Source organism: Schistocerca americana, chromosome 1 (assembly GCF_021461395.2).
Source record: "Schistocerca americana isolate TAMUIC-IGC-003095 chromosome 1, iqSchAmer2.1, whole genome shotgun sequence".
In the NCBI taxonomy this organism is placed as follows: domain Eukaryota; kingdom Metazoa; phylum Arthropoda; class Insecta; order Orthoptera; family Acrididae; genus Schistocerca; species Schistocerca americana.
Genome location: NC_060119.1, coordinates 1,012,877,900 through 1,012,949,988, shown reverse-complemented (window position 1 = coordinate 1,012,949,988; position 72,089 = coordinate 1,012,877,900). Strand labels below are relative to the sequence as shown.

The following is a 72,089-nucleotide window of genomic DNA, read 5'->3' as shown; positions in this document are numbered from 1 at the left end:
TCAACAGCAGTCAGTATGGGTGCCTGAAACAGGCACCTGCCGCAGAGGCCCATACGCAGCAATGTGCGCTCAGCAGTCGTCGATGAGCCATTGTTGGTGGCCTCGGTTCATCTGGGCGGTAACGAAAACTTGTGGGTGTATTCGCCTGTACACATTCACACAGTCCTCTTCACCTCTGTCATTTGCGGCCCGTGGTGCGCAAGAATTGAATCGGTGGCGATTTTTGATAGCTCTGTTTTGCCACGCGGCACGCGAACGGTTTAAAAACACAACCGTTTTGTAAATGCTTCCATTCTTGGCCCGAAAGCCAGTGATCATTCAGTTTTGGATGTCAGATAAATCACTCCATTTCCGCATTACGACGACTGCGGTGTTTTCTGCTTCCCCCCGACAAATTTTATATGCCCTCCACTGCTGGTGCTCGCAACTGCCGTCTTTGAATGATTATTGCACATTAACGTCGAACCCCTCGGACTTAAAATCCCTAAGAAGGCATTGACTTCAACTCCAAAGGAGGCAGGTGCTGATAGGCGTGAATACTACCAGACTGTCATTTTAATACGTCATCGTTGAAACTGCTCCTACAACATATCTTAGAAAGCAGGTTGAAGAAAGGGAAATCTACGTTTACGACATTTGACACTGTTGTCTGGAATATAATCTCTGAAATTCTGAAGTTAGTTGGGTAAGGTACAGGATGCGACAGATTATCCACAACGTGTACAGGAACTGCAGTTGCAAGGGTCGAAGGGCTTGAAAGGGACGCAGCACTTGAGAATGGTATGAGACAGTGCACAGAGAAACCAATAAAAGAAACCGAGGAGGAATTTGGAAACAGAATTAGAAGTTCGGGAAGAAGAAATAAAAACATAAAGTTTGCCTATGAAGTTGGAATTCTGTCAGAGAGAGCAAAATGGTTTGGAAGACCAGCTGAATGGAATGTACAGTGTCCGCAAAGGAGGTCATAAGATGATTATCAACAAAACTGTAACAAGAGTAATGGAGATTAGTTAAATTAAATCAGGCGATATTGAGGGAACTTCATTATAAACTGAGACACTTAAAGTATTACATGAGTTTTTGGGCTTGGACACCAAAGTAACTAACGATGGCAGAGGAAGAGAGGATACAAAATGCAGACTAGTAATAGCAAAATATAGAGTTTGTAAAAAAGACAAAACTTTTAACAACTAATAAAATTTAACTATTAGGAAGCCTTCTCTGTGTGTATATTAGACTACGGAAGAACTCGTGACACTACCAAAGTAACTGTAAAGGTCACGTTCCAGTTTATTGGAGGAAACACCGAAAGAACGTAAATTACAAAACTCCCATGAATACGTTGGAAAATAAGGGTCCAAAAAATTGTAATATCGCTCAGCGGTATCTACAAACATAAGCAAGCACTCTCACTGCTTGGAGAATGCTGGAATATGAGTTCGGAGCTCAAACAAGCGCCTGTCATCGGGCAACTCCTGTCATCTGGCAAATTCAAAACTCCCACTATGTTTATCCCTTGCATCATTGCAAAACACAGTTTTACTCTAATTGGTCGGAGCCCGGAAACTAACAGCGCATGCCACCATTATAGAAATTGGCCAAATACAAAATTTACACGTAAAATTACTTAAAATTGTCATTGCACAAGCACATCCAGCAAAATATACATAGATATATGCAATACCTAACAAAATAAAAACAGAGAGAAAGAGAGCTAGCAAACAGTAATAGTAGAAAAATAATACGAAATTGTTAAAACAGGAGTCAACAGGCAATTTGTCAGAAAATAATAATTTGGCGAACAATGACATCACAAAATTTTTACTCCGATCACTATAAAACTACGTTTATTCAAAGAAAAAAGCGTTCCGTGCACGAAATTACATTAAAATGGTTACAACTGCTCTTCGAGTCTACCGAGAGACGGACAGTTCATCTATCGTGGGTGGGCAGTGATATGCAATGTTGTCAGCAACTGGGTGGGGGCGGCGAAATCGTAGAAGAAAAAAATGGCTCTGAGCACTATGGGACTCAACTGCTGAGGTCATTAGTCCCCTAGAACTTAGAACTAGTTAAACCTAACTAACCCAAGGACATCACAAACATCCATGCCCGAGGCAGGATTCGAACCTGCGACCGTAGCGGTCTTGCGGTTCCAGACTGCAGCGCCTTTAACCGCACGGCCACTTCGGCCGGCTAAATCGTAGAAGATCACACGGTGGTAAATCCTGTTGCCTAGTGCGTGATCCACTTGGTCGTGATAGTGTTCCTCTGTCATTCTCCTTCAGGTATTGGCTGGTCGGAAGCAACTGATGCTAAATATAGAAATTCGAATGTGAACGACGATAACATTCAACTACACGATGCAGTTATTAATATCAAAGATCAGAAAATTCACATCAGTTCGAGGTTGGTGAGGTTACAGTTCATTCGATTTGCTCACCCCTCACAATCGCGAATTTATCGTCTGGCGAATAACTTTCAAATGTTGAGAATTGAATAATTGTTTTTATAACCACTGTTACACGTGAAGCGTCTTTAAATTGCAAATTAAAGATTTTAGGATCCATCTAGCTTTTGTCACTCACGCCACAGCAAGCAATTTAGGTCGGCAGACAACAAAGTTCTTGGGGGGTCCAGACTGGTGAGAAGTTAGAAAAAACACGTTCTGGAACTCCTAAAAGAACTTAGTTCAGCCACATTTGCGCTTCCAAATCTTGGGGAGAGACAAATCAGTAAGTTGACATATTTTCGTTCAATAATGTCACATGGAATGATGTTCTGGGGTAACTCATCTTTAACAAAGAAAGTCTTCATTGCGCAAAAACGTGCTGTGCGAACAATATGTGAAGGAGTGTGACATTTTGGCTACTGCTTCACACTATATTTATTCCCTTATGAAGTTTGCTGTAAATAATCCACAACAGTTCAAGAGGAACAATGAGGTACATAATTACATCACTAGAACGAAAAATGACACTCATTACTTCACATCATGGTTGTCTTTAGCACAAAAAGGGGTGCACAATGCTGCAAGAAAAGTTTTTGATCATTTATAAAGTGATATAAAATGTCTGACAGAGAACAAAGTAAAATTTGACAACAAACTGAGAAAGTTTCTCCTTGACAGCTCTTTCTATTCCGTACAGCAATTTCCATTATTGTTGTAAAGTGTAAAAGGTAGTGGGTAAGAATTACTAATCCACAACCGTATGCCTTTTTTTCTTTTTCTAAAAATAATAACAACATTGAAAATATTTAGAATGTGACCATACGTACAAATTAATTTGCGATGTGAACGTATAATGACTCGTTCCACATTATTACAATATATCGTTCAAAATGCAAAATGATCCATCGAACATGTTACTAAATGACAATCACTGTTCACTCGGGCGTGCACTGTTATTTCAGTTTGCAGAACTCTACGAGACTCGCACCACTCACAGCTTAACACTTTCTTCTCGTAATGTACACGTCATTATTAATTACATGCCGCATTCTCAATGTAGGTGTTCCACACTATTTGGCGTACGTTTTATTCTGACGCGGCATCGACCCGCTGTTCACCGCATTCACGCTATCCACCTCACTGTTCCACTCTCATTATCAATATGAGTATCTCTCATATACTGTTCATACGGTAGTTCTTCCTACACATTACATTTATCACAGTTATTACAAAGATTATCAAAAAATTAATAATACTGCATACCCAAAAATTGAAAATAAACGTGTTAATAGGAAAGTCGTGTCACAATACAATAAAGGTAATCAGTATTTGAATTTTCTATTATAGAGCAAGATACATGAAACACATGGACAAAGTGAAAAGAGGAGAAAGAAAGGTATCATTCACGATTAACAACGTCTTCATAACTCGTTTGTAAATCGTAATTGCTATGTGCTAGCACAAATATGACGAAGTACAGTCACAGCGCAAGGCGTTCCACGCTAAGACCGAACTACTAATACAATGAGCTGTTTTTACATTGGGTAGTATCTCGTTTCTGAGACGGAGGATACAAATCACAGCACCAAGATAGCCAGATGTTGACCTTGTATAGCAATCAGGTTGTTGATTACATTTACTATTACGCACACTCTGTCAGTTGTTCCACGAAGCTATTTGCTCTCCCTGGAGATCGTTAACGATTACATGCTCATACAAGCATATCTATGTCCGCACGCCTAAGCAGCACTTCTCAGAACAGTGGGGTAATTCATGCGTGAGTAATCACTTAACAGAATCATTCACTGTGTTCCTACCATATTAAGAATGCTTCTCATTCAGTTTAAGGACCAAGCATTGAACTAAGGAAAACATACTATCAGCGGCAATAGGAAATCGCCACATGCGCATTACCCAACAAACAAACAGCGCGTCAGATTCACAACAAGGAGAAGTATTTAGTGCGTGCTGCGAAACTTACTGCGACACATGAGGAATCATTCAATCTCGTTAGGTTTTAGCTTCTTAAATGATTGTGTCATCTAAAGTATGTTTTTTTTGTACATTTAACTCACAGGGCAAAAATGTCTGACTCCCTTTTAAGCGAGCACATTGGTCGCTTTGGAGCAGGAGCAGGGATGCACAAACCGCGGCCCGCGGGCCAGATGAGGCCCACCGTTGATCTTATAGCGGCACGCCTCTCACCGTTCCTTCGTTTTTTTCTCATCTTTCATTTCCTTGTAAAACTTAATTCTTTTGTGGCCCATGTAGCTGGTATTGGGGCAGTGGGATCTCAATTCTGAATAATTTGTCTCACGCAGCTTTATTTTTGAACTTGTGACTCTAATGTAACCCTTCATCACAGCGAGGGGTTTGCGACCCTTGGTACCAGCGATTATGTGCACCCCTGGTGTAGAACTTCTGTCAGGTAGCCATGTTACCCTCCACCGGTAAAGTAAGCCGCGGCAGTGAAGTGATACGGACGCGCTACTCAACGCAGTAAGATGTAACAAAATGACAGAAAGGATCTATTTTCTTTCAACGTGCCCATGACCACATCGTGAATAAAGTTGCCCCATCTGTTAGCTTAACAAGCAGAATTCTCCAACGTGTCTACAAGGAGTAGAGTAGCACTCGCATCCAAGTAACAGTTGCTAAATTTCAGGCAAAATCTTTTATTAGCCGTAACTCCGTAACTACACATTTCCGGACCTATGTTTATATGAACTTTTTTCTTAAGTTTTACTTGTAGAATACCATTTATAATATTTGAATATCTTCGTGAATCACCCTGTATATATACAGGGTGATTCACTAACTATTGCCACCTAGAATAACTCCAAAAGTATGATAGTAGCTGAAAAGTTTGTGGGACAAATGTTGCATGGGACAACGGAAAAGGTGGTATGAACGTCCATTTACAGATGGTGTTCGAAGTGATGATCATTGGCATCAATGCAGTGCTGCAATCTTCTTATCGTGGATTGAGTGGTATTCCTTATCACTTCGGCACTTATGCTCTGACAATTCTCTCTCGTATATCGTCCAAATAGTAAATATTCGCCGAATATGGCGTATTCATCTAACGTACCACTGGCATGTAAACACCATTCGACGGTTTCGCAATAGAACACTAATAGGAACGGTAAGACTAGTATCGTCGAATCAAGCGAATGAAAATGATTTATTCCTTCGATGAACAACTAGATAAGCTTCTCATTTACGGAGAATGCCAACGAAATTCAGTGAGAGCTGGAGACTTATCGCTGTAAGCTATCCTCAACGTACTCACCTTATATGTCGTACATTTAAATATGTGTATGATAAATTGAGCCGGCCGGAGTGGCCTTGCGGTTCTGGGCGCTACAGTCTGGAACCGAGCGACCGCTACGGTCGCAGGTTCGAATCCTGCCTCGGGCATGGATGTGTGTGATGTCCTTAGGTTAGTTAGGTTTAATTAGTTCTAAGTTCTAGGCGACTGATGACCTCAGAAGTTAAGTCGCACAGTGCTCAGAGCCATTTGAAACATTTTTTTGATAAATTGAGAACAACTGGATCTTTAAAGCATCGGAAGCATATCCGGCAAAGGATAGTTACTAACAAGGTTCAAAATGGTTCAAATGGCTCCGAGCACTACAGGACTTAACATCTGAGGTCATCGGTCCCCTAGAACTTAGAACTACTCAAACCTAACTAACCTAAGGACATCACACACATCCATAATCGAGCCAGGATTCGAACCTGCGACCGTAGAGGTCGCGCGGTTCCAGACTGAAGCGCCTAGAACCGCTCGGCCACTTCGGCCGGCTACTAACGAGGAAACGGAAATTGGTACTCTTGCCACTGTGGATCGAGATCCTTGTGTTAGTTCGCGTCAAATCGCAAGGGAATGTGGCATGAGCCAGAGTAGTGTTGTTCGTGTCCTGCATCGTCATAAATATCATCCTTATCATATCAGTCTCCATCAAGAATTAACTGGTCGCACTAAATTCTGCCGATGGGCTCAACTTCAGATTCAGAGGGATGACACATTTGTTAATTTGATTTTATTTACTGACGAGGCTCAATTCACGAACCATGGAAATGTTAATTTGTATAACATGCATTACTGGGCAACTGAAAATCCATTTTGGTTGCAGCAAGTTGCACCCAAAAACCGTGGTCGGTGAATGTATGGTGTGGGATTCTGGAGGACGGAATTATAGGTCCCTATTTCATCGAAGGAAATCTTAATGGTAGGAAGTACACCATATTCCTGCAAGAAAAATTAGGTCTGTTATGGGAAGAAATACCTTTGGAAAAAAGGAATAGAATGTGGTATCAACACGATGGGCGTCCGGCACACTTTTTGCTGATGACTAGAAATGAGTTGCAGAGACAATTTCCAAATCGTTGGATTGGACGCTGAGCCCGCATCTCGTGGTCGTGCGGTAGCGTTCTCGCTTCCCACGCCCGGGTTCCCGGGTTCGATTCCCGGCGGGGTCAGGGATTTTCTCTGCCTCGTGATGGCTGGGTGTTGTGTGCTGTCCTTAGGTTAGTTAGGTTTAAGTAGTTCTAAGTTCTAGGGGACTTATGACCACAGCAGTTGAGTCCCATAGTGCTCAGAGCCATTTGAACCATTTGGATTGGACGCTGAAATGTGTCGTGGCCGGCTCTTTCGCCAGACTTGACGCCTCTGGATTTTTTCTTGTGAGGATTCGTAAAAGACATTGTTTATAAAGACGTTCCAACTAAACCTGAAGGTATGCGAGAGAGAATTGTCAGAGCAGTGCTTCGATAAGTGCCGATGTCTTTCCATGATAAGAAGATTGCAGCACTGCACTGACACCAATGCTCATCACTTCAAACACCGTCTGTAAGTGGACGTTCATGCCACCTTTGTGACCTTCGTTGACCTTCAAAGACCTTACTGTTACACATCATTAGATTCGTCTCGATAGCCGCTATCAGAAAATAAGTACCAAACTCTAGTATCCATATTTAAAAAAAAAAAGTTTATCTTCATATCTCTAAAGCGACCCCATCTAGCAACAAAAAAACCAACGTCATATTATGACCCCCGTTGTCCCATTCAACATTTGTCCCACAAACTTTTCAGCTTCTATCATACTTTCGGAGTTATTCTTGGTGGCAACAGTTAGTGACTCACCCTGTATATACATTTCACCGGGGTGATTATTTCCACCGGGTACTAACTCTAGGGACTGATCGATGAGAGGATACGGAACAAAAAAGGTCTAATTAACTTATGTCCGGAAATGCACGGTTTCCACGCCAGTGACCATTTATTCAATCACACGTTGTTACAGAGACTGCGGTCTAATACGCGCTGTACCATGCAGCCACAGTAGCAGTATGTGCTGGAAATGGTTTCCAAGTGGCTCAGAGCATGCATGTATGCGCCGTAGCATGTTCTGTCTCACATGTTCCTTGGCCAGGCTGCATCCCAACAGTGCCAAAGCATGAATACGCTGCTCCACTGTCTTGAATCTGGAATGGGCTCTGCATACACGATACTTTTGAGACGGCCCCCATAACCGATAGTTCCGACGTGGACTGGTCGCACAATGCGATCGCCAGCTATCCCGGCCCATACATTCCGACTGCACCCATGCTGATGATTCGCTGTCACCATGGCATGGGGGTTCTGCATACTATGCCACATATGATTGTTAAAGAAAGTTGGAGACACCATTCCACATAAAGGTGGCCTCAATTGTAAATAAGATGGATGACACAAATCCCGCAATCGTGGTCGCCTGGTGAAGAAACCAGTGACAAACCTGCTTCCCGATGTGGAACGTCTGTCGCTAGTGAGCCCTGCACACGGTGTAAGTGATCAGGGTAGTAACAATTGTCATGGGGAATGTTCCACATGGTCGTTTGTCTTACCCTGTATTGGCGAGACAACTGCTAACATTTTCTTCCAAGTCTGGCGTCCGAACATTTCGAGTACATCCTTCATGATTCCCTGCTCCCTGAAACGACCGTCTCAGACAAACGGCGAAACGCTGTTACAAACATTGAGTGCTGTGGGTGTTGTCGGCGGAGATAGGCACCATGTCAGCAAGCTATCGATTCGAATACAGAACCATTGTGTACAACGCTGTATCACATCCACTACAAGGCGAGTCAGCAACAGAAGTGAATCGGACACAAAATTACCAATGACTATGACAGGAGAGGGAGCTAGGGCATGACGTATGAGGAACAGTAACCACCCTCTAAGAGGAAAACATGCATCCTTTACCTGTGGCTGCATGGTACAGGGCGTATCAGGCCGCAGTCTCTGGAACAAAGTATGATTGAATAAATGATCTCTAGCATGTAAACCATGCATTTCCTGACATAAGTTCATTAGACCTTTTTTGTTTCGCACCTTTTCATCGATCAATCCCTACAGTTTGTACACAGTGGAAATATCTGTTACTAACTTCTAGGGCTTGTAGAGAAGTGAGTAAATAACATTTTGAACTGGAATCCATGTCCGAAAACGTAACCGTTTTCGTGCTACAGCCGTTTGAAACCATGTTTGCTATGTAGGTAAGCAACAGGGTAGGCATGTTGGGGGATGGTTACTTCGGATCGGCAGATGTCATTTGACGTCTACCCTGCCTCTCCGACCTGGTTCCAGCCTGTCTGTGAGTGTCTGTGTCTGTGAGTGTTAGAGCAATATGACTGAGTACATGTTTGCAGAATACATCGATATGATCCTTCTGTATAGCGAGCTCACAGTAATGAAAGCGTTGCTTGTCGCATTGTCAAGATCGTCCTACACAACGTCCGACTCTGTCGCATACTCTTTTCGTCACAATTATTCAACAGCTTCGAGAAATGGTACCTTCACCGTCAGCAGGCGTGAGTGGGGTGCTCCAAGGAGACGCCGCACACCCGAATTCAAAGAGGCCGTACTGCATCACGTTGAAGAGAACCTGTACACGAACATTTTCTTTGGCTATTAATGACAGGAATTGTAAAACAATTAATGTACTGGATCACGCCTGATCACTTACTTATAAAAATGGTCGCGTTGCCAACATGTTTTCAAATGGTCGTAGCATGGAAACGGTACGTCTCTGGACATGGGTTCCCATTCGCAATATCAGTGAAGACAATCCTACGCCAGCTAAATGGATTTTAGGCCGAAGACGTGTCTGGAGATGACCAAGATCGTGCCGGGATAGCAACCTGACTGTCGCCAGCCATACGGCGCCACAGGAATCAGTGATGGTCTTGTGTACCATTTTTTTTTTCATAACAGGACACCTTACTAGACGGTAAATTACAGCATCATCTGCGAACAACCTAAGAGAACTGCTCAGATTGTCACCCAGGTCATTTATATAGATCAGGAACAGCAGAGGTCCTAGGACGCTTCCCTGGGGAACACCTGATATCACTTACAGCACAGCGGAACGCCGATGGTTTTCAACGTCCCGTTTCGTTGTCCTTCATGTTAAGCTATCCTGCGCCCCGCCTAATGTTAAGTCATCCTGCGCCCCGCCTACACATGGAGAGTGTTTCTACTGTTGGTCTTCATGCTTGCCAATTCTTACCTTGGCCTCAAAGGGTGCGGGACAAAGTCAGGACATGCGGGGACCAAGCAGCAATCGGTATTGTAATTGTAAACTGTCGAAGCTGCATTGGTAAAGTACCGGAACTTCAAGCGCTGATAGAAAGCACCGAAGCTGAAATCGTTATAGGTACAGAAAGCTGGCTGAAGCCAGAGATAAATTCTGCCGAAATTTTTACAAAGGCACAGACGGTGTTTAGAAAGGATAGATTGCGTGCAACCGGTGGTGGCGCGTTTGTCACTGTTAGTAGTAGTTTATCCTGTAGTGAAGTAGAAGTGGATAGTTCCTGTGAATTATTATGGGTGGAGGTTACACTTAACAACCGAGCTAGGTTAATAATTGGCTCCTTTTACCGACCTCCCGACTCAGCAGCATTAGTGGCAGAACAACTGAGAGAAAATTTGGAATACATTTCACATAAATTTTCTCAGCATGTCATAGTCTTAGGTGGAGATTTCAATTTACCAGATATAAACTGGGACACTCAGATGTTTAGGACGGGTGGTAGGGACAGAGCATCGAGTGACATTATACTGAGTGCACTATCCGAAAATTACCTCGAGCAATTAAACAGAGAACCGACTCGTGGAGATAACATCTTGGACCTACTGATAACAAACAGACCCGAACTTTTCGACTCTGTAAGTGCAGAACAGGGAATCAGTGATCATAAGGCCGTTGCAGCATCCCTGAATATGGAAGTTAATAGGAATATAAAAAAGGGAGGAAGGTTTATCTGTTTAGCAAGAGTAATAGAAGGCAGATTTCAGACTACCTAACAGATCAAAAATAAAATTTCTGTTCCGACACCGACAATGTTGAGTGTCTATGGAAAAAGTTTAAGACAATCGTAAAATGCGTTCTAGACAGGTACGTGCCGAGTAAAACTGTGAGGGACGGGAAAAACCCACCGTGGTTCAACAACAAAGTTAGGAAACTACTGCGAAAGCAAAGAGAGCTTCACTCCAAGTTTAAACGCAGCCAAAACCTCTCAGACAAACAGAAGCTAAACGATGTCAAAGTTAGCGTAAGGAGGGCTATGCGTGAAGCGTTCAGTGAATTCGAAAGGAAAATTCTATGTACCGACTTGACAGAAAATCCTAGGAAAATCAGTAAGTGGCTCGAAACAGCATATCCAGACACTCCGGAATGATGATGGCATTGAAACAGAGGATGACACGCGTAAAGCTGAAATACTAAACACCTTTTTCCAAAGCTGTTTCACAGAGGAAGACCGCACTGCAGCTCCTTCTCTAAATCCTCGCACAAACGAAAAAATGGCTGACATCGAAATAAGTGTCCAAGGAATAGAAAAGCAACATCAGAGGAAAGTCCACTGGACCTGACGGGATACCAATTCGATTCTGCACAGAGTACGCGAAAGAACTTGCCCCCCTTCTAACAGCCGTGTACCGCAAGTCTCTAGAGGAACGGAAGGCTCCAAATGATTGGAAAAAAGCAAAGGTAATCCCAGTCTTCAAGAAGGGTCGTCGAGCAGATGCGCAAAACTATAGACCTATATCTCTGACGTCGATCTGTTGTAGAATTTTAGAACATGTTTTTTGGTCGCGTATCATGTCGTTTTTGGAAACCCAGAATCTACTCTGTAGGAATCAACATGGATTCCGGAAACAGCGATCGTGTGAGACCCAACTCGCTTTATTTGTTCATGAGATCCAGAAAATATTAGATACAGGCTCCTAGGTAGATGCCATTTTCTTTGACTTCCGGAAGGCGTTCGATACAGTTCCGTACTGTCGCCTGATAAACAAAGTAAGAGCCTACGAAATATCAGACCAGCTGTGTGGCTGGATTGAAGAGTTTTTAGCAAAAAGAACACAGCGTGTTGTTATCAATGGAGAGACGTCTACAGACGTTAAAGTAACCTCTGGCGTGCCACAGGGGAGCGTTATGGGACCATTGCTTTTCACAATATATATAAATGACCTAGTAGATAATGTCGGAAGTTCCATGCGCCTTCTCGCGGATGATGCTGTAGTATACAGAGAAGTTGCAGCATTAGAAAATTGTAGCGAAATGCAGGAAGATCTGCAGCGGATAGGCACTTGGTGCAGGGAGTGGCAACTGGCCCTTAACACAGACAGATGTAATGTATTGCGAATAAATAGAAAGAAGGATCCTTTATTGTATGATTATATGATAGCGGAACAAACACTGGTAGCAGTTGCTTCTGTAAAATATCTGGGAGTATGCGTGCGGAACGATTTGAAGTGGAATGATCATATAAAATTAATTGTTGGTAAGGCGGGTGCCAGGTTGAGATTCATTGGGAGAGTCCTTAGAAAATGTAGTCCCTCAACAAAGGAGGTGGCTTACAAAACACTCGTTCGACCTATATTTGAGTATTGCTCGTCAGTGTGGGATCCGTACCAGATCGGGTTGACGGAGGAGATAGAGAAGATCCAAAGAAGAGCGACGCGTTTTGTCACAGGGTTATTTGGTAACCGTGATAGCGTTACGGAGATGTTTAGCAAACTCAAGTGGCAGAGTCTGCAAGAGAGGCGCTCTGCATCGCGGTGTAGCCTGCTCGCCAGGTTTCGTGAGGGTGCGTTTCTGAATAAGGTATCGAATATATTGCTTCCCCGTACTTATACCTCCCGAGAAGATCACGAATGTAAAATTAGAGAGATTCGAGCGCGCACGGAGGCTTTCAGACAGTCGTTCTTCCCGCGAACCATACGCGACTGGAACAGAAAAGGGAGGTAATGACAGTGGCACGTAAAGTGCCCTCTGCCACACACCGTTGGCTGGCTTGCGGAGTATAAATGTAGATGTAGATGTAGTTAGCCGGATCTCTCTCCAATCGAGAATTTCTGGAGCATTATGGGTGGGGCCCCCGAATTATCTTCGGATTTTGACGATCTAACGTACAGAATTTGGCACGATACACCTCAGAAGGATATCCAATAACTCTACCAATAAATACCAAGTAGAATAACTGATTGTTTATGGGCCCGAGGTGGACCAACGCGTTATTGACTTGCTCAATTTGTGAAGCTCTTTCTCTTGAATAAATAACCTATTGTTTATACATGTGCATCACATCTACAAAGTTCCGTCCCATTCGGATAATTCTTCCGTGGTGCATCGCTTCATTTGTCTTAGACTGTATTTTAATGTTGTACACCGAAATCAAAATATTATTTCTTTACACAATACATGTAACAAAAAATCAAAGTATTCACTGAAGATCAGATACGTTTATCAACTACACAACCATTAGTTTTACAAAAACGATGGACTTCTTAGATGATTAATTATTTAAAAATATTTTTGCTGTGATTGAAAGTTGCTATTAATTTTCTTAAATAAAATTAAATTTGTTTTTATGCATTTATGAATATCACAGAACTTGATTGTACAACTATAGTAAAAGTCTTAGCATCTCTTCTCTTCCCATGACTTGTTCTGCTGTTAAAGGAAGAGGAGAGTGGACCGACATTACAGCTAATCCGAGCAACCTTTCACTTGCGAAATGCAATGGGCAGTAAGTCTTCACTCGTTCATTGTGGGAAATGATCTCTCAGATTAGCTTGTTGATACTGGTAGGGATGCAGCTACACGCAAAAGATATCGTATGTCTGGATAGAAGTTCTTGTCACAAGCATCAAACACCATCATAAGTTTAATAGGGAGGACAGACATTTCTCACACCATAATGTATACTCTGCTTCAAGATCGGTTTGCGATAACCTATTCTCAAGGTACACTTTCAGTTCGGATAGCTTATCGGATTCTCCTGATGGCAGTTAATGGATAACATTATTTCGACTCAAGATAAGAAATCCTTGGTCTAATGAAATTTCTTCTGCAGATTTTAAATGAATCCTTCTCCTCTCTTTCAGCTTGTTTCTTTTCCTGTGTAGGTACCTCGATAACAGATTCAAACAGTTATTTAGCTAAGATTGATGATTTTTCAAATACCTTGTGAAATCTTTTTCGTCCTGAATTTTTCGTCATCGAGTCAACTGTTGATTTTCTCGTTTACTTACATGATTTGCAGAAACAGATAGACAAATGAAAATAAATTCAAAATATAACGTATTTACAGTGTAATCTACAATCAAACTCACTTTGGTTATAGTTAATATATTAAAGCCAGGATTTCCACGCACAAGCATGTTTCTGTGCAAGTTGGTTACACTTCTCAAACTCTGGTATTATTCATTCCATAGCCTAATAATACTATACAATAGCAGTTTTTCGACGCATGTTTGCACATTTTGACCTTGTAAGAAGTAAATCCACGTATATTGCAGATTTAGATTTTTTATACTTAAAATGATATATATTTTACACATTGATCTTCCACCTTAATCATCTTTTCCTGCCTTTAGTGCATAATATTGCGCTGTAATGCATAATAGTGCATTTCTGAGTTTTGCTCCATAAAATATGGAATTTCCCCAAAGGAGGATAAACCATTTTATTCGAAGATGGTCTCGGAGTTTTCATCAATCTCGTTACTTAGGAGTGCTTTATTTTGGCAAATCACTACGAAGCAGTCATGCTCCAATCTCACCTTCACCCTCAAAGGTCATTTTACATTCTTCTTTCAGTCTGGATTTGATGTGATCAAGTATCGATGGGCGCGAATTTTTTGGGACGCTGTCTTTATTACCGACAGGGCTGTTGGAGTAAAGACGTGTTACGTCGTTCTGTCCGATAGATAAGGCAAAACAAATTCTGGTGGCGAAAATGCAAAGAACCTGGAATTATTCAGCCTTATACTTTCCCAAATTTTCTCATATAAATATACATCTGTCACTTCTTACAAGGTAGAAAGATCATTTCCTGCATTAAAGAATGTTCCGGCAGATAAAAGCATGAGCTTGTGGCTTTTAATGCCAGGAATTTCCAAAAAGAGGTTCGGCTCACCTTTGATGCAGCGCATTTCATTTAAGCAGAGAGGTTGCATCTTTAAGGGAGTTGGATTCTTTCAGGGAAAAAAGGAATTCATAAGTAACTGGCCTTGGCCCATAGTAAAGAACCAATCCCACCATTTTCCTAAATTGAGAATGGCAAAGAAACCACAGAAAACTTTTTTCAAGGTTATCGGCGCATGGATTCCAGCCACTTTTCCTCTCGAACCCATGGACTGGCGTAAACTCAATGCCTCAACGCGCAGGGTTACCCAGGTCGGTAGTGAATTTAGAAAAAATCTGTTGTTTATTGTTGTTGTTGTCTTCAGTCCTGAGGCTGGTTTGATGCAGCTCTCCATGCTACTCTATCCTGTGCATGCTTCTTCATCTACCAGTACTTACAGCAACCTACATCCTTCTGAATCTGCTTCGTGTATTCATCTCTTGGTCTCCCTCTACGATTTTTACCCTCCACGCTGCCCTCCAATGCTAAATTTGTGATCCCTTGATGCCACAGAACATGTCCTACCAACCGATCCCTTCTTCTTGTCAAGTTGTGCCACAAACTCCTCTTCTCCCCAATTCTATTCAATACCTCCTCATTAGTTATGTGATCTACCCATCTAATCTTCAGCATTCTTCTGTAGCACCACATTTCGAAAGCTTCTATATTCTTCTTGTCCAAACTATTTATCGTCCATGTTTCACTTCCATACATGGCTACACTCCATACAAATACTTTCAGAAACGACTTCCTGTCACTTAAATCTATACTCGATGTTAACAAATTTGTCTTATCCAGAAACGCTTTCCTTGCCATTGCCAGTCTACATTTTATATCCTCTCTACTTCGACCATCATCAGTTATTTTGCTCCCCAAATAGCAAAACTCCTTTACTACTTTAAGCGTCTCATTTTCTAATCTAATTCCCTCAGCATCACCAGACTTAATTCGACTACATTCCATTATCCTCGTTTTGCTTTTGTTGATGTTCATCTTATATCCTCCTTTCAAGACACTGTCCATTCCGTTCAACTGCTCTTCCAAGTCCTTTCCTGTCTCTGACAGAATTACAATGTCACCGGCGAACCTCAACGTTTTTATTTCTCCTCCATGGACTTTAATACCTACTCCGAATTTTTCTTTTGTTTCCTTTACTGCTTGCTCAAAATACAGATTGAATAACATCGGGGACAGGCTACAACCATGTCTCACTGCCTTGCCAACCGCTGCTTCCCTTTCATGCCCCTCGACTCTTATAACCGCCATCTGGTTTCTGTACAAATCGTAAATAGCCTTTCGCTCCCTGTATTTTACCCCTGCCACCTTTAGAATTTGAAAGAGAGTATTCCAGTCAACATTGTCAAAAGCTTTCTCTAAGTCTACAAAAAATCTAGTTAATGTAAATTGTTATAAAATAATAAATAAAACGGAACAGCATTTAGTGAGAACAACGTTGTCTTCCTCCCAAGCAAACCCGATTTAAGTTCCCGGAAAATCTCCGGCAAATTTCGGTACGACCTACTGCGACCTGTTATTAGTCAAGCAGCACTTTCGCGAATTCGTTGCAAGCTTAAGACCATCCTTAGTTGGTAAGCACCCTAGAACGCTATACTCGATTGCACTAGCATTTTGCTGGACATTTACTTTATAAATCACTGTGGCAAGGCTGAGAGTGAAAAACGTCTTTAACAATGCACCTGTGGTTAAAACTGCACTTTTAAATTGTACGTCATCTTCGTATTTACAGTTGTGTCTGTTGACAGGTAGGAGAAATTACGTAAGGCAGGATCACGTCAAGCATAACGCTGTGGTGATTATATCGACTTTCTGGCTTCTACTCCATACAATGGTACGCTGCCAGAACTATACGACTATGTCGTCAGCATTAAATATCGCTGCTGTCGACAACTATACAGAATATCACATGGAAGAAGGGTATACAGATGGAAACGAGTGCATAGTGCACGCTGAGAAGGCAACTGACGTTTCATTGTTTCCAGGCTAGTTGCCTTGGCGATTTCTGCTATGTGGTGCGGGGAAAAAGATAGGTAGTATGACACTTACGAAATGCGGAAAGGTACCTGCAAAATGAATAATTGTGTTGTCAAAAAAAAAAAAAAAAATAAATTCAAATGTGTGTGAAATCTTATGAAACTTAACTGCTAAGGTCATCAGTCCCTAAGCTTACACACTACTAAACCCAAATTATCCTAAGGACAAACACACACAGCCATGCCCAAGGGAGGACTCTAACCTCCGCCGGGATCAGCCGCACAGCCCATGACTGCAGCGCCCCAGACCGCTCGGCTAATCCCGCGTGGCAATTGTGTTGCCAGTTCCTGTCTATGTTATTTTGATTTGCGTGAACAATATACCTAATGTACTCGTCAAGCTACTCTAATTTCAGTACGAAGCAAGTGTAGTTTCCGGTCGCGATAAATAAGAACCATGTTTCGTGCTAGTGATGCCAACGGACACGGGGGACGCAAGGTCCAGTAATGGTCCACCAAGTTTAGCAGATTAGCTGTTGGCACAACAAACCACTTACCACTGTGGTAAGAGGGAATTCCGACTGAAGGCCAATAATCATAGTCTGGTATACCTGTTTGGTGCATCTGTACAGGTGAACCGGACTAGTCTGGAACCGCCCGACTGCTACAGTCGCAGGTTCGAATCCTGCCTCGGGCATGGATGAGTGTGATATCCTTAGGTTAGTTAGGTTTAAGTAGTTCTAAGTTCTAGGGGACGATGACCTCAGAAGTTAAGTCCCATAGTGCTCAGAGCCATTTTTGAACCGGACTACTATACTGGCAAAACTGTGCAGAAAACAAGACTTACACTCCACGGCAGAAGAAATGAAATTCGGTTGTTTTTACGTCTACAGGGGTCCACTTCGGAATGTGTGGTAGCTCTCAGTTCTACTGCCATCAACCTACCCTTTATCTTCGCGATAGCGCGTGAAAAGTTGAGAGGGAGTTCTGTTGTTTGCGTTCTGTTAATTTGTAATCCTCGTTAGTGTATCCTTTTTTTTCTTTTTTAGACACTGTGTTAGTCCATCGACACCATTCCTTTCTTACTAATCTTCCATCAAAGACGTGTGTTGCTTCAAAGATTCGCATTTGCTCAAAAAGGAACAATACTAATAATAATAATAATAATAATAACAATCATTGCAGTACATTAGAGGCAAATCATAACAAGGAACCGTGACGAAATGTACATTTATTTATGCGCGTATCACAGTCAATTCTGATCACTAAGGTTAGTTTTGTGGCACCGGATTCCCAAATGAAAACGCCATCGCCCTTTTATTTCGAAGAGCGTTGTCCGTGATAGATACGGGCAACGTCCGGAGGAGAATTCGCGTGCGAAGAGCTGGCGGCTGAGGCGGAGAACGGGAAGACAGCAGCGACCTCTAGCAGCCGAGGCATCATCACAGGGCGCCGTCGGAAAGAGCTGTCGTCTAGGAGGCAGCAAGAAAACGCTGCAGCAGAGGCCCACGAGAAAGACAAGTGTGGCGGACAAGATGACTAACTGTGACGTCACAAGTTCGATGGGGGCCTCGTGGGCTCCGCTTTAGCGCTGTCACGCAGTTGCCCGGCAATTTCTAGGTATACATACTGGTCACAGCCGGCACAGGTAGCAATAAAAGGCTCCCTTTCGCACATAGGCAGCAGGAAGCTTGCATATACAAAAGAAAAGCCCGGTAAATATGTCAGTCTTATGGCTGTTGGATGTCTCTGCAATAAAGGGTGTTTCAAAAAGAATGTACGTATTACAAAGTATTATTTTTTCCAAACTATCGACTGCTTCGCCTCGGCTTGGCTATTGGAGAAACGAATACATACTCTAGTTTATATTAATAACCGCCAGAAGTCAGTTGTCTTCTGTTTTGCTTGGTAACGGTCATATGTTTAAAATGGCTACTCCGCATCAGAAATCATTTTGTGTTCTCGAGTTTGCTAAGTGCAATTCCGTGATTACAGTGCAAAGACGTTCCAGGTTGGGGTACCAAATTGATCCTCCGAATAGGTGGAACATTCGCAGATGGTATCGACAGTTTCTAGATACAGGATCTGTATGTAAAGGAAAGAGTCCTGGCCGCCCTCGTGTTCCTAAAGAAAATGTTGCACGAATTCAAACTGCTTTCCAACGGAGTCCTTCAAAAGCAACTCGTCGCGCCACTCGGGAGTTACAACAACAATTTGGCCTGTTTTGAGACGTCGTTTGGTTATTTAGCCGTACAAGTTACAACTGTTACAAGCTCTGCGTCTTGATGACAAACGCAAACGTGCGACATTTTGTAACGAGATTCTTGATGCTACTGACAATGATAACACTTTCGCACAACGCATCGCGTGGAGTGATGAAGCGCAGCCAATGAACGTGTACAAAATTCGCTCAAAGTCAATGTGTTTAGTGCGACATCCCGATTATGTGTTTCCGGCCCATTCTTCTTTAATGGAAACACGGTTAACGGCCAGCAGTATCTCGCTATGTTACAAAACTGGTTGTTTCCGAGGCTGCACGAAGACAACTTAATTTTTCAACAAGACGGTACACCCCCTCACTGGAGTCGGCAAGTGCGTGAATATCTTAATGAAACTCTACCGAACCGTTGGATTGGTCGTCAAGGAGCTGGCGACTTAGCATGTCTCAGCTAGGCTCCACGGTCAGCGGAAGTGACACCCTCTGACTTCTTCCTGTGGGGTTTCGTTAAAGACAACGTTTATGTACCAACAGAACCTGGAAGAGTTGAAGAACCGGATCCGTGCTGCCATAACATCAGTGACGAAGAACCATGCTTGCCAGAGTATTGGAGCAATTTGAGTATCGATGTGATACTGTTCGTGTCGCTGATGGAGGACATATCTAACACCTGTAATCTGAACATGAGAAGTTCGTAAATATGTGTGTAAAGTTTCATATACGTATGTCTTAAAGTTTATACGTATATTCCTTTTGAAACACCCTGTACTTTTGAATTGCACGATTTTGACGACCAATGTACCTCAGGTTATTACTATAACGTACTACAACAGGTAGCTGAGAAGAATGTCTCAGGAGTGAGGTGAGAAGTGGGAAACAGTCCCCCCGTCCCCGAGGCTACCCCTAATCTGTGTTACAGGCCGCTCGTAAAATAAAAAAATTAACTGTCGCCCTTGAGTGTCTCCTTGTGGGCCATTTATGGTCTCCCATTTCACGTTTTATGTACAGACGCAGTGCCACAGAGAAAAATTCTAGTGAAATGTGCATGTAGAGACCATATTCTCATTGTAAGCATGAAACAGTGGAGTAATCCATACACTCAGCAGTTTCTTAACACAGTACAGCGAAGCATTTAAGTAGTTAAAGAAACTAATTAATGGCCTACGGATATGGCAGTCACCAGTAACATGTACACACAAATAAAGGACACACATCTACATCTACGCAGTGCCGATGGTACTGTTACCGACGACTGTGCCGCTGAACCGGAGTTATTGAACGCAGTTTTCCGAAATTCCTTCACCATGGTACACGAATGGAATATTCCAGAATTTGAAACACGAACAGCTTCTAGCATGAGTTTCTTAGAAGTAGATACCTTAGGGGTTGCGAAGCAACTCAAATCGCTTGATACGGGCAAGTCTTCAGGTCCAGATTGTATACCGATTAGGTTCCTTTCAGATTACGCTGATACAATAACTCCCTACTTGGCAATCATATACAACCGCTCGCTCACCGATAGATCTATACCTACAGATTGGAAAATTGCGCAGGTCGCACCAGTGTTTAAGAAGGGTAGTAGGAGTAATCCATCGAACTACAGACCTATATCATTGACGTCGGTTTGCAGTAGGGTTTTGGAGCTTATACTGTATTCAAACATTATGAATCACCTCGAAGGGAACGATCTATTGATACGTAATCAGCATGGTTTCAGAAAACATCGTTCTTATGCAACGCAGCTAGCTCTTTATTCGCACGAAGTAATGGCCGCTATCGACAGAGTATCTCAAGTTGATTCCGTATTTCTAGATTTCCGGAAAGCGTTTCACACCATTCCTCACAAGCGACTTCTAATCAAGCTGCGGGCCTATGGGGTATCGTCTCAGTTGTGCGACTGGATTCGTGATTTCCTGTCAGGAAGGTCGCAGTTCGTAGTAATAGACGGCAAATCATCGAGTAAAACTGAAGTGATATCAGGTGTTCCCCAGGGAAGCGTCCTAGGACCTCTGCTGCTCCCGATCTATATAAATGACCTGGGTGACAATCTGAGCAGTTCTCTTAGGTTGTTCGCAGATGATGCTGTAATTTACCGTCTAGTAAGGTCATCCGAAGACCAGTATCAGTTGCAAAGCGATTTAGAAAAGATTGCTGTATGGTGTGGCAGGGGACAGTTGACGCTAAATAACGATAAGTGTGAGGTGATCCGCATGAATTCCAAAAGAAATCCGTTGGAATTCGATTACTGGATAAATAGTACAATTCTAAAGGCTGTCAATTCAACTAAGTACCTGGGTGTTAAAATTACGAACAACTTCAGTTGGAAAGACCACATAGATAATATTGTGGGGAAGGCGAGCCAACGGTAGCGTTTCATTGGCAGGACCCTTAGAAGATACAACAAGTCCACTAAAGAGATAGCTTACACTACACTCATTCGTCCTCTGTTAGAATATTGCTGCGCGGTGTGGGATCCTTACCAGGTGGGATTGACGGAGGACATCGAAAGGGTGCAAAAAAGGGCAGCTCGTTTTGTATTATCACGTAATAGGGGAGAGAGTGTGGGAGTTATGAGACGCGAGTTGGGATGAAAGTCATTAAAGCAAAGACGTTTTTCGTCGCGGCGAGATCTATTTACGAAATTTTTAGTCACCTCTTCGGAATGCGAAAATATTTTGTTGAGCCCAACCTACGTAGGTAGGAATGATCATTAAAATAAAATAAGAGAAATTAGAGCTCGAACAGGAAGGTTTAGGTGTTCGTTTTTCCCGCGCGCTGTTCTTCGGGAGTGGAATGGTAGGGAGATAGTATGATTGTGGTTCGATGAACCCTCTGCCAAGCACTTACATGTGAATTGCAGAGTAATCATGTAGATGTAGATGTACGTATGTGGTCGGTATTATTCCGGAAGTATCAGTGCATCGAAGAGAAGGTTTAGTATGTTTACGTCGCTCGAACCTCATCAAATAAGTTGCAGTTACAAGCTGACGTAATTGCACTCACGAAACGGTCTTTGGAATGACACGTAGCACTCTACCGTACGCCAAAATGCTCATCCGACTAGCTGCCGCACATCCTCACAGTGGCGTAGCGAACGTAACTGGCGCCCGACGCACGTTTCATTGGTGCTGCCCTCCAGAAGCACATATAGTAATATAATATATAGAATTTACTATAATGATAATATATTTTCCGGAAAATCTTGTTTGTCTTGGAGACAACTTGGCGCGCCTCTGCAAGTGACGCCCGGGCCATGCTAGATCCCTCCCCCCCCCCCCCCCCCCCCTTTCGGCTGGTTTGAATCCCACGTTAGCCACGATCGTGCTGCCGGTAGTACCGACAAGACCCAAGTTGTACGCCAGAAAAATTCCTAACAGCAAGTAGGAATCGATCATTAACCGACAATATCAAACGAGACACAAGTTTCTTCAGTTATGTAAATGTGTGTAGCACAAAAACAAAGATCGATGTGAAATGATGCCGAACACTGTACAATGAGCTTCACATGAAGTGTGCAAGAAAGTTACGTTTGGAACATAAACCTTTTTTCGAAACTCCGTGACTGCGTATGCTGGCAAACCACGAACTTGAGCCATTTCAAGTGATGTATTGTGCCGTAGTGAAACAGATGTTGCTGCCAGTTTCACTCTGCTTCTCTGCCAACAGCGGCGTTTCAGCAGATACCTAATCCGCTCGAAGTCAATCACGTACGTAATAGAAAGCATGTAACGACGAGTATGCGATGTGAGCGAGATAAATGTAGCGCTGTCTGTAACGACATAATATTCCCAAGCGAAGAACGCTTACAAAACATAATTACAAAGAATAATTTCTTCCTGGAAATGTTTCATTTAAAGACACGTCATTCGTACAAATGCCTTACTTCCTGCGGATAGTTTTTCTCCGATTTTCCTTTTTTATGTTTCGTTACGTCGACTGCAAAGTCACAGAGATAAAGGAGAGGCAGGAAGCTTAGTCGTAACACGAGCCACCGGTCTCCCCGTAGCAGCTACAGACGCTGTCACTTCTAATAAACTATACGGTCAGCGTGGACACAGGAGTAATGTTGTGTGTGCTGGTAGGCCTGCACTTCCTCTCATGACATGGTCCCCACGTTTAATGGAACAGTGTTACTTTTAGCAGTGAGGTGTGAAGTGATTCAGATCAAATCCACCGAATCTGCCTGTATATCAGTTTCAGGTTTCGCGAAGGCTGGAATGTTTTCCTGGAACTTCGGAGTCACTTTATTTTCTTCGAAACAAATGTGAATATTCGATGTTACAAATTACAAGATAATGATAGGACTTCGAACCTCCTATGCTGGCGAATATTAGATGGCGAGTAACGGAAAAAAGAAAAAAAATAAAGATCCTGGAATAGTACGAAACTTTTTTCCATCGGGTTGCGAAAAATACGTCACCCAGAGTGAATTTTCAGGAAAAAAAAACAGGTTTACGACATTCCGTTAAGAAAATGGCTACTGTTCTAGTGCACTTGATGTAAATATGCAAGCAAGGCTCTGCAGTGCTGCGAAATTCATCACTGAAATTTCTTAGTTATTTTACCATAAAGAGTCTTGCAACGTTCTGCCCCATTAGTCCAAAATGTTGACTAACGAGAAAAATTAAGATTGTGGATGTAAGGCTCCAGAAGTTCTACACAGTCTCAACGAAAAAGTGTTCATACAAGCACGCGCAACTGTCAGAAAAGTCTTTATATGGGGTGCTCAACTCACGTGTCATATTGGCTTGGATGTATGAGGGTCACTCCAAAAGAAATGCACACTATTTTGTTTTTAAATCCATCTTTTATTCTATATGTTTGAAAGTTTTACAGTGTGTAGATACATCCTTTAGGAACAATATTTTCATTTCTCCACATAATTTCCATCCCTCTCAACTGCCTTACGCCATCTTGGAACCAGCGCCAGTATACCCGCACAGTAAAATTCTGGACCAACCTGTTGGAGCCACTGTTTGGCAGAGAGCACAAGGGAGTCATCATATTCAAACCTTGTTCCACGAAGAGAGTCTTTCAGTTTCCCAAAGAGATGATAGTCACATGGAGCCAGGTCAGGACTGTAAGGCGGGTGTTTCAGTGTTGTCCATCCGAGTTTTCTGATCGCTTTCATGGTTTTTTGACTGACATGTAGCCGGGCATTGTCGTGCAACAGCAAAACATCCTGCATTTGCCAACGTGGTCGAACGCGACTCAGTCGAACTTGAAGTTTCTTCAGTGTCGTCACATATGCATCAGAATTTATAGTGGTTCCACTTGGGATCATGTCCACAAGCAAGAGTCCTTCGGAATCGAAAAACACGTAGCCATAATTTTTCCAGCAGAAGGCGTGGTTTTGAATTTTTTTTTTTTCTTGGGTGAATTTGCATGATCCCACTCCATTGATTGCCTCTTCGTCTCTGCTGAAAAATGATGGGGCCATGTTTCATCACCTGTCACAATTCTTCCAAGAAATTCATCTCCACCATTCTCGTACTGTTCCAAAAGTTCGTTGCATACCGTTTTTCTTGTTTCTTTGTGAGCCACTGTCAACATCCTGGGAACCCACCTGGCACATACCTTTTTAACGCCAACACTTTCAGTATTCCGCAAACATTTCCTTCCCCTATCCCAACGTAGCGTGACAATTCGTTAACTGTGATGCGTCTGTCAGCAGTCACCAATTCGTTAACTCTCTGCACATTGGGGGTTGTTTGGGGGAAGAGACCAAACAGCGAGGTCATCGGTCTCATCGGATTAGGGAAGGATGGGGAAGGAAGTCGGCCGTGCCCTTTCAAAGGAACCATCCCAGCATTTGCCTCGAGCGATTTAGGGAAATCACGGAAAACCTAAATCAGGATGGGCGGACGCGGGATTGAACCGTCGTCCTCCCGAATGCGAGTCCAGTGTGCTACCACTGCGCCACCTCGCTCGGTCTCTCTGCACATTGTCTGAAGTGTGTGCAGTACGAGGCCTGCCGCTGCGAGGAAAATCCTCAATATTGTCGTGCCCGCTTTCATCACGTAACCTGCTTGCCCACCAACTAACTGTACTGCGATCGACAGCATCTCCATACACCTTTTTCAACCTCTTGTGGATGTTTCCCACTGTCTCGTTTTCACAGCACAGGAATTCTATAAGAGCATGTTGCTTCTGACGAACGTCAAGTGTAGCAGCCATCTTTAAGACATGCTGTGACGGCGCCACTCACGGGAACAGGTTGAAATAAGAATGAGAGACGAGGTACTGGCAGAAGTACAGCTGTGAGGACGGGGCGTGAGTCGTGCTTGGGTAGCTCAGATGGTAGAGCACTTGCCCGCGAAAGGCAAAGGTCCCAAGTTCGAGTCTCGGTCCGGCACACAGTTTTAATCTGCCAAGAAGTTTCAGGTTGAACGAAGTTTGAAAACAGGCGGAAAGGATGTATCTGCACACTGTAAAACTTTGACACATGCAGAATGAAAACTGTATTTTTACCTTCGTAGGTTATATCGTCACAGCCCTGACGCTTCATGTGAATTTCTGCACTGTGTCGTTTTGTGGTAGGTTCGCATTGAAAACTAGTATCATCATCCGCGACTTTTTTTCCCCAGAGAAGCATTGTCCGCGTTTTGCAATTCAGTCACGGCAGGCGTCCACGCGTCGTTTTTGTTCGAGAGTTAAAATATTGGGGAGAATCTTGGCGCACACTTTTCTCTTCCTCAAAACATTCTGGAGAATTTCTTGAACGCTAATTTAGAAATGTTGCTCCATTGCGATTTGTGACTCCATGTTGACGCACTAGGGTCGTATGTTCACTACGTATCACTGCGTCCTCACAACTGAACTGCCTCGTCGCACGTACGTCTGTCGTTTAAAGCTGTTAGTTGAAACTGCCGTCATAATCACTGAGCTGGTGTCGCTTGTACGCCAGGAAGAAAGTCTTGACAGATAGTGTACATGTACACTCCACAGCTGGTGAGTGCCTCTGTGTGGGCTCGAAGGTCGCTAATTTTACCTCCACGATCTTTTGCGAGAGGAGCATGTAATATACTGGTTAACTCTTCTAGGAACGTTGTAAGCTTTCTATGAAATACTGTTTGTCTAAGAAAAGACAGAGTATATTGATTTCGAAAACTTTCACCTCACGTAACACGTATGACTGCTGGTTGGCCCTGTGCTACGATGCCAACAGAGTCGTGGTGAAAAAAATGCAAATTCTGCTATAAAGACAATGAACATAATAAAATGCCAAAAGAAACAAATTGTGTGCTGAATGAAAATTATACAACTAAAACTCAGTACCGAAGCGTATTATAAGCGTTTCGTGATACGAAGTGCAATGTTCGATTTGCAATGCCCACAAAAATAAATACTGCTCTACCCGGAAAAAAATAACTGTCTGAAATTACCAACAATGTTCACTGAAAACTAATGTACTTGCTAGCATCACATCTGACAATCCTCACTACAAACTGTTTGCACAACAATGCAACGTAAGGTCCGCTCTGAAATCAAAGTGACTTACCTCTTGCGTAGCATGCTGTTTTAGTCTCAGGAGTACTGACGTTCTCGAAAGCTAACGAGCAGATGCAGCAGCTAAAGATAAGCAATCTACTCTAAAACAAAATTTGTCAGAAACAAACTTCGCGTGGCGTAAGGTGCAACGACACACGATAAAAATTCAAAACTTTATTGTTAATCACTGAGGCTGGTTTTATTTTAAAGAAGACGGTTTCTGAGAAATCAAACTCTGGTTACTGAGAAGAAGACAGCAAAACATAAGAGGACTCTAACAGTCACAAAATTATCTCATTACAAAAATTACAAACATACCTCTAAAATTCCTCCAAAATCTTGTGTATTTACATCTCGATAATAAAGCATTCCAGATAATTTCTCCCAGATTCACAGAAAACAGATCTCTTTCTGTGAAAAACTCAACTGCACGCTACTATGCCTCAAATAAAAGTGTCTCAGCGCTGCATTAACAGACTGACGAACAAGTCAACCACACATAAACACAAAGTCAAAGATCTTATTGATTATTCCTACAGTGCGCTCAATCATCTTTGTCCCGGTACAATAAAAGTAAGTTATTTATAATAGCAGAAAACATCTGAGAACCTTAAAACGTAAGCTCAAGGAATTTCAAGAGTAAACCACAGCGTGATGCACAACGCCTCTCTTGTAGCGCCTGCCACTGTTGGCTTAGCATCTCCGTGACTAGTGATGGGGAGCTCGTGAATGAGTCGTTCAAATGAACGCTTCACTCCTGTGAAGTGTGAACTAACCACTCAATTTCAATGAACTGGTACTTCAAACTCTTCACAGATAGCACACTCCACACTTTTTTCTAGTTCACTCACTCTCTTCCCCTCTCCCTCACCCACGTCACTCCTCCTCCCATCACTTCACTCCTCCCTGTCCTGCCTGTCGACGAATCACGCGGTGTTAGTGGGGAACGATAGGTTTAGGACGGGTGGAGCAGGTGAGGGGTGAGGAGAAGGCAGCGTCAGCTGCTACCTGCAGTGCTGACATCATTACCCGTGACTATTTGTGCAGTTAAACTTCGCGTCTACGGGTAGCCTACCGTTGGCAGCGCTTGAAGACAAATGAATATTAAAGATAGAAACGAAGTGGCTATCTGTGTGAGCACGCACAGCCAACATGAAAATAAAAGGTTTGTTAATAACACTGAAAGAGGGATTTTACCTGAAATCGTACCAGTGACTACAGGTGACAGTTTACGTTTTGAATCTAGTGGGTTATTATTGTCAACAAAAATAAAATCTACAGGAAAACTTCTGCATAATTACTTAACGTAGGTATATAGACTTTGTGACAGTGTTAAACATACTCATTCTATTTTGGATTAAATTTTAAAAGGAACATAAAATTGGACTGCATTTCGTTGGTAGCCCTATTTTTCAGTTCATGAATGCAACAAACAATGTTTCATTTGGCAGATAAAGACTTTTTTGGGCGCTTCATGAGAAAATGTCGAGCAAGATTAAATGTAGTACCTTCTTTATATGTGACAGCCTTCTCTGTTTATCTTTCCTTTGTCCCCCTTTTTTTTTTTTCTTTATTGTCATTTTGAAACCTGTATACAGGCAGGCCTGCGGCAGCATACTACGCCGCTCTTTGGCCGCAGAGAAACACAAAAGATAGAAATGAAGACAATTAGAGAAAAAAGATGGCGGACATATAAACGGAGCCAAACACTTTTTAAAATACAAGGTGCCGTTCACGGGCGTAAAGTCCAAGATAAAATTGTTCAGACACTTGGACACAGACAGAAACGCCCTTTGTCCCCTTCGACCATGCTGTATTTAAGATAACTCAGATGCTCTAAGAGCGTAAAACGTTGCGTGCACGTTACTCCATAGTTCCGCCATCTGTTGGTAAAATTGTGAAGTATTACGAAGCTTTATTGTACGAGCGAGGCGAAGCGAGCGTAGCAGCGGCTGAGTGGCGAACTGGGCAACTTCGCTAAGCTTCCGTACTTCACGAATGAACTACTTCATTTGAACGCTTCACGGCAAAGAGTGAAATGAATGAAGTAGTTCACGGGAATGAACGAGTTCGACCCACCTCTATCCGTGACGCTTACGCCCTTACTAAATGGATCTATATCTGACCGTGCTGCTCTTCTTTGTGTCTTATCAATTTCTTCTGTCAATCCTACTTGGTACCAACCCCCAGTCTGCCAAGCACCATCAAACCTTGGTAGAACGAAAGTTTTGTAAGCCACCTCCTTTGTGGATGGACTAAGTTTCCTGAGGATTCTTCCAATGAATCTCATTCTGACGTCACAATAATTATTTCACTACCGACGAACACCCAATGGAACAGATAGTTCTGTACTTCTCTCAGAATTTCATATTCTCCAATCACAATAGAAAGATTTAGCAGATTCTTAAGTCATTACTATAGTTTTCATTTGTGTGGCCATTTGTGCATAGTTGGTTTACAATTCCTGAGGTTATTTTTGTTCCATCGTTACAACTGTAAGAAAATGCGTGTTACTGTCACCTGACACGTTTCGCTTTATTGACGTAAATCATCATCAGTTGTCTGTAATGAAAGCTATATGCAATTTTATTTGTCTTCTAGATCTAAAAACAGTTTGTTAACAAATTATTGTTTTTTCGTTACGGTAATTTCTGTTTGGTTTTTCGTCAACATTAGGAAATGCTGTCTGCTAAACTATTCACTGTTTATTTGTATACTTCTAGTGTTATCGAGTACAAGTATACCAATGGACAATGAACAATGGTATACGCAACTGTGCTGTGTTAAACGTAAAGTAATGCTTAGCTCTAGAAAACTATCAGCGCCTAACAAAGAAAGAAACCGAAGATAAGACGGCATTTCCTGATGTTGGCGAAAAATCAGATAGAAATTACTATAACTAAAAATCAAGAATTCGTAAACCAACTGTTTTTCGATCTATAAAACAAACCAAATTGTATCTTTGATTACAGACCACTGATGATGCTTTACTTCAATAAAGCGAAACGCGTTCATTTTCTTATAGCTTTAACGACGTAACAAAAATACCCATTGCAAGTACTATAATCCCACAAACTCTCACATTATTCAATCCACACGACTTATCCTTTTCCGCCAAGAAACTGCATCAATTGAGCTACTAATCGATTGGTTCTCTCTCATTGCAGAACAAAAAACTACCGTTTCTGTAACACGCAAACCGATTTTTCCGTTGCACGAGCTAAAAGAATCAACGTGTCGGCCCTTGTTGCACGAAACCATCAGGGTATGCAATACTCTTGGATCAATACCACTTGAGCTCTAATATACTGACTTCTCTCATGGGCTTGTAATTGTAACATAAGCATAATAAAATTCGCCATACGATTGTAGGAAGTGGAGAGGAAGGGAGTTGAAGTTCCTTTTTGACCGTATTCTATGTTATAATAGTGTTGTGAGACACTGGCTAATCACGAGGGAGTTGCTGCTGTGACGCAGTGTTGTTCCTGAGGATCCTCTGGAGGATAAGCCGGCTCAGCGCCCAGTTTGCCCTCCACGGTAGTGTTTACGGCTGCGCATGATCAGACAGCATCGCGAGCACAGTTTATCCTAAAGAGGAGTTCCGTTGGCAAGCCAAAACGAAGGAATCCTATAGCCATCGCCGTATTTCCTGTAGAGGCGCCGCTTAAATATCTCGAACACCAGCCGTATCCTCCCTTGGAATGTAAGTGGCCAAATAGCTATCACGTAAGCCTTTTTCGAGCTGTACGTCTTGACCGCATTCATTTTGGGATTCCTCCATTGTCGATTTGTTATGTTGTCAGAGCTGTAAGTGACGCTCCTCTCCTCTTCGCTGTCTGCTAGTGGGTTTTTCCGTTGACATCACAAACTGCTGGCGTCTGAAATGTACCGGCGGCGTTTTTGATGGGTCCTAAGAAGCCTTTAATTTTGTTGCAGCTACGATAGATCGGCCTAACGACCACTCGATGAAGAATTTTTGCCAAACGGTGGGTGGTTTCTTGCAAGGACAGGAGAATATAAGTTTGCTTGAAAGATTTTTCGCAGTAGCATCTCGTCAACGTGCGCGCCAACTTCCCTTACGAGTAACGTAGTTGATTAAAGTATGTATTAAGCCTCTTAAAACATTAAGAGTAAATTAGGATTTGAACTCTCTTCGACATTTAGACCATGATAAACGGAGGAAAAAAACGTAGGGTATAGCAGAATTTGCTTAGCTTAAGGGGGATAGGACATCAACCGGGCCGACTTGGAGCAGGAGAGGCACCACGGGACATTTTAATTTCCACTGTCTATACTTTTACAAGTAAATTCATAAAACTTTGTCAGCATGACCAGGAAGGATCCAGAATTCACACTCATAGCAGTGGAAGTTCGAAAACATAACGAAGTAATTTTTTTTTTATATGTGAAATTTCATCTTTTTTTTCACTTACTAATGGCAGCATTTGTTGCTATAGGTATACTTTTCTTCATAAGTAAGAGAGATAGTTCGATGAATATTTGCACAGCATACAAACCACACTTAAAGGTGTATGAAACTCTAGAATTTTCCAAATCTATTAAAAACTGTGGCAAAAATTGAGGCAATTAACTGCAAAATTTGTGTTTTTTCTAAAAATGAAATTTAAAATACAACAGATCATTCGTTTTTTCATAAATTAAATAAATTCTACAGTTTCATACACCTGTAAGTATGGTATGTATGCTGTGCAAAATTCATCGAAGAATCTCTCTAACTTATGAAGAAAAGTGTACCTCTAGCAACAAATGCAGCCATTAATAAGTGAAAAAATGATGAAATTTCACAAGTAAAAAAAATTATTTTGTTATGTTTTCGAACTTTCACTGCAATGAGTGTGAATCCTGAATCCTTCCTAGTGATGCTGACAAAGTTTTGTGAATTTATTTGTAAAAGTATAGACAGTGGAAATTAAAATGTCCTGAGATGCCTCTCCTGCTCCAAGTCGGCCCGTTCGACGTGGCACCCCCCCTTAATAGAGTCGTGGTTACAACGGGGACAGTAAATTCACCAATACACTTAAGATGTGTCGAATAGAGTGGCAACTAGAGTGTTGCCGAACTGGGGGCGGGGTGTCTTATAGAGATCCTTTGGTGATTTTTTCACGCACGTGTCGATGTTGCATCCCCTCCTCATGATTACGCCATGGAAGGGCGCGAAGCAGGAGGTATGAAAATCGTGAACACCCTTTGCTGCTTTGGGTCACGTTCAAATTTAGTCGAATGGTTCCTAGGTCCCTAGCTCTTCCACCCTGTATACCAGAGCATAAAATAAACGACCCACTACACTCCAAAGGGATCAGATGACGTTGCAGCCCCACGATGTCCTTGGAGTAGAGTAGAATCGTTCGGGGATAGCTGTCAGCACTGTTAAACGTTGTTAGAAACGTAGTCCTGTTGCTCACAGCACTGCGAACTACCGTTTTAGACCGCGAAATGTGTGGGAATCAATGTCCAGAGGGAAGGGTTGGTTTCATTGGCGTCCTTTATGCCACCTCCTGAGGGCATTTCGTGTCCATTCTGAGCGGCGGTGTCTCTGAAATGTTTCCTCGATCACTCATACGAAAACCGCGTGATGTCAGAGGTGGGTGTCGCGGTTCTGGCCTCCATCGCATAGGCGTCAAAAACTGGGGTGAAATGTGGATAGGAGGTTCTGTGACGACCTTCCCATCGTGTAACGCGTCCACGATGGCGTTGAGCGGAATTGTGGTGAAATTTGTTGCGAATGTGAAATAATTAACCCACCTTACGCCTCACATGAACTAACTCCTTTCTTTCCCACAATGTCGTTACAGAACGCACCCCGCCAGAGTGGTCTTCAATCGCAACAGAACCTCTAGTCCGAATACAAAGGACAGCATTGATTGAATGCTGTATCTATGGTGTGGCCATCGGCCTTGCCGCAGTGGTTAACACCGGTTCCCGTCAGATCACCGAAGTTAAGCGCTGTCGGCCTTGGCTAGCACTTGGATGGATGGACTGATGACCATAGATGTTAAGTCCCATAGTGCTCAGAGCCTAACTTGGATGGATGACCGTCCGGTTTGCCGAGCAACGTTGGCAAGCGGGGTGCACTCAGTCCTTGTGAGGCAAATTGAGGAGTTGCTTGATTGAGAAGTAGCGGCTCTGGTCACGAAAACTGACAACAGCCGGGACAGCGGTGTGTTGACCTCACGCCCCTCCATATCCGCATCCACTAGCGCCCATAGGCTGAGGATGACAAAGCGGTCGGACAGTACCTTTCGGCCTTCCCAGACCTGGCTGGACAGAGTGTTTTAGTTTCCTGTACCTACAGCGTGAAGATCGCAGTAAACGACCTACGCACATGACCTCAATCTAATTTTAAATTATAAGCAAGAAAAGATGGACGCAACTTACATACGTAATATCAAAGCTCCAGCGGAGACAGAATCAACATGGATAAAATAGTTCTTAGCGACCTGGGATCCTAGTCTCTATGTCGGCGGCACCCATGTCAATATACAGCGGCCATAAAACGCCATTGTGGCATGAACATCAAGGCAACCACACACGTTCGAATTCAATCAATCCAAACGAAATTAAGGTGGCAATGTCCTCTAAGTCTAGACATTGTGCAAATAGCTGGTGTATTATCCTAGTTCAGTCATACTGGTGCAGCCCTACACGAAAAATATGCGAGACACTAATTTTATTTGTTATTTATAAAGACTACTTTATTTTTTAATTTGGGAAAACGCAAGGGAAGAGAAATGGATACGTTACACGAAATGCTTAGTTTATTATCACGAAACATGCTGTTTATCTACACGGGTGCACAAATTCATACGCTACACATCTTTGGAATGCTTAAAGAACTTGAAAAGGTTGTTCATTCACGACATTCAAGTGATTTATAGTTATGAAACTGCCTGGTAATGTTTGAAAGCAAAAATATATATAGATTAATTGTACTCTGGACTTTTTTCTTTGTTTTTGAGGGGCGGGGGTTTACGAACAAAAAAATGGTTCAAATGGCTCTGAGCACTATGGGACTTAACTTCTGTGGTCATCAGTCCCCTAGAACTTAGAACTACTTAAACCTAACCAACCTAAGGACATCACACACATTCATGCCCGAGGCAGGATTCGAACCTGCGACCATAGCAGTCGCGCGGTTCCGGACTGAGCGCCTTAACCTCGAGACCACCGCGGCCGGCGGTTTACGAACACTTATGTCTTCTGGTTCTGCGGATATCTGAAAGGGTGTGTCTGTGGGGATGTATCTTCCTGATATGAAGGATAGCATACGACATATCGCTCTGATTACACCGGATAGCCGGCCCCGGTGGCCGAGCGGTTCTAGGCGTTTCAGTCCGGAACCGCGCGACTGCTACGGTCGCAGGTTCGAATCCTGCCTCGGGCATGGATGTGTGTGATGTCTTTAGGTTAGTTAGGTTTAAGTAGTTCTGAGTTCTAGGGGACTGATGGTGTTAAATCCCACAGTGCTCAGAACCATTTGAACCATTTTACACCGGATATGCTGCGAGCGATTGTAGACCATGCGGTGTTATGGATGCAGCATGTTGCTGAGTCAGGAGACGTTGTAACTTGTGACCATACCCTAATAAACATGCCGTAACCACCGTTATCGTGTGATTGATCATTCTTCCCCTTTTCCTGCAACCACATCACATTCTGACTGCTTACGGGGCCTTTTTTTTCCAGCATACTCCACGAGCGCCCCGATTTAATGAACAAACCCACTATGTTTCAACGTCCTGTGATGTATTCAGCCCGCAATACAGCACTCGGAAAATCGTCAGTTTACTTACAGCCATCAGTACAAGTGGAAGGAAACCATGTCCCGAACTGTTCTTAATAAATAATCCTCACAACCTTCTGAAATGTTTTTGGGAGCAACAAAATACTTAAAACAGGATGGCTAGCTGAAGATTTGTATCCCAGTAATTATCGAGTCCAATTGTGAATCGTTCTTACTAACAAAAATTTAAGAAATATTTAATTAATGTAGAATCTAAGCACAGATTCGAGCTGTAGAAGGGATTACTAACCAAACAACCACAATCACAGTTCGATTGTATACATAATTAATGAACTGGTATATTTCATAGGCTAATTTCTGCCGCAAAAGTAATTTTCCCCACGATTCTGAACTGACCGACAAGTTGGTAAGGAAAAGGACCACAGGATGAGAAGGTCAATATAATTTTTAGATTCCTGGAAATCAGTTTGGTAAAACAGTCAAAAGATGACATTTTGTTGTTAAGGCTGTCAGTGGCCGTTGCATTCAAACTTACTCCGCCGCCACGCTTCAGTGCAAAAGTCCTGCAGGGGTGTTGGACTGACGCCACAGCAGAATGACTGGCTAAGAAGTCATCATGTCTCCCCCATCACTCACTTAGAAATGCTGCAAGAGGGTCAGCATTGCCTTTGGGATTGAGTTGGCTGAAAGGAACTACTTTTTACTGGAACAATCAATCCACGTTGTCGCCACCGAGGAAATAAAACCGCGGGACCCACGCTCCCAAGCCCACTTTGAAACAGTAGCTAGTTGCGGTCTGTTGGTTTAGGTACATCGTGAAGATTGGCATGCAAGTCTGCTGTCACGTTAGTTGAAGCCTGTGCTGAACTGATTTACCTGGAACACAGATGTGTATGGAAAACTCGTGATAGGAATTCTGTCGCACCTCTAGAAGATGCGCGCTTTCGTCGATCGCTGTAACAATAGCCGGTCGCGTCTGGTTCTGCAAGCATCCAATCGCCAGCTCACCTATGCTTTTGTGGTAAGCAACGTGCTCATGGTCTCTATCACTCTCGTGGCTCAATAACTGATTATTTGGTTATTTCAGATTAATTCGCTCTTTTGAAACATCTAGTAATTTTTCCTAAGCGCTGGAAAGAATTTCCATTGCTATTTTCTTGTGTGCTTCATGTATTTTTCCCCGGCTGAATAGTAATCGAGAATTATGGATTCATGGTTTTTCCCATACTGTGAAGGCTGCCTCACCATTTCCCAAGTGTTTGAGGTCAATATGCGGCTATTGAATTATGCTCTGTTATTCTTCTGTAGCCCTTCCACATGCCCCTAAGAAACTCAGGCATGGCACTATCGAAATGCATACTGTAGGATCCGAGCTCCGATACTGAACGGCTAAGGAGACGGGCAGTTTTTGCAGGTAAGTCGTAATTTCTATAAAATCGCAGCAAAGAGGAATAGAGTTATAGAAACGCTTGTAATCAATTACAGGAATCAACTATCATATTTCTATTTTAATCAAGTTGTTCTACGTAATTATCGTACACTACCTTTTCATCTATTGATTTTGTCATAAGTAATATAGTTGAGGCATGAAATGATTTCCACATATGTCTGAAAGTAACATCAACTGTCTCAACATTTACGAATAAAGAAAAGGACAAATCTGCTTCACTTGTACACAGGACGATGCAGCACAAGTACACCTTCTGTTAATATGATAGGGAGCTTATTCTGACAATGGTAATTAAGTAGATGACTAAAACTTTCGAATATTCGATCCTTGGTGCGAATCACTCGTTCAGGATCACAAGAAGCAGGCTTTTCTTTATACCACCATGCATTCCAGTGAAAACATACTGCCTAAGACGTCCCTGATATTCACGGATTGGAAAGTCACCATCACGAGTAAGAAGAACTTCACAACGCTGTCGACTGACAAGTCCATGGAACAACGCTTCACGCTGCAGCTGACCTCCCTTACCAATGCCCTCCACTTCAGTTGCAAGTTAAACATATACCTTGTGATAACATCGTTAATATATTCACGTTCACTGCATGGCATGGGAGGCGGTGCTTCTGAGCTCAGATCTATCAAATTACTGGTTACACCATATCTGCTTGTAGAGCGGTCTGTGGTTGCTGGTGCGGGCCCTAGTTCTGGTAGTACCTTGCCTGGCAGATCATTAAAATATTATTGGTCTGCACTCGCAACACTACCAGATATAAGTCACGCTGACAATGTTATGGTGGGAAGCGTTAAGAACTTCTTATACCTCATCTAGAATGGCTGCTCTACTGCGATGATTCCATCCTGAGCAAGCCATCCACCACAGTCAGGCACGTAACAGACACGCCAGTCATTGGCATCTTTTGCAACATCTATTGTGGCAGGTCACCACCAGATGCAAAAGAAATTCGTAGCGCATCATGTGCAGCAATAATAATATCGGAGAGCTAGCACTAGACGTGAACTTGACACAGTCGGATTCACAACGGAGCCAGCATAATCCATTACTCGAGGTTCTCCGATTGCTCGTTGTATTGTTTACACAACCTTTCTTGTTTTGTCAGCAGTTTTCAGGCTAGCAGCTTCAAGTGATGTATTAATGCACACCTTTGCTACTTGAAACCTTGTTTCAAAATCCAGGCTCTTCATTGATGTGGCGCATTTCAAGACAGCCAATATATCTGACAGCGTATGTTACGTCTTCGTTGGAAAGTTGCTGGCCTGAATGAGACCATCCTCGGCCAGGCTTGTTGGCAAAGCACAAGTGCTGACGAAGAACGTAATAAATTTTTCCAGGGCTTCAAAGGCCTGCAACATAAACCAGTTGCAAGAGGTTTACACAACACAGCTACATGGTGTCATAACGACTGTGCCATCTCACATGGTACGCTTCATGTATCAAAGAACCTTCACCTCGCTATTCCTTTCAACACACTGTTATTAAAATTCCGGCTACACATCCTTATTTTCTAGATTCATACTGTGCATGTATATCACAGCATCAACAACTTTGGAGGACAGACGCACAGTAGCGGCACATTTAAAAAACACACAGACCTGAGATTGGGAGCAACGTCTACTTTGCGAACCAGTGACGCTGTTGCATGACTAATGAGATCGTCACTGTGTTAAATAGCTCAGTTAACTACGTGTACAGGAAAACTACAAGGAGCGACTGGAGATCGAAGCCAGAGGCTTTGAATGTGTAGTCTGGCACTTAACCACTGAACTGTCGAGCTACACGATCTATTTAATTGTACCGATCGGATCAGTTTCTTCATGAGCGAACTATATCAAATGGTGTCGCATTGTCAGTTATGAAACAAGCGGACGTCTGGTTACAAGAACTAGTGTTGGTAAAGAGGAGGATGACGCTAACAAGCGCCAAAGGCAGTTCTGCACTTCCGCTACGTCACAAAGGCTCACGGAGAAATCTGCACGCTTACGTCTACGTTGTTCTTTCACAGTTTTCATCTCAGCACCGAAGCACGCTGAGCAAACCTGTTATTTGTTTCATACGTCGTGTATTCCTCTCAAGGGACGGCACAATGTCTAACAATCTGTTATCCGTATTAGAAAGCAGAGGAACTCCTCATCGCAGAACACTATCGAACAATTACGTCATAACAGACAATTGTTTCATACTTGCCGTTGCTTTCGAATGAATGTGTATTAATTTTTAAGAGTAAGAATGTAATGTTCAAATGTGTGTGAATTCCTAAGGGACCAAACTGGTGACGTCATCGGTCCCAAGACTTACGCACTACTTAACTTAACTTATGTCAAGAACAACACACACAACCATTCCCGGGGGAGGACTCGAACCTCCGGCGGGAGTAGCCGCGCAATCTGTGACGTGGCGCCTCGAACAGCGCGGCCACTCCGTGTGGCAAGAATGCAATGCATACTCGGCAACATAAAAACGTTTAAAGTGATACAATGATTTTAAATTGTACGAGATCGTGGTAAAAAGTAATGCCTTCGGATTTTTTACTCTGTTCTCAGTATCGATTGAGGTATTACTTGTCATGCATATCAATCAGCCGACTTTCACGCTTCGCTGACTCAAGTTGAAGCCCTTTGCCGCTAGAGGACTCCGAACTGTAGCGTGTCACATAGCGGTATGTAACGTTAACTATGCTGGTGCGTGAAAAACAGCTTGCTGTAATCGAGTTTCTACCCGCAGAAAACGTGCCATCAACTGCAATGAAAGCTGCGTGCATTGATGATTATCTCGACATCATTAATGTGCGACGTTGGGTTGTTCGTGATCGTAATAAAGCACATGGTGGTGCTAACCTCGATATGTGTGACACAACTCGGAGCGTACAGCAACCGATGAGTTGATGGACTCATCAGAGAAAACCGCCGGCTAACATAGACACAGCGCTCACGTTAAGTGTGGCATCCACGAGAGCATTTCCAGGCCATCACTGCACAATGAGGTGCCTAAACTGGGTGCACGGTGGCTGCCTCGAAAGCTCACTCACGATATGAAGCAAACGAGATTGGACATGTGTTAACAATTTCCTTGACGATTTGAGTGTGAGTGTGATGGGTTTCTTAACAAATGGTTCAAATGGCTCTAAGCACTATGGGACTTAACATCTGAGGTCACCAATCCCCTAGACTTAGAACTACTTAAACCTAACTAACTTAAGGACATCACACACATCCATGCCCGAGGCAGGATTCGAACCTGGGACCGTAGCAGCAACGCGGTTCCGGACTGAACCGCCTAGAACCGCTCGGTCACAGAGGCCTGCTGTTTCTTAACAACAGTGCGAAAGGTCATAGAAGCTGGGTTCACCATTCTGACCCCGAAAACAAGAGAGCATCAATGGGGTTCCGCCACAAAGGATCACAGACGTAAAAAAGTTCAAGACAATACCATCAGCAGGCAAAGTCATGTTCACAGAGTTCTGTCCAAGATGTGATACAATTGGAATCCATACCTGAAGGCACCACTACAAGCTCTGCAAAGTACTACGAGACCCTCAGAAGCTGAAAGCACGAATTCAAAGAGTTCTTCGACACATGGAGCACCTTCTCGTTCAGCAAGACAAAACCAGATCAAACACGAGCGCTGCGACAGTCCTACGCCTCGGGTTTACTGTGATCATCCTCCATACTCTCCCGAGTTGATCCTCATCCAACTTTTGATCTGTTTCCAAAACTTAAAGAACACTTTTGACGAATTCACGGCGATAGTGATGAAGCGGTGGAAGCACAGTTTAGGTTGCGGCTCCGTCAACAAAGTCAAACATTCTCAGTGACGGTACCAACAAACTGGTCTCTCGTTGGGAGAAATGTGTTCGTCGCTAGGATGACTATGTTGAGAAATTAATATGATGGCATTAATAAAGACGTAGAATGATAACAACATGAGTTTTATTCAAAAATCTTTGAGAGTTTTCATATAAAATATTCTGGGGCTTTACTTTTCAGCACGCTCCAGAATAAACTTTCCACTCTGTGGCGTAGTGTGCGCTCTTTTAAAACTTCCTGTGCCAAATCAGGACTAGAACCCCCGGAACTTGTCATTCGCCTGCAATGCTCTTACCTGTTCAACTAATTTCTGCATCACTGAAGAAAGAAACTTAGGACTTACTTTAACTTACATTTAGAGCTTTCTCGCTACCAAACTAGAATAGAATGAAGATGGTGACAACACAGCATCAGAAGGGCGATTTGCGACCTCTGTTTAAAAGGCGCACTTCAGTTGTAATTGTGTGTATTGATTTTCGTCGACAATACGGTCTACACCACCAACAGCTCAAAGAATTCGACGGTGCGACTAGCAGTTTCCAGACACTGATCGTTTAATGCAAGGCGATTCGACGCGAAGTGGCTGAGTCAGGGACACCTCTATAGGCAACCACTTTAACCAGCAACTTACAAGTGGTGCCGAAATTAACTTTTAGTTTCAATGCGTCTAGTTTCTATCTTTCTTCATGTAAGAGACATAGTTGTGCGAAGCCAGATAAATCTTTTCACACCCTGGAGTATGCACGTCACACATCTCTTATGAATGTCATCGCACGTTATTAAATTTTGGGGGTGACAAATAGTGCTTAAATCCTCTCTCTAGACCTCGTAGCTGAGTGGTGCGTGTAGACCTTCAGATACTTGTTTGCAAAAGAAATTGAGCTAGGTAAAGAGATCGCGCTGGGAATGCGTTTTGTCATTGTACAGATCGGGAGGGAACACCTTAATTGTACAGGTCGGTAGAGAAAACCTTATATGTGTGACTGAAACTGGATAATTATAATATCTTTTCAGTTCTGTTGCACGTACAGTAACGGACAAATGTTTCTATTTTTTTTTTTTTTTAGTGTAGCGCTGCTACGCAAGTGGAGAAAAGAGGGAGGGGGAGAGAGAAATATTTGACTGAATTATTTTCTACAATAATCTTGGAGATAAACAATCGACATGACGACATGTTAATTTACACAGAATTACTACTCAGGAGTCAAATCATAGTTTTCATACTGATAAATCTTGCTCAATCGGCATTCTTTCAAAGAATTTACTTACATTTCTGTCCAGTGAATCCGTCCTCTCCGAACTGTTGAAGAAGGAGGCGAAAATTGCCTGACCTGCAGACAGAAGAAACTCAGTCAGAACTGAAAATTGAGAAACATAGGCCTAGTTCGCTCTGACACATTTGTGCCATCCTCGTCTTAGCTTAATTCTACATAACAAACACCAGGGCCCCTCACGTCATACTACATGCAAATCATATGTGCTCATGCTTGGCAGCTCTGAACCTAAGCATCTATTCGGTGGTGTTCCTGTTACGCTCCTTATTGCTTTGACTTTCATGTATCATGTCTGTTCTAAAATCAGTGCGTTTGCTTTCATGATCGTATATTATTGCTATGGTGACTCCGACCCGCATTGTTTACATTAAGCAGTCTGACGAAATTTTGTTTACATTTGTGACGAAGCCATAACCCCTTTCAATCGTCACGTGACAAATTCAGCCACCTCGTCCCTCCTTCCCCTCTCCAGCTAATCAGAGCGTAGTATTAAAATGAGGCAACCAACTGCGTAAAATAGGCGTCAAGGTCAGAGATAAGCGGAAAAATTACCTAACCTTTAGAGCCGCCTTGGTCAAAGACATTTACGTAAATTGTCAAAGATTTTGCCTGTGAATCTTGTGCATGCACGCACGCACATGCACACACACACACACACACACACACACACACACACACACACACACACACACACACAACCATTTGTATTGCATATGTCAAATTATTACTCCTTGCAGATGTTCGCACGTAGTTACACACATTTCACATTTTTCGGATATTGACTCTGTTCTCAAAACTGTATCAACTTGCCGCTCAAAAATGTACATCTTGCCCTTGTATCAACTTGCCTCGAAAATGTATCAACTTACCCTGAATATGTGTCAACTTATTCCAAGGAATTTGACAATTTACAATAAAAATATATCAACTTCCACCAAAAATATGTGAGCTTGCCCCAAAACTATTACAATTTGCCCCTCCAGAAATATACCAACTTGCCTTGAAAAGTTATCAGTTTGCTCTGAGGATGTATCGACTTACCTTGAAGTGTAACAACATGGACTGAAAATGTATCATCTGACTCAAACAATGTAACAACTCATCATAAAAATGTATTAACTCGCTCCAAAAATGTATCAGCTTCCCCCCCCCCCCCCTCCCCAAAAAAAAAAAAATTTGTTAATCACGCGGTCCGATTCCACCCGTCCGCTTTGAGCCATGACGTTCTGTGTGACATCATGAGTTTACGTAGCAAAGGATGTAAGCGGCCTGTTATTAAATCTTATCTGTGGTTGTCTTAGTGACTATAGTAACGTATAATGTTTGTAAACTATGCTCTTTACTCCAAATATTTCCTGATGTACTAGGGTTGATTAAGGGTGAGATCTGAGAGCACAGCTTAAACTGTTGATAGTAGCGATTTTATATTTTATTAAGAAATATTCGCCTAGTTTCGTAATGTTGCAAGTTTGTCGAGTGTGAGGTTAGCCACGAACGTAATTACATAGCATAAATATTCGTTAATGAAACGACTTGCGATATTATTTACGATAACGGTTTTTACAAATATATGGCTGTTTTTTTTTTTCCCTAACGTGAACGTTGAGGAATCAAATCGATTTTTCTTATAGAAGTTATATTGCTCTTACCTGTGGTTCACTTTTTTCGTAGATGTTTGTTTTTGTGATGTGGTTTGCAGTAATAGTTCAGTTGAATGAGACAGAGTCTTTGATATTTAGTGATTACTTATTTCTTTCCGGTTTTTGACCTGTTGATTTCATTGGTAGTGCTATTCAATTTTGTATACATATATATTTCTTTCGGTTTATTCTGAAAGAATTTGTGTTATAAGCCGTTGTTTCTTGGGGTTGTACAGGGTGACAGTTATTGAACTATATGAAATGAAATCGTCATAACTTCTGAACGGTTTGCGTTAGGACGTTCAAACCGCACGGCTGGCCGCGGGGAATAATGGGAATTAGTTTGGGCATGAATGGCTTGGTTTAGTGACGAAGCCCACTTTCATTTGGACGGGTTCGTCAAAAAGCAAAATTGGCGCTTTTGGGGGACTGAGGATCCGCATTTCACGAACTAGAAGTCTCTTCATCCTTAACGGGTGACTGTCTGGAGTGCAATGTCCAGTCACGGAATAATCGGTGCGATATTCCTTGATGGCACGGTGACTACCGAAAGGTACGAAAGGTTTTGGAAGATGACTTCTTCCCCATTATACAAAGTGACCGTGACTTCGAAAAGTTGTGGTTCACGCAAGACGGAGCTCGACACCATCGGAGAGTATTTGCTGTCCTGGAGGCACACTTTGGGGACTGCGTTCTGGCTCTGGGGTACCGAGAGGCCACTGGCGTGTGCCGCGATTAGCCGCCATGTTCTCCGAACATATGCGACTCCTTTTCAAGCTATATTAAAGACAAGGTGTACAGCAATAACCCAAAACCACCGCTCAGCTGAAACCAGCCATTCAGGAGGTCCTCGACAGCATCGATGTTCCGACACTTCAGCGGGTCATGCAGAATTTCGCTATTCGTCTGCGCCCCATCACCGCCAATGACGAAAGGCATTTCGAACATGTCATAACCTTAATTCGAATATCTGCAGTGACGTTTACATGTTGAACAAAGTGTGTGCACGCCGCAGTTTGTAACTAATTTAGGTTTTCTTCATGTAGTTCAATAACTGTCGCCCTGTATCGGGTATCGATGTCTTTGTTTTAGCTATACAGATCAAGCGAAATGATTCCATTAGTGTATGTTTTGCATTTCTCTGATCGATTTATTTTCGAGGAATTCGTGTATGCCATTTCTCGATTATGTGGTTGTTGTTGTTTGCGTGCGTGCGTGCGTGTGTGTGTGTGTGTGTGTGTGTGTGTGTGTGTGTGTGGGTGTGTGTTGTGGGAGAGGGCGGTAACCTTGTCTTCGTTTAAACTATATACATAATGCGAAATCTTCCATTCTAATTCTGTGTTTTTTCCATTTTTTTGTACTTTATTCTAGAGGACGTTTGTGTTATTTTTCACCTATGTGTTTGTTTTGTTGTGGAGGACGTTCGGTATCACTCTCTTCTGCCACCAGCAACGGAGGGTGAAGCTCTGACAATGCCTGTCACTCGAGCTGGCGAAACTCAGAAAGATCATCAAACAAACGTCGGCCTAAAAACCCCAGACAGAAGCCAACAGGCAATTTCTCAACAAGTGACCACGAAGACATTAACAGTTTTGCGTCATATTATTCGTTTGGGCTATATAGGTCCAGCGAAATCTTCGACTCCTTTTTTGCTCTTTTCGCATTTTTTATTCGGGTTATTCTGCAGGAATTCGTGTGCATTTTTTCGTTATGTGGTTGTCATTTGTGTGTGTGTGTGTGTGTGTGTGTGTGTGTGTGTGTTGCTGGGACGGGGTGTCTGGTATCACTGTCTTCGTTTGCGCTATATAGGTCAGGCGAAAAATACGATTTTTGAACTTTTTTGTTCCGTCTGTTCTAGAGAAATTCCTGTGTGTCATTTTTCAATTCTTATTTTGTGGAAAGGGACCTGGTATCGATGTCCTCGTTTGGCCTATGTAGGTCAACCAAATTATTCAATTCAGTTTTGTGTTTTTTCGTCCAGTTTATTATAAAGGAATTCGTGAGCGTGATTTTTCAATTTTTTGGCTGCTTGGAATGATCTTGGCTTTATTGAGTTCTTTTTAGTTTGTCCCAGCCGAAAGTCTCCTTATTCCCGTGGGTGTCCCGTTAATCGCACTCCATTAGCTGAGTGAAATATTTCGTGTTTTTTTTTTACGTTTGTTTTCCAAAGTAATGGTCTGTCTTGTGATCGCCGTCTTTAAGGATGTAATCGGCTTGTTATTACGTGTTAACTGTACTTTTGTAAACTATGCTATTTACTCGGAATATGGAGTCATGGATCAAAGACAGGTGGAATCGGACCATGCTCTATTCCCCAAAAATGTACCAATATCAACTTGCCCCAATAATGAGTGAAATACAAATATCACCAACTGTATTATACGCTTGTGGTTGCAGCTGAAATTCACCACAGTGAGAGAGATCTCAGTTAATTTCGACAATTCAACATATCTTCGTCGGGTCTCTGCTCTATCAGAATATCTCAAACAAAATCGAGGTAGCAAGACTCAGTGATTTCATATCACGTGTTCCTTTCCCTGAATTCTAGTTTACAGATTGATAGCATGGATTCCAGACAAAGGGTTCTGTAAGATTTTTGTAAACTGCGGTATAGTCGGAGCTGTGTTTCTACAGCTCATCTTTTACTAAAAAACGCTTTGATATATATAATGTCTGCAAGGTAAGTACATAGGGACTTTTTTCAAAAGTTTTCGGTCAAAGCACACGCAGCTATTGCATTAACACAGAACTGAACTGGAAACTCTGTTCAGCGAGAATATTGTTAAAAATTACCTGTTCATTTTCATAAGTGCAACGTCTGAAATGGCGTAAAATTACGAGCAGGCCTAATGAATAAGTAGTGAGAGACGACTTCTGACGTGGAATAAATGTAATAACGACACTCATACACTGCATTAACAGTTCGACAGTCTAGTGAAGGATACGTACATTCTGTTTACGCTCCTAACGATCTAATCTGGCAGGTTGTTGCTTGCTGTAGCTGCGAATACTTTAAAAATCTGATGGAGCTTCTGCAAGTTTGTCACTGTCGAGTTGATATTTATCCTCATACGCTATAAATAACAGTTGTTGTCTTACGGTTAATAGCTTCTCACTAAAAAATTACCAGTTCTGACTTCAAGCTCAACAACCGATGAGTATTTCAGCGCCAACGAGTCTCTCTCTCTCTCTCTCTCGTCTCCACAGAGTGTAATATACTGACGGAAAAAAATCGCAACACCAAGGCGGGCAATGCGACACAAACGAAAGTTGGTAGGCGTGGTTCTGCATTTGAAAGATGATAGCTATTCAGATTTCATCCCAGTCACATAATAGTGGCGCTAGTATCGGCACTATGAGGACGCAAAAGAGGTTTGCTTTAAATACTCTGTAATGGTCGTGAGCGTTAGTTAGCTTTGAGATTGGACGTGATCAGTTGATGTTAGTCAGTAATGCCTTTAAAGCGACAAAGACGCCATTACCAACACCCCACTGAGTCTGAACCGAGGTCGTCTAATACGGTTAAAAGAAGTTGGATGCTCCTTAAGTGACAGTGCAGAAATACTTTGCAGGAATGTAGTCGCTGTACATGATTTCTGGCAGCGGTGGTCAAGAGAATGTACAGTCGCAAGAAGACCGGGCTCCTGACGGCCACGTGATACTACCGAAAGAGAAGGCATCTATGGCTCTGGGCTCTTCTTACTGCGTTTGCAGCAGCAATTTCAGCAGCAGTTGATACTAAAGTGTCACAACGAACTGTTACAAACAAGTTACTTCAAAACAGCTCTGTGCCAGACGCCCTGTAGCGCGCATTCCATTGACCCTAAATACCGCCATTTGCGACTTCAGGAGCGTCAAGCGAGAGTTCATTGGAGGGCAGAGTGGAGGTCTGTTGTATTTTCTGATGAAAGCTGGTTCTGCGTCAGTGCCAGCGATGGTCTTTCGTGGGTTAGAAGGAGACCAGTTGAGGGCCTGAAACCACTCTATCTGCATACTAGACACATTGGGCCTATGCCTGGAGTTATGAGCAAAGGTGCGAATTCGTATCACAGGAGGAGCACTCTCGTAGTTATCCCACGCAACCTGACTGCAAATTTGTACACCAATCTGAAGTTTCGACCTGTTGCGCTGCCACTCATTAACAGTATCTAAGGAGTTGTTTTCCAATAGGATAATCCTCGCCCACATTCTTTATTTTTGAAACTTCCTGGCAGATTAAAACTGTGTGCCCGACCGAGACTCGAACTCGGGACCTTTGCCTTTCGCGGGCAAGTGCTCTACCAACTGAGCTACCGAAGCACGACTCACGACCGGTACTCACAGCTTTACTCCTGCCAGTACCTCGTCTCCTACCTTCCAAACTTTACAGAAGCTCTCCTGCGAACCTTGCAGAACTAGCACTCCTGAAAGAAAGGATATTGCGGAGACATGGCTTAGCCACAGCCTGGGGGATGTTTCCAGAATGAGATTTTCACTCTGCAGCGGAGTGTGCGCTGATATGAAACTTCCTGGCAGATTAAAACTGTGTGCCCGACCGAGACTCGAAATCGGGACCTTTGCCTTTCGCGGGCAAGTGCTCTACCATCTGAGCTACCGAAGCACGACTCACGCCCGGTACTCACAGCTTCACTTCTGCCAGTGTCTCGCCTCCTACCTTCCAAACTTTACAGAAGCTCTCCTGCACACCGCTGCAGAGTGAAAATCTCATTCTGGAAACATCCCCCAGGCTGTGGCTAAGCCATGTCTCCGCAATATCCTTTCTTTCAGGAGTGCTAGTTCTGCAAGGTTCGCAGGAGAGCTTCTGTAAAGTTTGGAAGGTAGGAGACGAGGTACTGGCAGGAGTAAAGCTGTGAGTAGCGGGCGTGAGTCGTGCTTCGGTAGCTCAGTTGGTAGAGGACTTGCCCGCGAAAGGCAAAGGTCCCGAGTTCGAGTCTCGGTCGGGCACACAGTTTTAATCTGCCAGGAAGTTTCATATCAGCGCACACTCCGATGCAGAGTGAAAATCTCATTCTTTATTTTTATTTTATTTATTTGTTTTTAGTCATAAGTCTTGTGAGTGGTTTGATGCGGCTCGCCACTGAATTCCTCCCCTGTGCCAATCTCTTCAACTCATAGTAGCACTTGCCGCCTACGTCCTCAATTATTTGCTGGATGCATTCCAATCTCTGTATGCCTCTACAGTTGCCGGCCGGTGTGGCCGTGCGGTTCTAGGCGCTTCAGTCTGGAACCGCGTGACCGCTACGGTCGCAGGTTCGAATCCTACCTCGGGCATGGATGTGTGTGACGTCATTAGGTTAGTTAGGTTTAAGCAGTTCTAAGTTCTAGGGGACTGATGACCAAAGATGTTAAGTCCCATAGTGCTCAGAGCCATTTGAACCATTTGAACCTCTACAGTTTTTACCCTCTACAGCTCCCTCTGGTGTCATGGAAGTTATTCCCGGATGCTTTAACAGTTGTTCTATCATCCAGTCGCTTCTTCTTCTCAATGTTTTCCGTCATCTCAAATGCTTCGATTCTCTTCTGCTCCGGTTTTCCCATAGTCCATGTTTCACTATCGTAGAATGCTGTGCTCAAAGCGCACAGCCTCAGAAATGTATTCCTCCAATTAAGGCCTTTGTTTGATACTGGTAGACTTCTCTTGGCCAGAATGTTCTTCTTGCCAGTGTTAATCTGCTTTTTATATCATCCCTGCTTCGTCCGTTATGTGTTATTTTGCTAAATAGGTAGCAGAATTCCTTTACTTCATCTACTTCATGACCACCAAACTGATGTTAAGTTCCCAGAATGAGATTTTCACTCTGCAGGGGAGTTAGCGCTGATATGAAACTTCCTGGCAGATTAAAAGTGTGTGCCGGACCAAAACTCGAACTCGGGACCTTTGCCTTTCGCGGGCAAGTGCTCTACCAACTGAGCTACCCAAGCACGACTCACGCCCCGTCCTCACAGCTTTACTTCTGCCAGTACCTCGTCTTCTAAAGCTGTGAGGACGGGGCGTGAGTCGTGCTTGGGTAACTCTGTTGGTAGAGCACTTGCCCGCGAAAGGCAAAGGTCCCGAGTTCGAGTCTCGGTCCGGCACACAGTTTTAATCTGCCTGTAACACTTGCATCCACCATTCTGGCAGTTACACCGCTTATTAATGTACCAGCACTTCACATTTGCCATAGTTACGCGCTGTTTTCATTTCTGACTTCTCATTACTTTCGTCTTTCTTCGATTTACTGTCTTTCCCTATTCTGCATTCATTAGATTTTTCATTCCATTCAGCAGATCCTGTTATTCTTCTTCACTTTCACTGAAGATAGCAATATCGTCAGTGAATCGTATCGTTGATATCCTTACGCCTTGAATTTTAATTCCACTCTTGAATCTTCCTTTCATATCCATCATTGCTTCTTCGATGTATACAATGAACATTAGGAGAGAAAGTCTACACCTCTCTCTTACATCCTTTTTAATCCGAGCACTTCGTCCTTGTCTTCCACTCTCATTATTCCCTCTTGGCTCGCCCATACACCGCTTTTGTAACCAACATGCTCTGCAGGACGTCAACACGTTGCCTTGGCCTGATCGATCACCAGATCTGTCTCCAATCGAGCACATATGGCACATCTTTGGACAACCACTCCAGCGTCATCCACAACCGGCATTAACCGTCCAGGTACTGACCGACCAAGTGGAACAAGCATGGAATACCATCCCGCAAACTGACATCCGGCACGCCTGTAACACTTGCATCCACCATTCTGGCAGTTACACCGCTTATTAATGTACCAGCACTTCACATTTGCCATAGTTTATCGCTCGCTAACATTACCCTATAATTTGGCAACGTTAATCACTTAAATATGCTACCTAGACAAATGTATTCTCGAAATTTCACTTTCTTGGCGATTTTGTCTCCGTCAATGTACTTCGTGACACTACACCAACCAATGAAAATTATTTCACATTCAATCTGTGATCGAATTTGACAAAATAATCAACATTTATATCCCGGTATGATGAACAGAATATTTATATTAAAACAGTTCAGATTTTACACACATAGCATAATTTTCTTACCGAGTGAATAAGAGCTGTCGTACGATCTGTAATAGGAAAGCTCAGTAATAGATCACGCCATTCTATTTTCCAGCGTCTAACTTACATAGTCAAAGCGAAACTCTGAAGAAAATGTTACTACGTTCCATCTGAAGAAAATGTTTCTACGTCCAATCGTGTCACAAAATACGAACGTTTTAAGATATGGCATGAACGGAAACAATGAGTATATGTGAACAGCTGCTGATGAAACAACTAAAACAACCTGAATTTTGATTAAACCCTCTTCACGAACAGCAGCAAATTACCCTGATAAACATTATTCGCAATTGATGCTGTGGATTTAACAAATTCTCAACTGGAATTTACACAGTTTTCCAGAGATAGTGCGAGAACCGGTGTATCATGTTAAGTATTTGCGACTGTTGGTTCTCGAGTATCGGTTTCAGTATGTTGGATGAATGTAATTCGTAGCTTCATATATAATCTGTTGCGAAATTCTGAAATCGACGTGTCCCATAGTCAACTGTAAGACGGAAATGCAGAAGATATTGTTTGAATAAATGGTCAGGCAGATCGTTAAACCGCCTATCCGATGGCATTTCATTTCGAAACGATGCGAGGTGAATTTGCAGGCGCAGTCACTAAACTGACCGATATCAACTGCGGTTTTCCATCTTAGTGTCACGGTTAGACGCGACAGTTAGCATACTATAGTGTTGTATGTTAGTAACCACGTTTGCAAAAGGTGCCAGTGTACGAGGTCACGAAACCAGCGATAAAATTCCAACTAGGTTCAGCTCCATATTATCTGTGTGATATTCTGCTGCTTATGCCTCCTGTGAACTACTTGGACAGCTTTCTCCGTCTATCTATATTTCAAGCTTATCCTTCTCTAAAGGGCATGATACGGTCGAACACGAAAAAAATGGCTCTGAGCACTATGGGACTTCACAGCTGAGGTCATCAGTCCCCTAGAACTTAGAACTACTCAAACCTAACTAACCTAAGGACATCACACACATCCATACCTGAGGTAGGATTCGAACCTGCGACCGTAGCGGTCGCGCGGTTCCAGACTGAAGCGCATAGAACCACTCGGCCACACCGACCGGTTCGAAACACGATAATCTCTTCTTAAAACTTCAGTATTTTACTGACATTTTTCGTTTCGTGCGAGTTAATGTTTCCTTGTTGCTGAGATCTATCGACAGCGAAATTTTTAGCAAATACTTACAAGTTTAATCCTTTTTGTTTGATCTATTGTTAGTGGCGGACCTCTTATCCGGATATTGTTATTCTGCACCATAGCACCTCAGATAATAACCTGGAAACAGTTCCCATTCCAATTTATCGTACAAGCACGATAGAAAAACTGTCAAACACTTGTATGGCTTTTCCTCCTTTTGTTGTGTCTGTTAACAATAGTCTGCGGGTGCACTCAGCGATTGTTTCATGATCATACCATGATCTTCTTCACATCCAGTGTTGGGTTATCCACCGTCTTTTTATCTCTGCGTAATTTACGTTGTTGTTGTTGTTGTGGTCTACAGTCGAGAGATTAGTTTGATGCAGCTTTCCATGCTACTCTATCCTGTGCAAGGTTCCTCATCTTCCAGTACCTACTGCAACCTATGTCCTTCTGAATCTGTTTAGTGTTATCACCGTTATTTCGTTTTTCTTTTTAGGCTCGTCTGGAAACATTCCCATAGTCACCTCAAGATGGGACTCCTAAGGGAAAAAAAGATAGTGACTAACGTGCAAGTGATGGAAGTTTGCCAGTTCCAATTATACAGACTATCTATATATTGTCAGACGAAAAGATCACTATGTTTTCTATACTTTTTGTTGATCTGTTTGTACAGAATAGTTTGCGGGAGGTGTGACACAGAGAAATGCGGCGAGGAATCTGAGTTGTGTGTGCTTTGTAATTGCAGAGCGGCTATTCCCCGTAATAGCTGTCACGGCACTGAGTCAGCCAGGAACCGCCCTCATTAGAATTACGTGACTCACACTGCTGGACGTGAGTAGCAGATGATGTGACACCGCCACAACAAGCAAGGCATGCGACTGGGACACTACCTGCTGAACACTGCAGGGAAAGTGTACAGACTGCAGTTAAAACGATACAAGTTCGATTAAAAAATACAAATTTCAAAGGATGGGAACAGGTTCAGAATCAATCTTCTTCGTCCTTTCTTTTTCTTTCTGGATATGACCCGAGATTTGTTTTCACTTGTGGGCCGGATGCCCCTCCTACCACCAGTGTCCTCAATTAACCTAAAATTGTGTGCACCTTCTGTCTGTGAATTGCACAACTTCCTTCTGCGTGTTATCGTGTTTTACCTGTTTGTGTTATGTGTTTTCTGAGCAGGCAGAAACTGGGAACCAGTCCAGCATTTGCATAACCGAGCTTGGGAAACCGCCTAAAAATCATTCAGGCTGTCAACATACCGGACCATGCTCAAACAGGTTATATAGTTAGCTTGCCCAACATTCGAATTGCGAAACAAATGTGTTACTATGAGTTAATAGTGAGGAAACACTGTATGGCACGTTAGAGCAAACTATTTAAGGAAGTAATTAAGGCCAATATGGAACTGTGTCACATTAATTCGTTTCATTTCATTTATTGCATATTTAAAGACCTGATATTTTAAAAAGCAGGTCGTACATTATATAATTTTACATGCGGTAGTAGATAGTTCTACACTGCTAGGAAAATTTGTTTTCAGCAATAAAACAAGGGTAATAACAATGAGTTACAAAGAAAATTAAATTAGTTGTAGGAAACGGAGTGTTAAAACACTAAATGTTAGTAATTTCGAAGAAAATAACTGAAATATAGGAAAGGGAGCCGGGCGCTGTGGCAAAACGGTTCTGGGCGCTTCAGTCCGGAACCGCGCTGCTGCTTCGCTCGCAGGTTCGAATCCTGCCTCGGACATGGATGTTTGTGCTGTCCTTAGGTTAGAGGCTGATGACCTCAGATGTTAAGTCCCATAGTGCTTAGAGCCATGTGAACCATTTTGGGAAAGGGACGAACTGCAAAAATTCTCTTACTGTTAAAACAAAACATAACATTTTAATCATAGTTCGTGTTGTTGTTATTCCAGGTGGGAGGGCATCGGCAGAAACATCGAGTCTAAAAAATGCCTCTGAGCACTATGGGACTTAACATCTCAGGTCGTCAGTCCCCTAGAACTTAGAACTACTTAAACCTAACTAACCTAAGGACATCACACACATCCATGCCCGAGGCAGGATTCGAACTTGCGACCGTAGCAGTCCCGCGGTTCCGGACTGAAGCGCCTAGAACCGCACGGCCACCGCGGCCGGCAAACATCGAGTCTGTCCCGCCTGAAGTAGCGTATAAAATTATTTGTTACATTTCTATATGAAATACATCATAAGTGACTCTGTGTGCATTTGTTTCTACTGTCTAAGAATTGTTACTACTTACTACAACTTTTAAGCGCTTATGTAGGATATACCCATTGCGCTATTTCTGTTACTAAAACTAGACATAGTACTGCATGTTATATGTGTGTCGTTATGATGTATGTTTTTTTCTTTTCTGTATTTCTGTTACTAAAACTAGACGTAGTACTACAGGTTATATGTGTGTTGTTATGATGTATGTTTGTGTGCATGATGCTGTTTCCATTGAACAATATCACAGCTCCCGACGGTTCATCCTGGAGATAACTAGTCCATCGTACGACACTTCATTTTGAAGAAAATTGGCGGTGGACAGCTATTGAGGCAGTGTAGGAAAAAAAAAGGGAATGGTGAGACGAAGTGATATGAGCTGCTCACAGGTGATTTGGATGACAAATCTAATCGACTACATGGGTTTGCTATGATGTGATGATGATGAAGATGATGATGATGATACCAGACCAAATCCTATATGAGGATTCGATTTGGGGCTGTTTCATTTCACTGTCTCGTAAGCAAGCGCACTGCGCGTTAAGGTATATGCACAGATCTAGGTTCAAAATAAATATACAGTCCACAGAAATTTGATAGTTTAACGGCGTGCAATGTTCTTAGAATGAACAATTGTTGATGTGTTGAGCGTTTGGTAAAGTTTTAGTGCGCGTCGAATGTGCATCTCTTTAGCAACTCACACTGATTTTAAGACGAAGCGGGGTTAGATTGAAAAATGAAAAGGTACTGGGGTCGTAAGTTGTGGTACATATATTAAGCATAAAAATAAATTAGTTAATAAAAGGAAGTAATTAAATGTTTGCTGAATACTTAATAGACACAACAAATATCAGAAGAGCAATCTCGAAACTTTTATTAATCTTTACTAAATATGACTTGTATAACGCAGCCAACTGCTTGCAACACAACTTTATTTTAAACTGGTTTCGACGCCGACTACGGGCGTCTTCATCAGAAAATACAGACAATAATCTAAGAAGATTACAAAACCATTAATATAAAGAAACACGAAGAATAAATTGTTATTATAGCAAACAGATTTATGAGGGGACTATACTCACACGTAATAACAAATGAACAGATTTAAGAGCAGAATACTCTCGTCATATAAAACACTTCAATGGAAGATAATATTTAAACCATATAAAAATTATAGACTCTGGAACTGACATAAAATTGGCAAACTGTCAGTAAAATTATAGTTATATGGCGTAGCACACTATACGGCCCTACGGGAACTTACAACGAATACATGTCGAAGAAAGGGGTGTTATGAGCCCCTTAATGAATCGACGCTATCAGGGTTCCTCTGTGAGCCGCTCTGCTTCACAGTTTCCGTCGTCAAGAGAATATAAAACAACAACGCAAACACATTTACAATTCAAATATATGCTTCCACTGCTGCATAATGAAGAATCAATTTTTGCAGTCTACGGACGCCGAACAGTGCTGGAAATTCCACCACTCTTCAAAATCCTGCGCGACGTCCAGTAGAACTCAAAGTATTTGAACTGGTAGACATTCCAAAAAGCCACCTAATGTACAGCGGAAACATAGTTAAGAAATTTCCAAACGCAGTTTTTAGTATAAAATCAACGAATAATTTTCGGCTTGTTTCCTTGAACACAATGGAAATAAAATTATATTAACAAAAGTTCGTACAGAGAAATAGAAGCTATTATTATATTCACGCTCCACCAGCAAAGGAATATTTTTTTCATCAGTCTTCTGACTGGTTTGATGGCCGCCCCCTATGACTTACTCTACCGTGTCCACTTCTTCCTCTCGGTGTATTAATGACACCCAAACTCCTCGATAATCTGTTGCATGAATTCCGAACTCTGTCTTTCCCATCTACAGATCTCTCTAGCACCACTGACTTTATTCCCTGATATCTTAACACGAGAACCTATACATTTTCTTATCTTCCGAGTGTACATAGTTTTCAACACCCTTCAATAGCATCACATCTCAAACCCTTCGATTTTATTCTTTTCCGACTTTCATACAATGAAATGCACGTTCTCAGAAATTTCATACTCAAACTGAAGTCGCTGTGTGATGCCAGCAGACTTCTTTGGAGCAGGAATGTCCTCTGCTACTTTCTTTTTTATGCAATCTTTGCTTCGCCCGTCATGAGTTACGTTGCTTTAAAGGTAGCACAATTCCTTAACTGCATCTACTACGAAGTCAGCAGTTCTGAAGTTAGGTTTCAAGCTAATCTCATTTTTGCTACTCCTCATTACTCCGTCTTTCTTCGGTTTAATCTGAATCCATATTCTGTGCTCCTTAGACTGTTAATTCAATTTAGCAGGTCCTCAGTTTCAGTGAGGATAGCGAATGTCATCAGGAAACCTACGGAAGTAATATGCGATGGTGCACTATGTCACGCAATTTACAGTTATTTGTAGGGAGTAAGTACAGTACCGATTTGAGGTGACATCATCGGAGTTATAACGAAATGGGGAACTACTGGTAGCACAAAAGTTAACAATCCCAGAACGAAGTGACGCGATCGACAATAATGTCATCAAGTTGTAGAGATTTGTTTCCAAAGTAGATATCGTGACACGCTTTCCCCTCAGGTCTTACGATTTTCACCCCATAAGCATCGTGTATGAACTCCTAGAAGGAGCCAGTCATGCCCCCAACACCAGGAATTTTATTAGAGCACAGTCGACTCTCAATAATTCGAAATCCAAGGGACTAAACAAAAAGTTAGAATAATTGAGAGTTCGATTTAACGACAGTAAGACTTATCACAGTACAATCTGGAGAAGTCGAAGTAAAGAGTATAAGTTAAAAAACTGTAGCGTAGTTTCAATAATACCTGTATTTCCTTACAAAATCAAGTACAAAGTACCAATTAGAACTCAGATTCAAAGGAAGTTGGTTTTTTAGCTCCTTAATTATTTTCATTTATTGTAACATTTCTGACAAAGGAACATACAAATTTCCGAGAATACGTATGAAAACGTTCATTTTTCCGTTCTTAACAAGCTTTCATTGTATAACGACTTTTCTCCAAGTCTTCTTAAAAATGAATTTTTGACTTTTTTTACAGCTAGGTAACCACACACCAGTAGCGGCGAAATACCCAGACAAACAGCGAATAACTTAGCCTTTTTTGAAGCGTGTAAGGTATGCTTCGTCCTCTACACTGCCTAGACGTTTCAAAAAGCATTCTTCAAGACGAGGGAACTCACTTAGGAGCCGCTTCCTCCCTCCTTACGATAAGTTTTCAACAATCTTACGTTTCTGCTCCTAGATTGTCGTCAGCGAGGATGACTGCATTTTGAAAATTTTCGCAATATGCTCTTTTTTCGCACTCGACAATCCATGCTATCAAAACCTGCTTCTTTTCTGCGAAAGTCAAACACTGGTATTTCATTCAAGTACTCTTTTACAACTAATTTATGTACTGTATTAAATTACGTATTGTTGAGAAAACAAAAGTGTCGCGAGGAGTTGAATGACAAAATAATTATTTGAACAACTGACAGAAAAAACTCGAATTTCCGAGGGTTGCATACCCGCTGACTTCGAATTATACACTGAACAGCCAAAACATTACGACCACTGCCCACTGCGACGATGGACGCCGTCTGGTGGCGGTGCGGGCACGTGACACGATAACCAAAGTACGTAAGCGGAGAAGACACGGATAGGGGATCACCTAGTGAAGATATGGGCTGCAAATGGTGAAATCCACTGAGATAAGCGACTTTGACACGAAAACGGCGAAGCTTGTCAAATGTTAACGTGCTACTGTCGTGAGCAAAGACGTAGAAGGGCTAGGCGCTAAGTGGTTGGATGTCGACGGCTTTTCACAGAACGTGGGGTTCGAAGGCATGTCTGCTGTGTAAAATACAGTAGATGGTGATCTGTGACATCTCTGCCGAAAAAGCACATTACTGGTGCACGCACAAGTGTTTCAGAGTACACCGTTCATCGTACATTGTCTAACAAGGACTTCGTATCAGACCACTGCTATGTTTTCACTTCCTGATCCAACGACACCAACAATTACGATTGCGAGCGGTTCTAGGCGCTTAGTCTGGAACCGCGCGACCACTACGGTCGCAGGTTCGAACCCTGCCTCGGGCATGGATGTGTGTGATGTCCTTAGGTTAGTTAGGTTTAAGTAGGTCTAAGTTATAGGGGACTGATGACCTCAGTTGTTGAGTCCCATAGTGCTCAGGGCCATTTGAAACAATTACGATTGCAGTGGGCACGGGACCATCGGGATTCGACCATCGATCAATGGAAACGTGTCGGCTCTTCGGGTGAATCACATTTTTGATACACGAAATCGGTGGCCGTCTTCACAAGCGCCGTCAACGAAGTGAACGGCGGCTCGAAACGTGCAACGCGCCACGGATGCAGGCTGATGGGGGCAGTATTATGCTACAGCAGACATTCACCTGCTCCTGCATGGGACCTGGGGTAGTAATCGAAGATGCTGACAGCTGCGGACCAGCTGCATCCCTTCATGCTTCATGTCTTCCCCGATGGTGTCACCTCTCAGCAGTATATCTGTCCGTATCTCGGAGCCAGGGTCGTGATACGGTGGTTTGAGGAGCATTATAGCGAACTCACGTTGATGTCTCGGCGAGCACATTCGCGTGATGTAAATCCTATGGAACCCACCTGGGTCGCAGTCTGGCGCAACACCGCGTACGCAAATCGCGGCCCGTTATTTATGGGAATTACATAACCTTATCAAGATTGGAATTTGCAAGAGTCGACTGTATTTCTATGATCCCTAACGTGGCCTGGAGACGCTACGCACAGCAGAGATGAGACTGTAACTTTGGACGCCAGCAGGCAAGCGCGGGTGCGCTGCGGCTGGGCCCGGTGTGGGTCCGGACGACCGCAGCTCGGCCCTCGACCGGGTCACACGCGGCGCCCATACGTGTCGCAGCTGCGGGTCAACAGTCTCAAGGCCGGCCTCAATTGTCGCCGCCGACGCCACTGCCGCCGCCGGCCACAGCAGAATAGGCACCGCACTCAAGCCTACTAGCTCCGCCATTATCACGACGCTTTTAATAGCCTCCACAATAAAACTCCGTCTCCACATAGGCTAGTCTTATGTAAAATAAAGGGGGCAAAATACAATTAAGACTCTCGGTGCCCGATAGCATACCGATGACAGCGCCACTAAAGTGAAATTACTAATGACGGATTTCCGAAATTCCTACACCAAAGAAGATGCAGTAAATATCCCAGAACTCTAATGAAGAATAGATCCTAAAATAAGTACACTACTCGCCATTAAAATTGCTACACCACGAAGATGACGTGCTACAGACGTGAAATTTAACCGACAAGAAGAAGATGCTGTGATATGCAAATGATTAGCTTTTCAGAGCATTCACACAAGGTTGGTGCCGGTGGCGACACCTACAACGTGCTGACATGAGGAAAGTTTCCAAATGATTTCTCATACAGAAACAGCAGTTCACCGGTGTCGCCTGGTGAAACATTGTGATGCGTCGTGTAAGGAGGAGAAATGCGTACCATCACGTTTCCGACTTTGATAAACGTCTGACTGTAGCCTATCGCGATTGCGGTATATCGTATCGCGACATTGCTGCTCGCGTTGGTTGAGATCCAATGACTGTTAGCAGAATATGAAATCGGTGGGTTCAGGAGGGTAATACGGAACCCCGTGGTCGATCCCAACGGCCTCGTGTCACTAGCAGTCGAGATGACAGGCACTTTATTCGCATGACTGTAACGGATCGTGCAGCCACGTCTCGATCCCTGAGTCAACAGATGGGGACGTTTGCAAGACAACAACCATCTGCACGAACAGTTCGACGACGTTTGCAGCAGCATGTTCTATCAGCACGGAGACCATGGCTGCGGTTACCCTTGACGCTGCATCACAGACAGGAGCGCCTGCGATGGTGTACCCAACGACGAACCTGGGTGCACGAATGGCAAAACGTCATTTTTTCGGATGAATCCAGATTCTGTTTACAGCATCATGATGGTCGCATCCGTGTTTGGCGACATCGCGGTGAACGCACATTGAACGCGTGTATTCGTCATCGCCATACTGGCATATCACCCGGCGTGATGGTATGGGGTGCCATTGGTTGCACGTATCGTTCACCTCTTGTTCGCATTGACGGCACTTTGAACAGTGTTACGACCCGTGGCTCTACCCTTTATTTGATCCCTGCGAAACCCTACATTTCAGCAGGATAATGCACGACCGCATGTTGCAGGTCCTGTACGGGCCTTTCTGATACAGAAAATGTTCGACTGCTGCCCTGGCCAGCACATTCTCCAGATCTCTCACCAATTGAAAACGTCTGGTCAATTGTGGCCAAGTAACTAGCTCGTCACAATACGCCAGTCACTACTCTTGATGAACTGTGGTATCGTGTTGAAACTGCATGGGCAGCTGTGCCTGTACACGCCATCCAAGCTCTGTTTGACTCAATGCCGAGGCGTATCCAGGCCGTTTTTACGGCCAGAGGTGGTTGTTCCGGGTACTGATTTCTCAGGATCTATGCATGCAAATTGCGTGAAAATGTAATTACATGTCAGTTCTAGTATAATATATTTGTCCCATGAATAACTGTTTATCATCTGCATTTCTTCTTGGTGTAGCAATTGTAATGCCCAGTAGTGTAAAATGAAGGTGGAAAAATACAATTAATACCCTCAGTGCGTGGCAGCACACCAATGACAGCGCCACTAAAGTGAATTTACTAACGACGGATTTACGAAATTCCTACACCAAAGAAGATGCAGTTAATATTCCAGAACTCTAATGAAGAATAGGTGCGAAAATAAGTAACTTAAAAGTGGATACCCTCGAAATTGCTTTGTGATCCAACTAGGTTCTTTCGGAGAATGCTGATCAAATATCTCCATTTTTAGAATAGCTTTCTTTATTTGCGTCTACACTATGAGATCAAAAGTATCCGGACACCATCACTAACATACGTTTTTCATATTCGGTGCATTGTGCTGCCATCTACTGCCAGGTACTCCATATCAGCGACCTCGGTGGTCATTAGACATCGCGAGGGAACGCAATGGGGCACTTCCGCGGAACTCACGGACTTCGAGCGTGGTCAGGTGATTGGCTGTCACTTGTGTCATACGTCTGTACGCGAAATTTCCACACTCTAAACATCCCTAGGTCCACTGTTTCCGATGTGATAGTGAAGTGGAAACGTGAAGGGACACGTACAGCACAAAAGCGTACAGGCCGACCTCGTATGTTGACTGACAGAGACCGCCGACAGTTGAAGAGGGTCGTTATGTCTAATAAACAGACATCAATCCAGACCATCACACAGGAATTCCAAACTGCGTCAGGATCCACTGCAAGTACTCAGACAGCTAGGCGGGAGGTGAGAAAACTTGGATTTTATGGTCGAGCGGCTGCTCATAAGCCACATATCACGCCGGTAAATGCCAAACGGCGCCTCGCTTGTGTAAGGAGCGTAAACATTGGACGACTGAACAGTGGAAAAACGTTGTGTGGAGTGATAACAGCGGAAAAACGTTGTGTGGGGTGACGAATCACGGTAAACAATGTGGCGACCCGATGTCAGGGTGTAGGTATGGCGAATGCCCGGTGAACGTCTGCCAGCGTGTGTAGTGCCGAGAGTAAAATTCGGAGGCGATGGTGTTATGGTGTGGTTGGGTTCTTAATTTCGGGAATGAATTCTAAGTTTTGTTTGCGCTATCTGTTGGTGTCTAGGGCCTGGACGTAAAACTTGATGGCCCTCTTCGAGTAACCCATCTGGTACTCGGTTTCACCCTCTCCCGTTCTTTCGTTCCGCAGCCACCAGTTATTGCACAAGCACAACACTGCATGCGCAAAAACCTATCACAACTATTCACACTAAACAGATACAGCCCTGATATACTCCTCTAGATTGATTAGTCTAAGCGCAACGCCTTGCCATCTCTATGACCAAACCTCCCACCCCCCACCCCCCGGACTCATTAGCCCGAGCCCGACCCTTTGCCACACTCCACCACCCGGGTAATCCTTTCACATTAGACAGTACTAACAGGTTGTAGGACAGCATCATCTGACTACCCCCCAAGTGGCCAAGCAAGCAGTGCAAGATTCAGCCGTGACCTCAAAACTCAGCACTTGGAATGAGACTCCGTTGACCCAGAGATGTCGTACGAGCGTCTTCACACACACACTTGGGCGTTTGCAATCATGGGGTTGCAAGCAACATCCAGCAAAAACATCCTATAGGTCGATATAAGGAGGAATTTCAATTTTAGCAAGCTAAATTTTCTGGGTCGCTTTCAGATTTTTGAAGAACCTCTTGTAATGTTTTCAGGGGTAGGAAGTTTCGTTCCGCAGGATGTCGGACTGCTGACTTATTTTCCCGGCGCGGTATCGGTGAGTTCATTTTGTTAACTTTAGTCTTGCAGCGTAGTAGTTTTATTATTCATACTCTGTAGAAACTAGTTTCCATAAGAATTGCAAAAACAGCATATGGTACTGGCCTTGTAACATTAACCAAAACGGCCTTGCTGTGCTGGTACTGCGAACGGCTGAAAGCAAGGGGAAACTACAGCCGTAATGTTTCCCGAGGACATGCAGCTTTACTGTATGATTAAATGATGATGGCGTCCTCTTGGGTAAAATATTCCGGAGGTAAAATAGTCCCCCATTCGGATCTCCGGGCGGGGACTACTCAAGAGGACGTCGTTATCAGGAGAAAGAAAACTGGCGTTCTACGGATCGGAGCGTGGAATGTCAGATCCCTTAATCGGGCAGGTAGGTTAGAAAATTTGAAAAGGGAAATGGATAGGTTAAAGTTAGATATAGTGGGAATTAGTGAAGTTCGGTGGCAGGAGGAACAAGACTTTTGGTCAGGTGATTACAGGGTTATAAATACAAAATCAAATAGGGGTAATGCAGGAGTAGGTTTAATAATGAATAAAAAAATAGGAGTGCGGGTCAGCTACTACAAACAGCATAGCGAACGCATTATTGTGGCCAAGATAGACACAAAGCCCATGCCTGCTACAGTAGTACAAGTTATTATGCCAACTAGCTCTGCAGATGATGAAGAAATTGATGAAATGTATGACGAGATAAAAGAAATTATTCAGGTAGTGAAGGGAGACGAAAATTTAATAGTGATGGGTGACTGGAATTCGTCAGTAGGAAAACGGAGAGAAGGAAACATAGTAGGTGAATATGGATTGGGGGAAAGAAATGAAAGAGGAAGCCGCCTTGTAGAATTTTGCACAGAGCATAACTTAATCATAGCTAACACTTGGTTCAAGAATCGTAAAAGAAGGTTGTATACCTGGAAGAATCCTGGAGATACTAAAAGGTATCAGATAGATTATATAATGGTAAGACAGAGATTTAGGAAACAGGTTTTCAATTGTAAGACATTTCCAGGGGCAGATGTGGATTCTGACCACAATCTATTGGTTATGAACGGCAGATTGAAACTGAAGAAACTGCAAAAAGGTGGGAATTTAAGGAGATCGGACCTGGATAAACTGAAATAACCAGAGGTTGTACAGAGTTTCAGGGAGACCATAAGGGAACAATTGACAGGAATGGGGGAAAGAAATGCAGTAGAAGAAGAATGGGTAGCTCTGAGGGATGAAGTAGTGAAGGCAGCAGAGGATCAAGTAGGTAAAAAGACGAGGGCTAATAGAAATCCTTGGGTAACAGAAGAAATAGTGAATTTAATTGATGAAAGGAGAAAATATAAAAATGCAGTAAAAGAAGCAGGCAAAAAGGAATACAAACGTCTCAAAAATGAGATCGACAGGAAGTGCAAAATGGCTAAGCAGGGATGGCTAGAGGACAAATGTAAGGATGTAGAGGCTTGTCTCACTAGGGGTAAAATAGATACTGCCTACAGGAAAATTAAAGAGACCTTTGGAGAGAAGATAACCACTTGTATGAATATCAAGAGCTCGGATGGCAACCCAGTTCTAAGCAAAGCAGGGAAGGCAGAAAGGTGGAAGGAGTATATAGACGGTTTATACAAGGGCGATTTACTTGAGGACAATATTATGGAAATGGAAGAGGATGTAGATGAAGACGAAATGGGAGATAAGATGCTGCGTGAAGAGTTTGACAGAGCACTGAAAGACCTGAATCGAAACAAGGCCCCGGGAGTAGACAACATTCCATTAGAACTACTGATGGCCTTGGGAAGCCAGTCCTGACAAAACTCTACCATCTGGTGAGCAAGATGTATGAGACAGGCGAAATACCCACAGACTTCAAGAAGAATATAACAATTCCAATCCCAAAGAAAGCAGGTGTTGACAGATGTGAAAATTACCGAACTATCAGTTTAATAAGTCACAGCTGCAAAATACTAACGCGAATTCATTACAGACGAATGGAAAAACTGGTAGAAGCGGACCTCGGGGAAGATCAGTTTGGATTCCGTAGAAATGTTGGAACACGTGAGGCAATACTAACCTTACGACTTATCTTAGAAGAAAGATTAAGAAAAGGCAAACCTACGTTTCTAGCATTTGTAGACTTAGAGAAAGCTTTTGACAACGTTAACTGGAATACTCTCTTTCAAATTCTGAAGGTGGCAGGGGTAAAATACAGGGAGCGAAAGGCTATTTACAATTTGTACAGAAACCAGATGGCAGTTATAAGAGTCGAGGGGCATGAAAGGGAAGCAGTGGTTGGGAAAGGAGTGAGACAGGGTTGTAGCCTATCCCCGATGTTATTCAATCTGTATATTGAGCAAGCAGTAAAGGAAACAAAAGAAAAATTCGGAGTAGGTATTAAAATTCATGGAGAAGAAGTAAAAACTTTGAGGTTCGCCGATGACATTGTAATTCTGTCAGAGACAGCAAAGGACTTGGAAGAGCAGTTGAACGGAATGGACAGTGTCTTGAAAGGAAGATATAAGATGAACATCAACAAAAGCAAAACAACGATAATGGAATGTAGTCAAATTAAATCGGGTGATGCTGAGGGGATTAGATTAGGAAATGAGACACTTAAAGTAGTAAAGGAGTTTTGCTATTTAGGGAGTAAAATAACTGATGATGGTCGAAGTAGAAAGGATATAAAATGTAGACTAGCAATGCCAAGGAAATCGTTTCTGAAGAAGAGAAATTTGTTAACATCGAGTATAGATTTCAGTGTCAGGAAGTCGTTTCTGAAAGTATTTGTATGGAGTGTAGCCATGTATGGAAGTGAAACATGGACGATAACCAGTTTGGACAGGAAGAGAATAGAAGCTTTCGAAATGTGGTGCTACAGAAGAATGCTGAAGATAAGGTGGGTAGATCACGTAACTAATGAGGAGGTATTGAATAGGATTGGGGAGAAGACAAGTTTGTGGCACAACTTGACCAGAAGAAGGGATCGGTTGGTAGGACATGTTTTGAGGCATCAAGGGATCACAAATATAGCATTGGAGGGCAGCGTGGAGGGTAAAAATCGTAGAGGGAGACCAAGAGATGAATACACTAAGCAGATTGAGAAGGATGTAGGTTGCAGTAAGTACTGGGAGATGAAGAAGCTTGCACAGGATAGAGTAGCATGGAGAGCTGCATCAAACCAGTCTCAGGACTGAAGACCACAACAACAACAACAACTGTCCCATCCAAGCCACATTAATGGCAATCAATATATTCTCATCAGATTGCAAACTTTCTACATTTAACTGTATTATTTTAAATTTTTTACACTAAGTATTCCATGGGAATATTCATACTAGAAATTGTTTTAGAATCCAGATTGTAATTTGGAGCTGGCCGGAGTGGCCGTGCGGTTCTAGGCGGTACAGTCTGGAACCGAGCGACCGCTACGGGCATGGATGTGTGTGATGTCCTTAGGTTAGTTAGGTTTAATTAGTTATACGTTCTAGGCGACTGATGACCTCAGAAGTTAAGTCGCATAGTGCTCAGAGCCATTTTTTTGTAATTTGGAAACTTAATGGCATGAAAATATAAATAATTGGCAATATTTGGTTTATATCTCTGGTATACATCACCTTTGTTTATCACGCCATCTTCGTCAAACCTATTTTTGTCAGAGTAGTGAAGCAGATTTGGCGTAAGTCTTTTGCAATAAGGAATTATGGCTGAAATAAATGTATTGTGAAGAACAGAAATGAACAGTATTTGTTGAAAATTCTATCAGAAACTGTGTTCATTATTGAAACCTGTAACATTCATTCAATATGATGTACGTGCATTTAGTAAAGAACCCATGTTAGCTAAAGAACCTCTTCAACAACTGACTGCAGTGGAATACAGTCAATAAAGAGATAAACCAGCTGTGACAACTTCGTTGTGCTGCTTGTTCTCTATCACTAACCGTACGAGTATGCGAAAAACATCAGTTTCTTGTGATAGATTGGACTGAACTGTTAATTTTTAAAAGTCTACGTGAAAAAGTGTTAGGTTACACTCTGCACTCACCGAGTCTTTGAGTGCACATTTAATTCCGGTTCTCGAGGATCATTTTCGTCTACCCGAGAATGTAAATTCTCAGATCTTAGATCGTCTTGCATGCAAGACGATGGCACTTCCACGGATGCCAGCAGCATCTATTAATATCTGTTAACAGTATTCCATCAACAGAGAAATACTACTGTGTTGCTAAAGAAACTACATCGAGAATAGCTGGAAGGCAATGGACATTTCAACTTCTCAAATCTGGATATCCCTTTAGAGGTCTGGCAGAAACAAAGGCAAAACTAATCACATCACTGTATGATGGAATGACTTACTATTAAATTTCGTGGTCACTCTTTCCCATTCTTGATTAACAATGAGTAGAAAAGCACGCCTCCGGCAAACACACCGCCCGCGGGAATTACACCTTCGTCACGTGCTGTGAGAACTGTCTCCGTGAAGGAAGCGTGGATAAGATGTTCACGGGTTAACAGCCGTGTCCAGTTTTTCAGACCCAGCTTGGTTCCGGTACTTAGATTCAACGTCCCCATTCAAGCACCCTGCAGTGACGGTTTCGGTGGTGGGGAACAGCAAACAGTACGTGGCTGACTACCGCTCTACCTAGCGCGGGTAAGCTTTACAACGAAGCTACACCCGCGAACGACAAATAAACTAAGACCGCGTAGTTTAACTATTTTTACATGCCGTTTAAAGAAAGTGTCACATATTCTGCCAGGAGGTAGTATTGGCCGAAACTAGTACAAAATTTCCTATAATGATACATCCGGAAACCAACTGTTGAGATTGGGCCGTTTTATTTGTGACAAGTAATGGATATTTACAGATGAGATAGAATTCAAAGCAGATGGCATAACAAATAACCACAATAAGCACGTGTGGGCAGATGCAAATCGGCGAGTTGTGGATATGAAGTATGGTAACTGCTTCAATATTAGTGCATTAACAGGAATTGTTGGCGAAAGACTCATATGGCCTTACACTTTGCGAAACGGATTAACAGGTACTGTGCATCACAGACTTCTGCGTGATTACCAGTGCTATTGAAGAACGTTACTTTTATTGGATATAGGTTCCGCATAAAAATGCGAAACACTGTTTTTTCTTGTTACTCAAACATGTTTCGGCACCTCTGTGTCATCATCAATGGGTTTTGTTTATTGAAAAACTTGGTTTTACATTATATGGTTTTGTAGGACCACCTGCATGGTGTCCTGCACTGATAACCTTTCGTGTGTTGTTGTGACAAATCCTTCTTTAGCGTTCTGAGAGCACTGCACACAAATATTAAATGTACTTTGTGTGTGTGCAGTACTCTCAGAATACGAAAGAAGAAGGATCTGTTACAACAAAACATGACAAACTATCGGAGCAGGACACCTTACAGATGGTACAGCAAAACCATACAACGTAAAAGCTTTCCAATAAACAAAACCCACTGACGACAGCACAAAGTGGCCGACGCGTTTATGGGTAATACGAAAAAACAGGGCTTTGCATAAAAGGCGGAACCCATATGCAATAATTTTATCTGCAAACACGAAAAACAACGAGAGCTGCAAATCCAAAACATAGACGTTTCTTTTGCAGAAAACGACAGTGGTTTGCGCACGACGGAGCACCACCCCATTTTCTACGGTCGTGCGATAGTACTTCACCTCAAAGTCTCATGGGCGATGCGTGAGTCGAGGAGGTCCAGTAGCATGGATTCCCCGTACACCGGACCTCAATCTGTCGGATTTCTGGCTGTCGGGACATTGAAAGACATTGATGTATGCCCAACAATCGGCATTGTGCACACGTTACAGGAGCGTGTGACCAGAGCATGTAACGCAGTGTGAATAGAGCCTCATGTACTTGGAAGAGTCGTGATTCAGAGCGTAGAAAGGCTGAAGGGTGCGTCAGGATGCGTAGTAAATACATGCAGCGTTGTCTGTTGTGTGCTTCTATGTAACAGAAAGATGGAAATGAGATGGCGTAGTGGCCCATTCTCAACGGGTACTAGTTTCCACAAATATCATTACGAACTTTTCTTATGGTTCCGAGCAATACTACCTCCCGTAGGAATTCTGTGAATTTTTCTTTTTTTAAACAAACTGTACAAGGCTTCCGCTCGGGCATTAATTCAGAGATTTGCGTCCCAATGTCGCTGTGTCTTTATTGAATTCACAACTCTGATTGGTCTCTATAGGTTGAGCGCTCGACGTCCTGTCCCACAAAGTCTACCGTGCGAGGTGGCGCAGTGGTTAGCACACTGGACTCGCATTCGGGAGGATGACGGTTCAAACCCGCGTCCGGCCATACTGATTTAGGTTTTCCGTGATTTCCCTACATAGCTTCGGCAAATGCCGGGATGGTTCCTTTGAGAGGGCACGACCGACTTCCTTTCCCCTCCTTCCCTAACCTGATGGGATCGATGATCTCGCTGTTTGGTCCCTTCACCCTAACCAACCACCCAAACACAAAGTCTTGAGGTTATCATCATATTTCGACCCCATTATATATCAAAGTTTGAAGCGTAATTAATTTGAGAATGTAGTGAGGGAATGTAGTGATTAAAGGTCGAGCCACAACGGAAGGAAAATGTCACATGGTGGTGTTGAAATTTCCTACCAGATTAACGTGGTGTGTCGTACGGGGTCTCGAATCTGGGACCTTTGCCTATAGCACGTTAGTGCTCTAGCCAGTGAGCTGTCGAAGTACGACCCGTGACCTGCCCTCACAGCCCCACTACTTCCGGTACCTCTTTCCTCCATTCCGAACTTCAAACAAGTTCTCCTCCATACCACTGAAGTTTGGAAGGGAGGCCAGCTAAACTGGTGGAACTGAGATCGTGAGGCTGGGTTGAGCCGTGCTTGGACAGCTCAGCCGGTAGGGCACAGGCCCACAAAAGGCAGTGGTCTAGGTCCGGCACACTGAATCAGTCGCGAAGTTTCAAAATCAGCGCGCACTCCGCTGCAGAGCGAAGTTCATTCTAGAAATCGCAATGTGACCATGCGGAAAGGAATGTCAACATAACGTCACGCCGCGCCCGGTGGCCGCGTGGTTTAAGATGCCTTGTCACGGTTCGCGCGGCTCCCCCCCGTCGGAGGTTCGAGTCCTTCCTCGGGCACGGGTGTGTGTGTTGTCCTTAGCGTAATTAGTGTAAGTTAGATTATGTAGTGTGTTGGTCCCACGGAACCTTACCACAAATTTCAAACTTTTTTCCATAACGTCACTTCGTTCGGTCCAACACTCAGTGATGAAAGTGAGGTAATGAGGGACTGTCGGGCTCACAAGAAGGTAGAATATAATAACGCACAACGAACTGACAACAGTAGCACATTTTACGAATGGCGAAAGCATAATTCACCGTAGGTACCGTTGCTGAATTTTATACTCAGCTGTGAAAGTGAGAGAACAGAAAACGTCAACATTAATTTATTGAGGCAATATATACTTACAAATATAACAAAATATTTAAATGAAATATATATAGTTTCTCATTACTTTTCTGCATTTTATTTTATTTATAATAGCCAAATATCAACAAAAAACTATTTGTCCCCACCAATAGGTTTTACTGTTGGAGTAAATTTTATACTGGCCCACTTAAACGTTCCAGCGCAAATAAATCTGGAATAAAAATAGCTATTGAAGAACGACTTTCACTAGTATGAATGTGAGACAGCAGCTCATGAAAATAAATGCTATGAGACATTCTAAACCTATAAAAATATTAGTTTCAACACAAACCTATGTCTTTTTTTTTTTTTTAATGGACACCCTGTGTAGTTTCTTATGCAATCAATAACTTGAAAAGTCACAAACACCACAGTCTTGGTTGCATCGTAATACGTCAATTACACCCACAGAAATTGCAAATCGAAGCTGATTCCTGAAATAAACGAAACGCACCGCTATTGCACACCTCGAGATGCAAGCGTGAACCACACGTTGCTCATAATCGCGACGTGATTGTCGTACGTAATCTTACTTTCTCTGTTGTTACGAGAGCCGAAAGTAATAAAAGGGTTTCCTACCGTAAACGACGCTCTCGATTATGTCCCATAGATGTTCGATGGGATTCATGTCGGGCGATATGGGTGGCCAAATCATTAGCTCGAGTTGTCCCGAATGTTCTTCAAACCAATCGCAGACAATTATGCTCCGGCGACATGACACATTTCATCCATAAAAATTCCATCGTTGTTTGGGAAAATGATGTCCATGGAACACAGCCATTTCCAGTCAATGAGGGTTCAGTTGGACCAGAGGACCCAGTACATTCCGCGTTAACACACTCCACACAACTATGGAGCCACAACCGGCTTGAATAGTATCTTCTTGACAACTTGGATCCATGGCTTCGTAGGGTGACGCCACACTCGAAACCTACCATCAGCTTACCAACTGAAAACGGGACTCATCTGACCAGGCCATGGTTCTCCAGTCGTCTAGTGTCCAAACGATACGGTAACAAGCCTAGGAAAGGCGCTGCAGGCAAAGGCACTAGCGTCGTTCGTCTGCGACCATAAACCATGAACAGCAAATTTCGCCGCTCTGCCCAAACGGACACGTTCGTCGTACGCCCCACCTTGATTTCTGCGCTTATTTCATGCAGTGTTGCTTGTCTGTCAGCACTGACAACTCTACGCAAACGCCGCTGCTCTCGATCGTTTAAGGTCGTCGGTCACTGCACTGTCCGGGTGAGATGTAATGCCTGAAATTTGGTATTCTCGGTACATTCTTGATACTACACGTCTCGGAATACTGATTTCCCTAACGATTCCCGAAATGTAATGTCCCATGTGTCTAGCTCCAACTACCATTCTGCATTCAAAGTCTGTTACTTCCCGTCGTGGTACCATAATCACGTCAGAATCCTTTTCAAATGAATCGACAGAGTACAAATAACAGCTCCTCCAGTGCATTGCCCTTTTATTGTGTACGCGGTACTACCATCTCTATACTCGTATGTTCACGTCGCTGTCACATGACTTTTTGTCGCCGCACTATACATACACAGGGTGTCAGATACATTTTCTCCGGTGTTTCAAATGTTCAAATGTGTGTGAAAGCTTATGGGACTTAACTGCTAATAGCTGCAGGCAAAGGCACTAGCGTCGTTCATCTGCGGCCATAAACCATGAACAGCAAATTTCGCCGCTCTGCCCAAAAGGACAAACACACATACCCATGCCCGAGGGAGGACTCGAACCTCCGCCGGGATCAGCCGGACAGTCTATGACTGCAGCGCCTTAGACCGCTCGGCCTGGTGTTTCAGGAGATATTTGCAATTTCGTTTTCGTATTGTGTAGATGGGGTAAGCCCTAACAAATACTGTTCATTACGTCTTCTATGCGAAGCCCATTGCCGACGGCAAGTGTAGGCAACAGCACCGCCCTGACCGGTGCTGACTAACTACTGCCAAGTATGCACGCTACTGAGTCGCTGCTGGGTTGCCGCTTATTATCCCTGTTTTACTGTCCCTGTTGATACGTATCGGTAAAACGAATATCGGTCTAGACTAATTTGAAGCGTTCTATTGAATGGGCACGTCAAATTCCGATTTAAAAATAATTTTGTTTGTAGTGAGAAACTAACGGTTTCTGTTGACACTTGGGCGTAGCATAAAAGACGTGACGAACAGCAGCTACACAACGCAAAAACGAAATTGGAGAAGTCTGCCAAATAGAGCAGACTTTTTCTTTGTCCGTGTTGTAAAATCTAAATAATTTCTGTCTTTCAGATATAAGGGTCTTTTTTGTGGCACAACATGAGAAGGAAAAAAAGAAATCGAGTCCTCACGCATCCGTCACGTGTCGTGAAGGAATATACGTATATATCTTGGAAAGTGGGTCAGCTGGAATGCGCTCGAGAAAAAAGCAGTTGAATCTAAGGGAAGTAAAGTTGAACTGGCCTTACAGCTCACCAAAAACACATGTAACGGAAGTTCCTCTCATGAAATGCAAAAATAAGACATTAAAATACAGTAATAAAACCGAGATCCCTGTATGCAGCTGACACTTTGTCCGTCACTAACCGAGGCCCAGTTGAAAGAGGCTGGAGATCAAAGAAAGGACGATATTAAGAACAATCCTTGGTACCAGATTTCACAATAACAAACTAATTCATATCAAAAATGAAACCCTTTACCAAACGACCGAAAAACTCTCAAGACACAGGAAAACAAGATTTGATTTCTGGACACATCCTCAGAATGAATGCAAGATGACCATAAAAAAAAAAATTTTTTACCGTTTCCGAAAAATGAGAAACAAATGATTTACGGGGACGGAGAAGGACTTACGAGAACTCCAATTCACAGGAAACATGCTCATAGATAAAACTGGAAAAAAAAGAATGAGATGTTCCAAGTCAAAATGAAAACCAGACGAACAGTCCAAATCGCTGAACAAGACAGGAAATCAGAAGGAATGAAACAATATTGGGCTAACAGAATGGCACAGAACGTTGAAAATTGACTGATCTGACATCAGAACATTGAAAATTGACTGATCTGACGTATCCAAAAGTACATGGAAACGAAAGAAGAAGAAGAAGAAAGGTTAAGAGTACACAACAGCACAAAATCCACTGGTATAATATGGGCAAGTGCGGCGAGAACAGGTTTA

At 42.9% G+C, this 72,089-nt stretch overlaps 1 pseudogene; it reads right to left on the bottom strand.

The window, feature by feature from the left end:
* Nucleotides 1-36,040: 36,040 nt before the first annotated feature.
* On the bottom strand, nucleotides 36,041-58,084 carry LOC124595979 (annotated as a pseudogene).
* Between the last annotated feature and the right edge of the window lie 14,005 nt (nucleotides 58,085-72,089).